Genomic DNA, 62,850 nt, shown 5'->3' on the forward strand with positions numbered 1-62,850 from the left:
GCAATAGCTTGTTCAGTAGAATGACCCGATCTGAATCCAAGCTGATTTTTAATAAATAAATTCCTTTTATCGAAATACGAAACAATTCTTTTTTGAATAATTTTGTCTACAACCTTAGATATTGGGGAAAGAATAGCTATTGGGCGATATTTGCCTATATCTGTCTTATCACCTTTCTTATGAATTGGGATAACTCGTGCAGATTTCCACACTTCTGGAAAGATGTCAAACTTCTGATGATATAGATGCATTTAAAATGTGAAGCAACGGAACATGGATTACACAAGCAAGTTCTTTCAGAATATTTGTGGAGAGCCCATCTAGACCTAGGGAATTGCCACTTTTTAAATTCGTAATTACTTTCTGGAACTCATCAAAAGTAACAGGGGCCAGAAACATACAAGAATTTTCAGATGGCGGGAGAATCTTTATATGAATAAAACGGAGATTCCGGGAAATTCAGTTCAACAGTAGTATTAATATGAGAAAAATAATTACAAAAATAATCTGCAACAATATCCTTCCCCTTCAATTCAACACCATTTTCATTTATGATCACTTCAGGGTGTGGTGTCTTCGTATTATTTCCAATTTTTTCCTTGATTACATTCCATGTAGTCCGAGGTGAATCATATTTTCTAAATGAATTTTTATAATAAAATTGTTCCCTTGTTCTAAGAATTTTAACCAGCAAATTTTTATAATTTTTGAATCGCTATACATTATGAGCCGAGGGGTGGTTCATTTTTATCTTATACGGTCGATTTTTGTCCTTTATTTTTTTTAAAATTTTTAAACATATACAATGTTTTTTTGTGGATGTTTTTTTTCGTTACGTAATTTTAAATTGGCAGTGTATGTGCAGTTTTTAATTAAAAATTCGATAAAGTATATCTAAGGAAGTATTTGGGCCATTCTCATTAGTAACTTCGCTCCAATCTACATTGCTAAGATTAGATTTCAGTTCATTCATATTTACTTGTGAGAAATTTCTCCTCTTCATAGGATTTTCTTTATTGACTATCTTTTGCGCTTTTAAATCAGACATTAAAATACAATGATCAGATGTATCTTCCATAACCACGAATGTAGCCTCACATGGATAAGATGCAAAAATGTTATCAATCACAGAAAAAGAAGAATATGTGATTCGTGTCGGAATAAAACATACTGGGTTCATACCATGAGAAAGGTTACACTCTAAAAATTGAAGGATATGTCGGTCAATTCCTAGCTGGCTTGATGGGAGACATCCCATCAAGACAATATTGAAGTCCCCAAGGATTCGCGAAGTAGTTTGTTTGCTTGCAAAATCGGAAACGTATCTTAAAGCTGTGGAGTTGAATTTTAGTGAATTTTTCACTTAATTCAGTGACCAGGAATTCAGATTGAATATGTAATTTCCGCAATAATTCACCAATGTTTTCCACGCCCTCTTCTTTCGTCAAACACTTTAGGTTCCAGGCTATGACGTTACTTCGTCGGTCAGCATTTTCTAAGATCATTACTTTAATTTTTAAGGGTCCGACGCTGGGGTTATCATAGGACTGGTTCGCTGATAGCCATAGGTCCTTAACGTCATTCTGTAGATTACTGATTGCGTCATCGTGAACTTTTTGGAACTATCCAAGTTTTGGGTCCTTGATGATAGATTACTTATCTCACCTCTGATTTCTAACATTTCACTTCTCAGTCCTTGTATTTCTGCTTGAATGTTTGTCACAGTTGACTATATTTCTTGAATATTTGTTGCGAGGCTTTGAATTGATTTATGTATCATTGCGCTATCAGTGCATTCACGAGTGGATTCTAGATCTATATGTCTTTTCTTGGTTTTCCCCGTTAAAATTGTTAGAACATAAGTTGTTATATCCATTATCAATTAGTTGTTAATCCATTATCAATTATGTACATTTAAGTTGTAAGACCACGCATGAAAACGATGTTATTCGGCTGAGAGAATTGAATGAACTGAGAATTCCACAATTTTGTGCATAGGAGCTTGAAAGCTCTACAGTGAGGTTCTCTGATATACTGAATCTGGTTGTGTGATTTTCATAAAGATCGCTTCATGTATTGGGGATATTCTCTCCTTTTTCAAAAATTGGGTAAATTTTTTAAAGCCCTTAACTTTAGATGGATAACATCAAACATAATGAACTTTATATTTTGAATCATCATAAAATTTTGAATCTGTTGATATGTCTATTGTTATGAAAACTCTATTCTTTAGAGCTTTGGTTACCATTGAGCCGTATTGCTCCTTACTTACAGTTCATTACCTTGAACTGTTTGATTTATCAAAAATGTTGTAAAAATATCAAAATTATTAGACCTTGCAGAATTCAAAGGGAATAAGCCGAACCAAAAGCAAGGACAATTCTTCATCTTGTGACAAAAATATAAAACAACTTATTAAAAAAAAAAACACTATAAAAAGAAAGCTCAAAATTTCCAAAGAAAACATTGAACAATTGTAAAGTTAAAAAAAGGGGGCTGTTCACTTATTTAACATATCAAATATGTGCAGGACAAAAGTTTTTCTGCTAAACTATTTTCAACTTCAAGTCCGATTATGAAATTATTTCAGTAAAAGACCATGGAGAATCAGAATTAGCTTACTGTATTAACAGTCCTACTGTATGAATGAGATTACATCCAAAAAGAAGTGTTTGCAGTATGAACTCTCAATCAAGAATTTGCCAAATTCTGCTCTAAACGTTTGTCCAAAGAAAGAGATGCAAAAATGCCACCATCACAATCGCTCCCAGGTGCCCCAATATCTTCATAAACAAATTTGTAGCTGGCGTCTTCAACCGCCAACAGAACAATTGAAAAACAAGTTTTTAGTTTTAAAATTCACTTCCACTTAAATTTGGACACTCAATATTTATAGGCTTTCCTCAAAATCATTTGCAATTTTTTCCTAGAGCTCTCATTAACAGAATGGTAAAAAGTGGTTTTTTAAAGCATTAACAAGGGTTGAACAAGCATTTTTAATAATTCCAGACACAGTTGGCCGTCCAAATCTGAAACCAAAGCTTAAATCGTTATGGCTGCATCCTTCAGCTAAGTCGTTAAGTATGATGGTCAATTGCACTCTTAGTAAAATTGTTTTTATGAATTTACTGTCTTTTCTTTCTATTTCTGGCTGAATTTTTTCTAATAGAATATCAAAAGAAACTCTATTCATTTTTAAAAATTTCTGATAGCCTACTTAGCATTGTTATTTGGCAAAATTAGTTCCTTCATTAGATCGTTACGTGAATTAAATCACAATCAATTTGCCATCAATCCATGGCTAATTGGAGAAAAGGGCAAGACAGATAGTCTGAGCGGGAGGCACAGCTTGCATATGCCTTTTTATGGAATGTATATAAATTATGTCATTTTCACTTGTTGATAGATAGTCTATCATCCATCCATCCTCAGAATAAATTGGGGGAGTCCACCATCTTCTCTTGCGGCGTTTATTACCTGAAATTATAGGTTAGTTAATTAAAATACTGAAATATATTAAAGAAAGAAAAATATAATACAGGAAACACAAGACATTTTAGGATTTAGCAAGATAATTGCTAAGGTCTAAAATCATATCCCCTCCACCTTCACAAAATCAATTGTCTATTTGTGACATGAATAATTCCCACGAATAGAACAAGGACATGCCTGGAAAAGCAAAGAGTATTTAACTACTTTTCATAATTATTGTTTGAAGGACAGAAAAAACAACCGTATTAGCAAATATTTATCCCTAGACATGGAAAAATTTTCTCACCTAAAGATGAACAGCTCTAATTGACAGATTGGCATTTTAAATATAATTTTTGAGCTCCAATAAATTTCAACGATTTTTCAACAATAAGTTTTCGAAAATTAAACATCACAATTTTAAGTTAAACCCAAATGGAAATCTATCAAAGGAAAGTTCGTACATTTTTGTCATTAAGACCTTTCTTTATCAACTCTGTTAGTACTTTGAGAGTTAATCACCAGATTTTGAAAAAAAAAAACAATTATATTTTATTCATGCAGGGAAGAGCAGTAGAGTTCTAACTCAGAATGTCTTAAGGCTGTTAAATCTATTAAATTGTCACAAAACAACAGAGGAAATACAGAGCAAGACAGAAAAAATTAATTCTGGAATTAACAGAAAAGGTAAAGAAAAATTGTCTAAGATAATCAAAGATAAGTACAAATCTAAAACATCAGATAAAAAATACATAAAATGAAACTTAGATATATTTTATTTCTAAGTAATTGAAATTGCTTTAAGTTTTAATTTGCTTTTGATAGATAGCACACATTTTTTTTTTAATTGTCAGCTTTGGTTGGAAGCTTATATTTTTACCCCTTTTATCAAGTTCCAGTCTAGAAGCCCTATCCCACCAATTTAAATTTCCTCTGACTAGGCCTTAGCTTCAACATTTTGACCACCTCGACTTATACCATAACTATATGATTTTTTTTAAGTTATTCTAAATTTATGACATCTTCTGCATATGTTACATGTTAAACTTCTACCTCATAGCAAAATCCAGTATTTGATTGAAGTTTCTAAAAATTAAACTGTAGAGGAAGAGATACTAGCATATTTCTTTTGGATTTTTGACCAAATCAGCCTTGACAAATCTTGTGTAGTCTCTCCATAATTTGGATCATGGACCACTTGTGTAAACATCTCAAATTAGCTATAATCTGGGATAGCAGGTACGGCATCATATTAGCAGGGATCTGTCACAATAAGGGCTAATTAAACGGATTTCAACCAATCAGATATGTATCCTGCAGAAGTGTTTTGGTATGTAAATTGTGATTTCAGGTTGATCCATATTTCCTCAAATATTAATTTATTGAATATAAATCAATTTGTTATCACTCCCCTAGTTCAAGGTCTTAATTGCAACATTTATCACAGATTTTATTTGTCAGATTTTCATGTATCTTTCCATTGCTATCCATTTTAAAACATTTCTAAAAATTTTGTTGTAAATTATGTACCCAATCACATAGATATATTACAGACTAAAAAGATAATTGGTTTATCCTATTTTCATATTTTTGTAATGGAGAAATCCCTTATTAGGGCCCTGTTAATAGAATCAGTACATACAGTAAGTAGTGCCTTGCTTATATCCTTCTTCTACTGGGTTGTTTTTGTGCAACTTTTTATGCCCACTGGACTTAATAACATACAGTAAGCAATATTTTGTTTCTATTGGGGGTATCTAGTTTGTATATTTACCAATCTGCCTAGTTTAAAGGCCCTGTCAGTAGAAACAGGACGTGCAATTAAAGTGTCTTATTTTACTTTCCTTCTACTGAGTAGTATCAACACAATCATTCAATTCCAAGCATAACAAAAGCTCATGCAAAACTAACACTAAATCACCATGCAATTTTTTAGAATAACCATATGATCTACCTTGGCCTCAGACTTGACTAAAAACTTAATTTTTACCATCATATTAGTACAACAATGAATAATGCTATAGAAAATTTAGAATAGCAAAAAGACAATTATATACAGCTTGGGATTGTCATGAGAAAAACACTAGGCTACTCCAGTTTTGTAAATCTATTTATAACACTAAAGTGGTATTGGGCTCATAGCATATTGTGCTTGGGAAAACCCAACAGCAAAAAGGTTATAATTTTTTATATGGTCTTCTTACTTTTCTAACTTCTCCTACTTTCTAATACACCAGAAGCTCCTCAACTAGAAGTTAATTGATTCATTTGTCCACTATTAAAAAAGCTTGTGCATGCTGACTAATGGTCAGCATTGCTTAGGTATTGATCCCCTGGTTCAATCTCTTCAACTATGAGCGCCATACATGGCAGTGATGCCAGGTGCCTGACTTTAGATATCGCACCAAGGGAAGCGAAAATGCGCCATCGGCGCAATTTCGCTCTATATTTTTTGGCTGGAGTTCAAAATTCGGGGTAAATTAGATCTTGCAGGGGTGAGTGCAAAAAACAACAAAAAGAGAAATTGAGAAACAATGTTACTAGATAGTATGAATTTTGCTTTTCAGAATACTAGAACTAAAAATTGGTAGGATTCGGTCTTCATTGACATATTTCGGCACCATATTCCGAAATCTAAAACAGTGAAGCATTTTTGACTGATTATATGCGCTTTTGTGGTCGAAATTTTCTGTTCTTAGTCTCTGGCTTGACAAGAAATATATTTTCCTTAGTTCTCTGGTATTTCAAAGTATTAAATAAAAAAGGGAATTATATAAGATCTAACAAAAAAAAAAAAAAAAAACACTTGCCAATATCAAAGGTTGTATTTTACATTACTTTCTGGCTAATAGGCTGAATTATTCCCTATCAACGATAGAAATTGTGATTAAAGAACTAAAAAAAAGAAATAGATATTCAGTATACAGGTCTTGCAATACAGATAAATTATAAGAAAACGTGGGAGTTAAGGGCGCACTTGACAAAGATAACTGACAAATAAGTTTTCCCAAAAAAAAACCAATGAAAAGTATGGTTCTTGAAGATCACGTCTCTCCAAAATGTTATTTAAATAAGTTATACCAAAATTTGCTTCGTTATAAAGTATTTGTAAGGCATTCTAATTATAAGCTTCAAAAAAATATACATTCTCAATTTTAGTTATGAGAACAAAATGTTTCGTAGCTTTCAAAATATTAATTAGAACGACAAGAACGATAAGAAATTAGACCGGCCGTTATTGATGTAACTATCTATAAAATTGCAGGCTAAAGACAATGTTCTTAGATTTACCCCGCGTTCAGTTAAGTTTATTGTAGCTATTGTAATAACTTATTGGAATTAGCAATGACATATTGTATTAAAATGAACGCCGTTTATTCATTTGCGTGAGCAATTCAAAAGTGAACAAATGGAAACAAACAACTTCATTATTCAGGCTGCCCTTGATATTTTTCAAAATATAATGAGAGTGAGGAATCTTCTGAAAATGAAAGTGACCCAGTGTCAATAGTACATGAGAGTACTTCGTTTAGGGTTTGTATTTACAACCTGAAGGTTAACCATAGCCTAGGACCTTCAAACTTTCGTTTTTTGCTTCCAAAGTGTCCTCTTTTAAGACCAACTCTTGTTCTCTTAATTCTATTTTTTTTTTCTATCTCTTCATAACTTTTTTGTTGATTCTGGTTTGGTCGTTTTGGTCTTTTCGGTTGATTTGCCATAAACTGGTTTTGCCTTTATTTGCTGGTCTACCGTTATTGTATGGCAACTGCTGGCAAAAAAAACCGGTGCAACTTCGGGATTGTTCCCCATGAAAATATCCATGTCGTCAAAGTATGGCCAGTTCATTTTTCCAGCTCCAGTTCTTCCATTTTTCAGTCGCTGAACCTTGTACTGAGCTTTTAAGTTCTGCATTTTGTTTTGCAGTTTTTGGGTGCAACTCTTAACTGCTGCTTTTTCAAGCTCGTTAGCAGCCACCTGCCAAAATTTTTTTTGGTAAGCTTTGACCTTCATTTTCTCTTTTATTTTTTCTTCACTAAAAGAAATCAATAATTTTGTTGCCCTCATTGTCCATGGGTTGCAATTTTTGCCCAAAATCCCTAAAAAATTAAAAGGAAAAAACTTTTAACACCTAAACCACCAAGAACATGCAACTGAATTGCGAAATTCATGAAAGGGAGACAAATTATTTTATTGTATTGTTTATATATATTTACACTACTGCATTATGTCCCTAATTTTTACAATAGCATGCAGTTTTCCAAAAGTGTCAACATAATTTTAATTACAGTAAATAATGAATTTGCGGCTCACTTCAATAAAAAAAATAGAGTATCAAAAATCAAAGAAATAGATATCATAAACAAGGAAAATACACCAAATAAGTAAGCACACTGTTTGCAGACAGTTTTCGTAGTGAATTTTGAAACGGGGGGTGGATTTAATTTACAAGTTTACTTTTTCTTAAGGGGGTTTTTATACTTAAGGTGTTTCGTACTTTTCATTTAGAAGTAGCAGAACGAAGGGTTTGAATCCCTCCTCCTATGAATTGAATGAAATGGGAAATAATTGAGTTTGTTACCTCTATCTTGAAACTAAGGATTACGGGTTTAGAAATGCTTGCTATTCTATGATTCTGATTCCCAATGAGAGCGTTATCTAGAGTTCGCGAGAGGCTTGTCTGACATCCGACACTATAAACAAGAAAATCATAATAAACAAGGAATTTCTCACTTAAAATGAACAATTGACAAAGTTCAAAATGACAACTGGACAAATATGCATATGAGTCGTCTCTGGATACCTTCCTAAGACTGACTTTATTCACGAAATTTTCAGTATATATCTACTGTAAAACAACTGGTTTGCTGACCTCTCCCATCTGTGGGAAGATACAAAAAAAGGCTAACATGTTTGAATGCTGTTTAGATGACAATCTGCATGTGCAAAAAGTTAGATTTTAATAAGAATGTGCAAAAAAACTACAATTTATATGACCACTCCCAAAACTTAATTTGCTTCAACTAGATAAGGATGATGGCAACAAACTTTGGATATCTACTTGGGAAATTCAAGATAGGCAATGCCCAGCAAGTATGCTATACTTTGCACGTAAGCCATTACCAATAGCTATTGCGAAATTGTAGGGTGATCTAAAATGATAATTTTATAAAAGATGCAATTTTTTGCTTCTATGCAAAGGAAACGCTTTTCTTGGCTATGCAATGCGTTGCATATCTCCCATCCCCCAGTTGATGATGCCCACATCATATAATTAAAATATTTTATGTTATGTATTTATTTTTACAATTAAAACACAGTTCATTATTTTTATATAAAAGGAATACGTTTCATTCACCATGGGGGATAAAAAATTTTCAATTTTACTTAAAATTACGATAATATTCATTAGATTATATATTCCTACACCTTTGATCACAATAATGTCACTTAAATGTAAAATAACATTTTAAATACACTGACAATATTTGTTTTTTTTAATACCAAGCTTCAATTGTTTCTCTTATGTTACATGTTATTGAAGGTTTAGTACTTTTTGTTTTTATTAGGATTATATAATTAAGTATAGCTTTGTTCAGTTGATGCTGGGTATTTCAAATTATAAATCAGGAATTAGTTACCCATCGGCTGTTAATGCGCTGGGTGAGGCCATTCTGATACCATTTTTAAGAAAAAATTTGCGAGCTCCATTTTGTTAAATTATTTTACTTTATGGGATTTTTCGTAAATTTTTTGACTTGTTGGAATTGAACTTATTGTAGATGGAATATAGGACTCTGTAAGAGTGTTGTGATGTCATTTTTAACTTTTAATATTTTCAGGGTCATGAATTTTAATTCAAATATTGGGTTGTTCTTTTCAGGATTATCATGTTTGTATATTAGATACTTTTTTAGTTTGGTTGAGATGTTAAGACTTTTCAAGGAGTTAGTAATGTCCAATTTTCTCATATATTGGCGTATATTTTTTCTGCATAGTTGTTCGAGTCTGGGATTACTTAGGTTAATGCGTGATACTTTGATGGTTATTTGCATGAGATAAAGTAAAGAATTTGAACTTTTATTTATTTCTTCAAAAGCTACTAGTTCTACACCTGGCAATATTTTTGAACCAAAGTTTTCATCATTTTTATAGAGACAAAGGATTTATTTTTCTTAATTCTTGGTAATCTTGTTCTTATAAATAGGTTACTAGACCAGATTATGATTCAACTTGGTTTTGATTAATGTTATTTTTGGAGAGGGCGAGGAGTAAATTGTTTGTTTTTACAAGATTGTATCCCTGATCTGTAAGTATTGATTGGAATCTTAGTGACCATATAATCGTGAAGCCTTGTTCATCATATGTGTGCCACAGGTTTTCACCAATTAGTGTTTCTATTAAGGGGTAAGCATTTCTTGGGGATCTTTCAATTAACACCTCAAAAGTTAGGGAGGCAAACTTTCGTTTGTATTGGAAACTTTCCCGAATTACTCTTTGGGAAAAGGAACAAAACATCAGTTTGATCATGATATCAATTATCAGATCGTTTTTGATAATTAAGGGGATTTTTAGTAATGAGTCAAGCGTTGTATGGTCCAGATTACTCACTGCTTCATTTAGGGCATAGTTAAAGATCAATTCATTTAATTCGTGATTTACTCTTGATACATTTGGTAAACTGGGTTTTATTATATAGCTCTCCTTATTTAGGGGATTTTCCAGTATTTTTATTGTCTGGTGATGGTTGGGATTGTTTAAATTAGGGCAACTCCATGCTTTTCTTATTGACATTATATTTTAAAGAATATTTACTTAATAAGCTGGTTTAGGAGCTTTGAATTTATTTACCTTTTCGTTACTCACCACGTATCTTCCTGATTATCTGGATATGATACATTATATACATATTCCTGATTTTAATGGTCAGATGTTTTATAACGTGCTTGTGGGAATACATGTTGTTGTTGGATCTATTACAGTTTGATTAGTCCCTCAGTCATTAAAATGGTTGGGGTTTGATTCCTAAAACGTATTTGCGAGATCAATTTCCTTGTTTGACAGACTGATTTATTATTCTTAGTTGTACATTGGTCATGGTTTAGATACATCATATAGATTAATGATTTAAAAGGTATGCAATGGCTTAATGTTTTTTTGCTGCCTAGTAAGGGAAACCCAAGGTTTGACAAGGTAAAATTTTATTTTTGGATATGGTTTCTTACTATCCTTTTGCACCATTCTTGCAATGGGCTATCTCTTTTAACTAATGTTTTGGTAATGTCAAAGTTTAATTGTACATCTGCACAGAGACGTTTTCCACAATGCCTTTTTTCGTAAACTATTATATCTGATTCTGAATATGTTTTTTTTTTCCAAAGTGTATATAATTCCTGAAAAAGTTCAGTGTGATATTTTTTATATCCTTGTCTGTGTTGGCATCCACCATAAAAAAAAGTTTTGTATTTACTGTCCTAGTTATTTGATGATTGCTTTGAAACAGTTGGTAGTGTCTTGAGAACTTGCTACAAAAATCTTGGTTATTGTTGAGAAAGATTTCGAAAAGGTTATTCTTTTTTAGTAATTTATGGCATTGATCTACTAAGATCGATAGGAATTTCAGAGGCCAAAATGTTGTTTCCATGTTTTTGTTCATGGAGTAGTCTAATAACTACAATTTCTGCCGTTATTATTGGGCATTTAGTTTTTGGAATATTTTGTACCAGTACTCGGAAGACTAAGATTGCACCTTTTTTTCCTTTTTGGTTAAAGCCTTTATCTATTATAGTCGAAATAATATCCTTCAGTAATTCATCTTTAGGCAGGATTGTAGGTCGTTGTAGGAGTTTTTCAATCTCGACGTAGTCAAGATTTCCTACAGCCGTTTTTGTATTATCCTCGAATAATTCTTGTCTTAATTCATGACTTATTTCAGCTAGGTTTGGTAAGCTACATGATTTTAGTTTAAGGTGGCCCTTGGTATATAAGATTTTTCCTTCTATACCGCCATAGATCACTGTGTTTGTCAAGTCCTTTTTTCGTATATTACACGGTGTAGTTATTTTAAGTAAACTATGGGGTTTATACATTACGTCCCTTTTTTTGAATGGTTTAAAATTGTTTGTCTTTTAGTCTCTTAATGTTAGTGTTAGTAGTTTAAATAACAGTTACCTTGCCTAGCTCCCTGGAAATATGCAGAAATTGCTCTTCCAATAATTTTCTTGTGATTTTTAAAGAATATACCCTGGAATAAATTTTAAGATGGAATAGAGAAAAAAAACTACAACCTTTTCAATTATTTTTCTTGGGTATGTTTTTTTGTTAGCATTTATATTGACCTTAGCATGATTATTAATTTTCCTTGTCCAAATATAGACGTATGATCTAAAAATATTACTTGTAGGTGTAAATGTAGGTTACATTTCATTTACTATCTTGTGCAGAACAAAAAAATATTAGTTTGTACTTCAACCCTGCGTTGGTTGAATTCAATTCACTTTAATTATATTACTAACTTTAATTATATTACTAACTTTAGCCTCCTTCTACACATAATCAGAAATAAGGTATTCTTTTATAGTCTAAATTAAATTTGATTTTTTTTTTAGTATTTATTTTTGATGTACATATATTGTATAAAAAATTTTTGTCTAGGTAGTTTAAATAAGGGTTAATAAGGTAAAAGGGGTTTCCATAAAATCGGAGAATAATTTATCTATAAAACTTGCCAAATTGGATTGACAGAAATTTCTTGATAATTCATTGAATCTTTTTTATTCCTAAAATTTGCATCTAGTATACTCGTAGAACGCTGTAAATAACATAATAACATGTATGTACGCAATAATATTTATGTACTAACACGGTAACATAATACACCTGGGTTACAATTTAAAATTTGGGTTTTGAATAATGTTGAAGTGATGAGACCACGTTTTATTTTTAGAAATGAAATTTTTGGGTACGAATACATTATATAGTTCGTATTACTGGTCTTGGGCTTCGCTCAATTTTGATTAATTTTTTTTTATTCTTTTAAATATTATTTCTTTTCTTTTTACAGTATATTTTATGCTTCTAGGATTCTATAGGTATTGCTTGTAATATATTATCTCTTGGAATGGGTCGTGTCGACCTTGATATTTTGCACAGTCCTGGTATCCCTCAATTTTAAAACATATTTTTTGGTTTCTATATTTGTCTAGTAGGGCCAAATCGGTCTGACAAGGACCTTCAGCAAACCAGTACCGGATTTTATATTGTTTTTGTAATTTTCTTATCTCATGTTGAATGTATTGAAGGTACTTGCCCTTTCTCCCGTTGTATTTTATTCCCAATTTTCCTCTTGCGGGACGATAAGTGGGTTTATTTGCCAAACGTAGTCCAAAACGATACGATTCCTCGCTATACTTTCTTAAGTCATATTTAACATCCCACTTTTTTGCAAAAACTTCTTCACCTGATTTGTTCACTATCAGGATTGCTGCTGAATATATAATATTTTCTTTGGCAAACCTGATAGTTATAAATTCCGTATCAATAATTGCCTTGGCCATTTTTTTGAAATGAAAGGTAGTTTCTATTGTCTTGTTATTTTACTTCAAAATTAGTTACATTTATGGTGACCCTAGGTCGAGATCAAACTACTTGTTCGCCAGTACTTCCTTGTACTCGAGTACTTATTTTCTTGACATAATTCGATACTCTAAAGCTCCAACTTAACTAAGATTGAATATTTATTTTTGAATGGAAAGTAAGGCAACTTCAGGTCGAGGTTGAACTTCTTGTTCACCAGTGCCACCTCGCACTTGGTTATTTTTGCTCGAACATAATTCGATTCTCCAAAGTTCTATACTGGTTTAAAATTATTTAGATTCCCATGAAACTACCTTTTTGTTCTTTCTTAGTTGTGATCTCTTCTTGAGTTGACCCAACAGTCTATGCATGGCAAAGGGTGCGTCATTGCCCAACTCTCAAATTCTATAGGGTTGTTGAGTTTATAGGAGTGATACAAAGTGAAAAGAAATTAACAAAATGACAGAGTTTTCCTATGCAGTTGGTAAGGATATAAATATATATTAGTTCAATCAAATATGTCTAGATGTTGTTTATTATTGTACAGCTGTCTGGAACTTTTAGTTATCGAGGTTGACCAATATTGGAATGTATGGGTGGTTTCTTTATTATTTTTATTTGTCCAAAGTTTGTAACTAGTTCAATTATGACGACCCTGTTATTATGTCTGATTAACTTAATCTTTTATTTGTATTTATTATTATACTTGGGAACTGCATATTTTTATTTTACCAGTGACTTTACTGGTTATTGGAGAAATGTGTGCCAGGAGTGGAGATTTGAATCTTTCATGTATATTTGTGGTCACCCTTTGTGCACGTGGTTGTGTGCGTGAGTGTGTATTTTTACCATTTGTCTAGAATGGGACTAAGATTTTCTTTTAGGTGTTCGAATTTTTTGACTTTTCGGACTATTGCTTTTACCTTCCCTATTACGTAGTCATTGTCTTTGATATTGGTTTTAAAAGTAATTTTGGTTCCTTCTTCTGGATAATTCGGATAGCACATTAGATATTTTAACAAGTCTCTTGGAAGGGGCAATTTCTTTACTTGGGTCACGTCCGATATACTTTTGTTGCATCGAATCATGTGTGTTCGAATTCTTTCCCGGCATAGACCCAATAAGGTAGTTCCTTCATCTCCGTTTGAGAGGGGTCTAAATATTAACTCGAGGGTTACCACATCTTTTTCTTATGTTGGATTTGTGTCCCTCTTTTTTTTTTCTTAAATGTTAGTACGTGGTTACTTTTTATTTCGAAAGGGAAGTTACTTCTTGATTGAAACAGGCTGTAGATCATGGACTCTAGTATATTATAATCATAGAGTCTAATGAAGTGATGGTTTATTGGGTCCCCTGATGGTAGTGCCCAAAAGTGATCGGCCTCTATTCTTTGGAATAAAAATCGAACCGTATTCGTGTCGAGCGGGTCTTCTTGCCACAAGGACACGCCTTGGTTCATTAGTAGATGTATCAAGTCGAAGTGCCACAAGTAAAATGTTCGAGTTTCGTTAGGTCTCTGCTACGTATGGTACTAACTTACGAATTATTTCGTAAACCATGAATTTGAATATTAACTTCTGGTAACGTGAATTTCTTGGTACTGACTTAATGAGAATTCTGAATGTCCTGATGGTCTTTTTTACTTTGATGATTTTGGGTAGGTTTATAATGCCGTCATGTACCTTTAGATTTATGATGATGTACATGAAATCGAATAGATTCTTACGAAACCAATCCAGTGCTTCGTTTTGTAATTAAGATTTTGTTTCCTCGTGGAGTAAGACCATGCTTAAAACCTTGTGGTCTAATCTTGTTATTAGATACCGCGTATTTTCAGTTAAATTTGTTGTTGTTCGGGCTCCTTCGTTTAGTAGGGCGTTTATGGTGTGGGTGGTGTTTACTTGGATGGCCAGATCCAAAGGATAAATTTTGGGAGTGGTTTCTGTGAGGTTTGGAAAGACTTCTCCACTCATAAAAAATGCAGCTTCATTCGCTATGTCGTACGTGTTTGTGTCGCACATATCTCCAATAGCGTATAACACACTTTTATATTGGACCCATTCGGGGGTCCATTTTTTGAATCTATTTTTTCTTCCTGTGGAATCACTTTCGGTCAAAAATGTATGTAATTCCATTTAACCTGGCGAGATATATCCGCCAAACAGAATTGCTAGAGTTTCATCTTCGTATTCCGCCATTAATATTCTTTTGATATGAGAAAAAAATTTATTTTTTCACAGTTAATGTCACACTGTAAGGGATTAGTTAATAATTGCTAGTTTAGTAATTTATCACTTAACTTTTTTTAGTGTGTTATTTATTTAATTAAGAACTTACTCACACTATGCTTTTTCGAATAACTGGCTGAGTTATTTAATGAACCAATCGGGTTATTTTAGTGATTCAATACTTCTTTGTAAGTATATATACCTGAAAGAGTTGTGAAATACAATGGGAGGGCATCACAGGGTGGCATAATATATAGATTAATACATTAGATTTATTTATATATCTAATTTTTCTGGATTTTTGATTACTCTGCCGGATTTGGTGGTAATTTCTTTGGTTGTTTGGGGCTTATCCTTTTTTGGTTTGGCTAACGATATTATGTCAAATTTTTTATATTCTTTCTTTAGGAATTTCTGACCATTTAGTTTTGCCTCTTTTCCGTGCGATGCTGCCGAAGTTGGTTTTAATTTTTCCTGGTCCGATTCGCTTTCAGACTCTGATGAACTTGATGATTTAGGGTCAGGATTTGTAATCATTTACTCTTGGGACTTGGGTGTGGAGCCGGCCTCAGTTTCAAAAATTTCTTCGGCTCGTGAAGTTGTAGGCTTATCAATTAATTTTTATGACGGACTCCTACTTCTGACAGGTTAAATGATTCTTGTGATCTTTCTGATGAATCGAATGTTTTTGTGGGGTTACGCCATTGCTTGAAAGCAAAGTCTTCAGGGGGCCATGATCATGCGATTTTTGAGTATTCTTAGGCGTTTCGGGATTCACCTTGGATGTCCTTAGCCTTGTCTTGATCGGGTAATTTATTATGTCCATTTCTTCGAAAGTCTTCCCTTGTGGTTTGCTGGGGTACTCCAATCTTTGGTCACCGGGGCTATCAATAGCTTTGCTTAGCTCGTCATAGAGTGATATAGGTTGCTCTATGGGCGTTGTTGGTGACATCAAATCATTTGGAAATGGTTTGGGGGGATGGGGAGTTGAGATTCTATCGGGAAAAAATTGAGGTTTTGGGGAAATTGTATAATCTTGTTTTTCTGAACTCTCCGTTGAGGATGAATCATTTTTTCTGTGTTTTGGGGCGTTTGGGATTTTATTCTTTGGGGTAATCATATTTGTCATTGTTAGGAATTCATTGAAATCTTCTTCTTTGCTATCGTTTTCAAAGTACCCTTGTTTGAAATTAAAGGGTTTTAATTCGCCTAACCTCGATCGTCGTGGTTTATTTTCGCCGTCTGAGAACCAGACGTCGTGGGTTGTGGGGCCCATGCTTCCGAAAATTTTGCCTTTTTTATACGACTGAAGTGAGTTTTATAGGTTTTTCCCGTATTTGGGCTAGAGATCTTTAATGTTGTTTTATTATCATATTTCTTTATAATTCTGTAAGGGCCGGAGTACCGATCCGAGAATTTCTTACCCTCTGCTTTCGTTTCTTTTTTCACGTAAACAAAATCTCCTACTTTTAAATTCAAATCTCCCTTAATGTTTGGCATATTTTTACCTTCCTGTATTATTTTGGATTTTTCTATTTCTTTCTTATCAATTTCATAAGTCTTTCTTATCAATTTCATAAGTCCTCGGAATAATTATAATATTGTCTGGATTCGATAATTTCATCATAGGGAATTCGAAAATCACAGCCGAAAAGTATATAGAAAGGGTTTTCTTTAACCACTGGTGAGAATGCCGTGTTGATTACGTTAGTTAAGTAAGGTAAGGTTTCATGCCAATCTCTTTTATTATCTTTTGTATAAAGTCGTAAGATATTTGAAAATAATTTGTGTCTATTTTTGATTTTCCCATTGGCTTGAGGGTGGTATGGGGTTGTTACTAATTTGTTAATGTGGAGGAAGCTCATTAAATCTTTAGTCACTTTTGATACAAAATTACTCCCGTTATCACTTAGCACTGTATTCGGTATTCCGAAATTTATGAATAATTTAGCGAGGGCTTTACTCGTGGCATAGGCACTTTGATTTTTTAACGCTTTAGCCAAAGTGAAACCGGAAAAATGGTCAATGACTGACAAGATGCAAGCGTAAATTTTGTTGGACGAGGCAAGCCGCCACCAGTACCATACAGATCAAATGAAATTATGTCAAGCGGAAATCTTGCTATAGGGGAGGGTGGGGTTGGTTCGGACAAAATTTTTTGGTTGGGTGCAGCTTCTGTCCCAATCAGTATCCATCTTCCGTTTTCATCTTAAAAGAAAGAGATTGTGTCCTAGATTTGTCAGGAATTTTGGTACTTTTATCTTTCGTCTTTAGACAAAAAAAATCCAACAATAAAAAAAAAATAATTGTCCGAAGTTACCCCAAGGTGTGGGGTGGGTTCAGACATGGTTTGGGGTTACTTTGTACAGCAGTAATATGAGTTCGGCAACTTCACATATTATAGAAAAAAAACGCCATTTACTGAAAATTTGAATATGTATAAAAGTAAAAAAAGTAAAATGAAAGTTGAAGAAAAAAAATCAAGTAACTAGAACCAAAGTTCACAGGAGCTCTATGTCACGATGGAGCTGCAGAGATCACATTGAAAAGTGAGTCCTCGCTTTGTCTGTTCAGTCCCTCCAGTGACAGTTGGTCATGGAAGAGAAACAACAATGTTGTTTGAAGAGACAAAGGCTTTGTCCTCAATATCCGGAAAAATTAACCGTGCTCCATTTCTACAGAGGAACAAGACTTCTAGATCGCTTACAGTTTTTCCTTTTATCTGGCCAGCGTAAAAGATATCCGATTAATTCAATTTGCCCACTTTAAATTTTACCAGAACATAGCTATCCGTTTGAGCTTGGTCAATATCAAAAGGCTCAAGGTCCTCTTTTACGTCTCCACAGTGAAGAGACTCGTCGCTTGAGGAGTCGCTCAGGGCAACAGGTTCAGAAAGAGTCTCCGCCTCATCGGTTCCGTCGTCTTCGTTAGGCTTGCGGACCTCGCTGTTCTTACGTTTCTTTGTAGATGGCGTCAGCTTGGCCTTCTTTTCCTTTTTAGCTACGATCTCTTCTTTCTCATGGGTGTCAGTGAGAATACGGGTCCTCCCTCTGTTGCGATTCCCACGTTCCGGAACAGTAACAGCCCCCACTCGGGGAAAAGGTCTTACTTCTTCGGGCGACCTTATGAAAGAAGAAATTGGTGGTCCAGCTTCGGAGTTGGCTTGCGACGAGGGGCTCCGCGAACTGGTTGTTTGGTCTAGCGGCCTATCCATCACAGAGGATGGGGCAAAAGCTCGCTCTGGGAATACATCGCGATTGAATGGAAAGATTCCAGCTGCTCGAAACGCAGAGACTATGTTGGATGCACTGAACTTCTCCAGGAAAGGAACCCTGCTGAGTGAGGCTACTTCATAAATTGAAATGCGCTGTCCGGGATGCAACTGCAGCCATTCATTGAAGCGCTCTTTCAGTGCACCCTTGAAAAGAGAAAGCAATCCTACGTCAAGTGGCTGAAGCTTGTTGGAGCAGTGGGGTGGGAATGTCAACAGTGTCACGTGATTTTGCTTACAGTATTCTATCACACGTACATCCAGATGGCTATCATGGTTGTCCATGAGCAGTAGAATGGGAGTCTCTTCATCTGGCTTGGTTATTTTCGTGAAGTGTCACATAGCCTTCAAGAAAAAGTCGCCATTGACCCAACCACTAGGGTGCGCAAGCCCAAGGCAACCAGGGGGGTCTTCGTTTGTCATTCTAGGTATGAAATTCACTCGTGGAAAAATGAAGACCGGTGGAATAGTCGCTCCAGACGCACTGGCGAAACATACAGCAGTCACGTTTTGACCTCTTTCTGCAGACACAGTCTGACCAACCTGTTTTTGTCCATTTTGTACCGGGACTTTTGGTGGTGGCTGCACGGTGAGTATACTCGTCTCTTCAACGTTCCAGATGCGATCAGCCGTCAGTTTGGCTCCAAACCTTCCATAGACATCAAGTAGCTTGTCAAAAAACTTCTGAACGACAGTTTTGTTGAAACCGGAGGCTCTTGCCTGACTTGTGGCTTCTAGCTTCCTCACCGAGATGTCTGAATTCCGCTTCAGAAACGCAAGAAGCCAGTCCTTTGACGCTGCTTCATTGAAACACCAGTTTTCTGGTACAGAAATGTTATTCGCATGGGCGTAAGAGTAAGCAAATTTTCGTGCTTCAGTTGTTGTCACTCCATGGTTCATTCTAGAACAAGTGCGAAAGTAGTCGGCTAGTTTTCGCTCGTGTTCGCTTTAAAAAACTTGCCTGTTATGTTTTGGTCTCGTCGGGAAGTTTATCTGCAGTGGCCCAGGCTCTTCGTTGACACTTTTATCCGCTTCTCCTGTCTGCGGCCTCGAGCGCCTGACATAGTCCAGTAGCATGGACTTCTTTATGCTGAAGTTTTCTGCAATTTGTCTCAATGTTCCTTCCTTTTTCAGATAAGCCCCAATTGCTTTCTTCATGTTTTCTAGGTTAACGGGAGGGTCTTGTCGCTTCCTTTTGTATGATCGAGGCATTCTGAAAGAAACTGTTTTTAGTAACAAGTAATAAAATGCATATTAACAGGTACACGATGTGAAAAAAAAGAGGAAAAGTTGGAGATACTGACCACAAAAAAGTGTCTGGGGTGGGTTCAGACAATGTCCGAATCCACCCCACTACCGTTGTCCGAAGCAACACCACCCGCAATAAAAAGTCTGAAACCTTACTGACGCTGTAACTACTATAGATGCCGCCAAAAACTAAAATTTAAACAACTTAGCAGTGCCATAGTTAAACGCTGCAACAGTCAGCAAAATTCAATGACTAGTAATAACGGCCAAATAAAATCACAAACAAAGAAAGATACAGAACGCCACACCAACCTTTTTTCGGTTTTTCTCAAATGTTTCAAAAACGATTGCACGTGTGATAACCAAACTACATACTTAAGTAGGGTACTAGATGGCACGGTTATGGTATTTTTTTGGTGAATTTTAGAGGGCGTTGTAGGAAGAGAGGCTCTTGTCCAGTCTCACCCTGTTTCCGAACCAACCCCACTCTCCCCTAATGGTCCTTCTCATGGGTGGATTAGGATATACAATGTGATTTTTTCTCAGATTGCATGTATCATAGCTATTTATGAACTCATTAAGTTTAGTTAGAGCTGATGGGACATAAAAGTACTGTTTCAATTTGTGAAAAGTCTTCTTAATTCCCAAGTGTCCGCCTATCTCTGAATGGAAATAATTTAAATGCGGGAATTTCTAGATTTTGAGGTAAAACTGGACTTATGGTTGTTTGGTTTCTGTTGGTCTCATTGGTTATTATTCTACATAATATTTTTCATCCAAATCATAATAATAATTATCTATCTCTTTTTTGAGTGCTTTTAAGTGATTGGGTAGTTCTTTATCGTATAGGAAATATTTTATCAGGGCAGTACATGTTTCATCTGTATTTTGGCTTTCTTTTATATTAATTAAAGATAGTGGACCGTGCTCATTTTGTGATTTATCGGCAATACTTTCTTTTAATTTTTTACTTTTTGGGGTGTTTTTTGAGTTTATTGCATTAACTTCTTTAATTTCATTTTCTAAGGGGTTATCCTCCGGAAATCTGCTTAGGTAGTCACAGGGAGTGTTTTCCTTTCCCTTAAGGTATTCAAATTCATATTCTAAATCTTGTATTTTGAGTATCCATCGAGCGAGGATTCCTGTTGGTTTTTTTATAAGTCTGTAGATACTGTAAGTTTTTATGATCGCAGCGTAGTTTAAATTTCCTACCCACCAAATAATGTCTAAATTTACCCAGGTGATGAATTATTGACAATAACTCAAGCATGGTGGCTGAATAATTTTTTTCCCCTGGGATGAGGGTACGACCAGCATATGCTATTACTTTTTCTTCCTTTACATTTGTACCATTTTCTCCCCTGTCAAATGTTTGAGAGAGAATGGCCCCAATTCCCTTGGTTGATGCATCCGTTGTAACTACGAATTCTCCCGTTTGGAAGTTTGGTAATGACAAGATGGGCTTTGAAATGAGTGCTCTTTTCGGACATTCTAAGGATTCCTGGGCTTCTTTTGACCAAGTAATCTTTTGTGGGTTTCCTCGAGTAAGGTCAGTTAGGGGCTTAGCTATCTAGGAATAGTATCGTATGAATCTTTGAAAGTAACCACAAAGTCCCAGGATACCTCGCAATTGTTTTATAGTTTGGGGGGGGGCTGACATTCTCTACAATTTTTATTTTTCCTGGATCTGGGGCTATTTGGCCCTGCGTTACTACTAATCCCAAAAATTTTATTTTACTTTGTAACAATTTTAATTTTTCTGGCCTGCATTTTAAATTTCCCTCTAAATTTTTTGAATACCTTGGATAGGGTAATTAACCCTTTGATGCCTGAATATTGAAAAAAGAGAGGAAAAAATTCCGCGCCTGTTTCTGTGCTTTATTTAAGGTCATTCCGGGACGAAAATGTCAAGACAAAAAATTTATTGATGAAAGTGAAGAAACTATGGAATCATTCCCACAGGAAAAATCCGCCATAACAGTACATAGGAACACGTCACTTAGCTAAGGTGGTAAGACAGGAAATGGTAAGACAGGAAACAGTTTCCGTCTGACGGTAAACACAAAACCTCTTTGCCCATAATACACTTCAACTTGGAGTAAGCTTGAACCCAAGACTGGCACATCTGTTTGCAGTCTATCCAAGCTAAGAAGTGTTCCTCGCCGTCGAGTCTCGTCGAGTCTGGTGGGTTGCACCTATACTTTCTTTTCTTTTGGCATATAGCTTTGCTGGGTGGTTTACCTCTCTTAGGAGTTGCTGAGGATGCGCCAAATAGAAAGGCGCGTGCACCGTCTGTTTTCAACTGCAGCAAGTTCATGGGTTTTTGTCCAGTAGGAAGACACCTGCGATATAGGATCCATCCATTTACAATGGAAAGGTCAAACAAGAAAAGAAAATTCGCATGTACCACTTGTTTCTGGACTTGAAGTCAATTCTGTACAGCTCTATCAGTATATCAGCAAGATAAACGACACCCATAAAGTGATTGTATTCCTTCACGCAGTGTGGTCTGTTCACTTCTATATGCTATTTTCGCTTGCCATCCCACCTCTCACAGGTATCTTCAGGATCCACAGCTGCATAGGTTGATATCAAGTGAACCGGCTTATTATCATACCACTTCACCACTACAACATTCGACTGCGTTTCTACCCGCCAGTCATACGAGCCTCTTCCTTGCGCTTTCATTTTACTGTCTAGTTCCAAAGCGCAGCCTTTTAACCTGTTTACTCTAACTGTAGCCAGTGTAAGTATACCCTGGTCATTTAGTGTTTGGGCCAGGTCTAGTGACGAAAACCAGTTGTCGTAAAAGAGCTTGTAGTTCATGTGGTTTGGGATTCCCTTCGCAAGTCGGAGGACAAAATCAGCACCAACCGCCAAATCGCTTGTATCAACTGATCCCTGGCCAGTGCACATTTCTAAATCATACACAAATCCACTTATTCCCGCTCTGGAGATGAACTTTTATCCCCACTTATGCGTTTTTTTTCGGATTGTACTGCTTCAGCGATATTCGCTGCTTCGTCGGAACTATTTGCTCATCAATGACCTGGTGTTCTTCCGGGTGTATCTTCATGAAGTTGGCTCGAACCTTCTCTATCAAGGGACGAATTTTATGAATCTTGTCGTAACCAGGGTCTCCCTGAGGCTTTTGCGATACATTGTCATTGAAATGCAAATACTTCTTTATCAGTTCAAATCTGTCACCTGACATAGCATCGGCTATCACGGAGTAACGAGTTTCGTTTGACCTGTAGCTGCGATAGGAGGGCATTTTCGCTATTCCTGTAAACGCAAGGACTCCCAGGAAACACTTAATGTCAGTCGAAGAAACGCCTAACTGTTTGTCATCTTTCTGAATTGCATATATATTCATCTGATCGCGTATGTTGCTTACTACTTCATTATCGAAAAACAACATGACATATTCTAATGGGGTCTTGCCGCTCATTTCTTGGTCGGCTCAAAGTTGATCTTTCCACAGAGTGTCTGGTGGGATAAAATCTACTTTCCTTCAAGTAATGTCTCGTCGTGTCATTGGTTTGGAAGTAGGAATACTTGAGGCTTGTTGTGGTTGTGTTTCTTCACCTCCATTAGCTTGAGACTCATCCTGACTGTCACAGTCGTTGGCCGCAAATCGGCCGGTTTATATTTAAGCTTGGAGCAGTTATTATAAAACATAGTCAGGAGGAACATACTGCGGATCAGATGGGTCTTCATCTTCACTTGGCAGGTCTTCCAGGTCAGAAGTATTATCTGGACAAAGAACAAAATTCACAGCTTGTACCAATGAAATTGGGCGTGAACGTAGTTTCTTCATAATTGTAGAGTGCTCATCTTCGCTGTTTTTGGTGCAGTGGATGTAGATTCGTCCATTGCAACCCTAGAAAAGACATATTGGTTGAGAAACTTAGTCAATCTTACTAATTGTATCTACAGGAAATTTCGTAATTTAGCTACAGAAAGTTTAGTATTTTACTGTTGACAATGGCAACCCCAAGCTCAAGCTCCTCAGAGCTAGAGATCCTATTTAGCATGGTCGAATCATCAGAAATTATAAGATAGTGGCGTAAAAACTGTGGTTACGGGATATCTTAGCATATCACACTCTATATACGTTCAGTCGCCTTAAAAGTTCCCATTTCTGATGGTTGTTTCCTCTAGTAACCACGATTCTTGGGGCCGCTCCCTTCCCTTAATTTTCACACTATCGATGCAAACGACACTTCATTTGAACTGTCAGACCTTCCTCTCTGTCAGGTCAGGGAAATAAAAACTAGAACAAATCACTCTTTTGTCAATTGCAAAAATACATGCCCACCTTTCTGAAAAATCCAAGGAGGCAAAAAGCACTTACTTAGACCGTGGTTATCTCACCTAAAGGCAGAAGATAATAAACTGAGAAAAGTACCGAGAATAGAACTCGTTTACTATCACACAATGATAGCAACCCTGAGGGGCTAGCTTGTGTAGTTTTGATAATAAAAAATTCTGAAATTTGTGTTTCCTGAGGGAACCTTCAGGCATCAAAGGGTTAAATGGTCTTCAGCATTTTATCCATGCACATTACGTCATCCACGAAATGGATTATGTTATTTAGACCCCTTAGTAGGTGAAGCAAGGGTCTGCATAATGCGCTTGAACTTGTTTTGAGTCCAAAGGGCACTCTTAAGCATACATAAGAACCGCATTCCGTTGTAGAGAATGCTGTTTTGTATACGTCGCCTTCTGCTATTTTTACTTGGTGGTATCCCTGAATTAATTCAAGGGAGGTGAATATTTTGTTTTGGTTTGAAATTAAGTCCAAGATGTCATCTATTCTGGGAACGGGGAATTTATCGCTAATTACTTGTTTATTTAAGGCTCTTTAATCTACCACTAATTTAAGGTCCTTGTTTTTTGGGTACAAGGATCACAGGAGCAGATTAAGGGGTAATGCTGGGTCTGATTATTTCATTTCATTCGAGCTCCTTGATTTTATCTTTAAGCCACTCCTTATGTTCGTATGGAATTCGGTTTGGTTTTTTAGCAACCGGTAATCCTGTAGTTTGTATTGCGTGTTCGTAGAATGGAATTAGACCTATGTCATTCTTGGATGTTGAAAAACGTCTTTAAATTCCCAAAGTAATTCGCATTACTTATACTTTAGCGGGATATTGGTGACATGATTTAAATCAAATTTTTCCAAAAATTGGCTTTTGGATTGGGGGTATTCGTTTTCTTGTGTATTTATATTGTTTACTAAGTTTTCCCCTGATTTTTTCAATTATTTACGTCTACCTCTGACACAACTTGTATGTCTACTAGGCATGTTCCCTTTTTTAAGTTAAATACATCATTTTCATGGGTATTGGTTATCCAAATGTAACCCTCTCCTTTTTTGTAGTTTATAATTTGTTCTTCACATGTTAAATTTTTAGGGATTTTCTCAAATGGTGAAGCAATCCAAATTTCATTTTTGTCATTAATTGGTTCAATCATTTGTGATATTTGAACTCTTTCCATTGATTTCGGTGGAATTTTGGTTTTACGCACTAAGAATCCGTAGTATTTTTCAGAGATTTTTGTATTTATTGAATTTAAAACAATTTTGTTAGGTTTATTATTAGAGGGATCTACTCTTACAATTTCTTTCAACAATTTGGTAATTTCCTGAATTTGTTTGTCTGTATTCTTTCATATCATTTATTTTTACCTTTGCTGAATTACTTTGGATATTGTTCACTCCGACCCGTTTTTCCGACGGATAGATAAATCTTGAATTAGCTACATCCAATAGTAATTTGTTTGTTTTTAAGAAATTTGAGCCTATATATCTTCTATTATCTTTATGTATGGTCAGGTATATAGATCCTTTAACCTCTAAATTATGTCTGTCACGCTTGATAAGTTAGGACATGAGTAGTTTATTCGTTGTTTGATGTGCCTGAGTAATGCGTTAAACACGGATGTGTTTATTACATTTAAAGTGGCTCCAGAGTCTATTAGGGCATTAAAATAAATATTTACAACACTAAAATTGTTAAATATCGGTAATATTTTGTTATTTTCTGCACTTAAAAATGGTATAATTACTTTTGGAGACCTATTAAATATTCTGCCGCCAATATTATGTCTTATGGGTTTCGGTGACTTGTGTAGTTTCCCTGGGGTGCCCAGTTGTTTTGTGTAGAACGTTCATCTGTTCTATTTTTATTATTCTGGTTATTCTGCCAATTAGCATTGGTATTTTGGTCTCGCCTGTTTGCAAAGTTGCCGCCAGTATTCCAATTACTTCTTGGGTAATTGGTTCTCCCGCGATATCCTGACGTATTGCGTTGGAGATTTTGATTGTTATATCTACCTCTTGTTAGGGAGATCTTTCCTCTATTGCCTCTTATACGGATCGTTCCCCCGAACAAACTATTCTTTGTTCCGCGGTAGTTAGAGCGGTAACTGTTTGAGAAACAGTTTCTTGCTATGTGCCCTATGTGGTTACACGCATAGCACTTTATTGGTTGGTCAAAGGTTGTTAGTGTGGATTGGTCATTGTCTGAAAAAGTACCAATCTTTGCCTTGGTGGAGTTTGATTTCTAGTCAGGTTAGGTTTTGGCGATGGTTCTCGTGAGGAAAATCGCGGCGAGGGATCTCTCGAGGTTTTGGGTGTTTTGTTTCTACATTGATAATTTTTGATGTTGTAAGACAATAATGTCAATTTCACAAGCCCTCTCTACCTCCTAAACTGCTAATTCCAAGTCTTCGATGTTTTTGGAAATTAATAGACGGTAAAGCTCAGGGTTAAGTCCCTGTTTGAAAGCATTAAGTATTATTTTTTCATATAGTTCTCCCTCTCCCGGGCCATATCGTGCTTCTGTCGAGATTCTAATTTGATATAGGTATTCCCTTACATTTTGTGTTTGTTCGAACGTGACTACCCCATGTTTTAATTTGTTCAAAGAACTATTGTCAATGAATCGTTTTTGGAATGGCTGTTGTAATAGTTCTATCGAGTTTATTGATGAGTTTGGTTCTGTACCTATTGTATTTTCAGTTTGTTATAAAAATGTAAGCGCTTGGCCTTTTAATCTTAGGAGTAGCATGTTTTTAATTGGGCTAAATGAATATTGAATTGGTCCACATATGTGTTCCCTTCATATTCTGGGAGGGATTTTATAATTTCTACGGAAGTTGCAATTAATTGTTGAGCTTGTAGTAGTTCTTTTTGTTCCAGTGCCATTTTACTTAAAATATGTGCTTTCTATATTGGTATTTTTATTTAGGTATTGGTCTACTTCCAAGGAAAAATCGTAAGGTACGCATCACTAAAATAAACACTTACAATAAAATAAATAAGAATGGTTTTTGTTATACTGTCCGTTCCCAGTCCTTCTCGTTAACTTCTCCAAATGAACCGTGCCAAAATATTATTCTATATTTTGACAGCTGAAGAGAATCATAAAGTTTTATTTTCTCCTGAATCTCATGTTGCTTGATTAAATAGTAGTGAAAACTAAAAAGGTGCCTCCCCTACCAAACCTAAAGCTTTGAAATGTTCAAGGGAAAAAAATTGGATGGAAATGGAGCTTTCAGTCTGAGCTTGCATAACTGTTGCAATGAATTTGTAAGCTGAAATATGACCCACTTTGAAATAAAAGAGTATAAAATTCATAGTAACCTGCTGTGTCACTAGATAAAGATCCAGATGCACATTGCATATCCATCTCTGTAGTTGCAGAACTTCAGGTTGACATATTTCAATAAGGGTCGCTGAAGAAATATCAGCATCAGAAAAGCCCCATTTGCATTTGGCTTCCTCAGCAGAGACACGAGTAATAATGCCTAAAAACAATACTAGAATATCCGATTAAAAATACTACCTTCAATAAAGTCATAAGCAGTTATATAACTAGCCTAGTTGAACAGGTTATTAATTTGACTACAGCTCAATGAAATAACTCACTGAAATGTTTTTCCACATTTCTGTTTTGTCAATATAAGTCACAGACAATAAAGCCAAAAAAAATAATGACTTGCATGATCTTGAGACACGGGTCAACCACCTCCTTCCACCTGGATACGGCATTGTTCATGAGTATTAGTCTGTTGAATTACCTTCTCGAATATTTTCATATCCAGTCATTGTAAATGTTTATTTAAGTTTTTCGCTAATAATAATTTTTTGTAGATCTTTTGATGTGATAGTGGAGTCGAAAAGATTGAGGTAGCCGATGATAACTGAAGGTTAAAAGTGATAAAAAAGCAGGTGTCGTTTTTTGCGATTATTTTTAATTTGGTCGATTTCTATGGCATATATTATTAGTTAAATCTGTATTTTACTCGAGTGAATATTTGTTGAGGATTGACAGTGGTTGTGCCTCTTTTCCGATGGCTGAAAAAGATGGTAAAAGTAGTGAATTTAGAATTTGTTTAATAGACGCGGGACTTTCATTCATGTGAAAAATGCGTTGTATAACGAGTTCATTTTTTTTTCTGAGTCTTGCTTTGTGATCTGCGTTGCTTTTATTAGTTTTTTTTTAGTATTTTCAGTTCTCAATTTGTTACGTATTTTCAATAAATTATAATCCTGTTCTTTTTTAATTTTTAAAACACAAATATGAAGAGTAATTGACCTGTGAAAATTTTGTATAGGCACTAAAATTTTAATAATTCTGTATATACAATTTTTCAGTTATCTTCTCTTTCTTGGCATTTTATTATTTACCATTTATAGTTACTCCATTAAAACGTCGCTTACACTCGATTGTTAATGAAATGAAATGATTTTAGACAAATGTTTTCTTCGTTTGGAAAAAAAGTGATTCGGATGTCCTTCCTCTGTAATGAAGCCTTTGTTGAGTTCAATATGCCTTCTCACATTTCTCAAAGAGTATAAAAATGTCCAGAACATAAACATTAAAAGATCTCCTAAAAGAAAAAAAAAATGATCGTTTTCTTTAATAATCTGAGCTTAAAGAAAAACAATAAAGTGTTGTCGACTTCAAACTTTTCTATAAATTCCAATTATTAATTAAAATCGAAGTTGACCTTCAAGAAGAAGCAGAAAATGAAGAAGGTCTTTTGAAATTTAATGTATAAACAAGGACAACACTCAAAGAAGAGGCTGTTATAAAGAAGGTACAAAGAGTGTAATCTTCCGAAAACGAAATATTCCTGATAATGCTTCTTAAGTTTCAGACGAATAATTGTTTTTGTGCTCTAAAATAATAGCCTTCCTCTCAAACAACGTCAGTTACAATAAAAAAATTTGGAATAGGCTATTCTTACAATTGCTTACAATTTGGAGTTTGCTTTTATGGAAATCAGTACTATTTATTTCCGTCTTCTTTGGCTGTTATATTCTCTCTATGGCTATATATTAGAGAAATAATTGCGTAGTGGTTGTGCTTATTTGTATATCCCAATTTATTTTGTTTTAAAAAATATTTTATGAATTGTACATATACTGTTAAATAAATCGTTGTTATAATTATTTACCTTTTGTTTCATTGATGTCACTTTGTGTAAAAAAAATACCTTCACACCTAATTAACATGTCTTCTCCATAGCTGTTTCTCGAATTTTCCAAGATGTAGTATTACAATCAGGGCCAAATCTAGGATTTTTTTCGGGGGGCGGGGGGTGGTTCAAAAGAATTTGTTTTCGTTAGGTTAAAAAAAAGACTTTAAAAGATGCTTCAAAAATCTGTTTATAGTCAGTTTTGTCACGTTTTTACGAGTTGGACAAACCTTTTTTTTGGGGGGGGGGGGTTGTTAACCCCCCTGGTAATAGCTTTGTTACAATACATATGGTTTCCCTGGAGAAATAAATGGTCATATTCTGTTGGGCTTAACATAGGAAGCAAATAAATAATTTTGAGGGATCAGTATTTTGATGAGGTCAAGTATAGACAAGTTTACTTATTCCAATGGTCCTTGAATATACCCTGAAAGAAAGGAAGAAACCCCATCCGCTAGTCCAGGGTTGCTAGTTTTTTTTTTTTAACTGGAAAAATGAAGGATCTAAAGCTGAACTGGCCAGCCATGACAAAAACAAAGAGAGAGAAAAATCTTAAGATGAGGAAAACAAACGGTCGCTTCAGTGCTCTCATTGAAGCAACTCTATTTAGCTTCTGTGGTGCAGTTAAAAAACCAGCGCCAATATCGTTATTTTCGGCTCGTTTTGCCAGGTGCTACTCAAACAATAAATTTGCTTTCTAGATCCACCTCTTGTGTTGGACAGTACTGCTTCAAAGGTGGAAGTCAAAAGATCAGGATGGGGGGTTCAATGAAAAACCTTAGACTTTTAATTAGACAGACAGATTCAATAAATAGTTGCCAAGACTAGTGGCAGCTATTATTTAAGGACAAGCATCTTTAAAAGTGAGGGCATGAAAGCTGTAATAAAAGGGAACCAAAAATGAAAACTGTGTTTCTTCTTACCTTGATTGCATCAGCTTCAAGTATCTTTCCCCACAAAAGAGACCTGCTTTGCTGAAAATCCTCTCCAAGATCTCCTCTAATCAAAGCTTTCATGAGGGTGGATGTCTTCGGGCAATACAAACCAAGACATCTGAAAAGTTACTGGCAGTAATTCTGGCCTTCCTTAACCTTAACCAAATATGGTTTGATGTCTGGCCAACAGTCTCCAAGCTAACCATTGCAAGTTGACTGGAACTTAGCTTTAGGGCGGAAACCAAACCAGGAATGTCAGAACCGCCACTTAGCACAGCACTGCCAGTAATGTTTTCTACTACTAGGTTATTAATCTCACCTATATCTGGGTTTGGTACATTGACTACCCAGTTAAGGGAGGAGCTTGAGCAATGCTTGCTCAGCAAGGATTTCACTTTGTCAACATAGCTGCCTGTCAAGGGTACTTCCAGGAGTGGATCATTTAAAACAGGCTTTGGAAGGAACAACACTTCTGTTGGTTTGGACTTCAGTTTGTCTTCAATGTTTTTCTTCCTCCGGGAGCAAGGTAGATCTGTACTCGAAATGCTGTTCTGGACATGTAACAGGAGTGCAGCCATATGATGGCACCGGAATTGTCCTCTTGGGCAGTTACATTTTCCAGAATATTCTTCCAATAGCTGAACCTAAAAAATTCACTGACTCAGTAGTTGTTATTGAGTTTGAGCCATACTAGCTTTTTATTTTGAGTGTATTCAAAATTGAAGGTCTATGCACTAAATGACCATAGGGATAATTTACAGTAGTTTTTCATGCTAAAAAAACCACAAATATTGCTTTTAGAGACTTCCCCTTATTATTGGCCATGGTATATTAATTTTCATAATGTGCGCATCATTCTTTGAAGCTAATTGTGCTCTAACCCAATCCTGCAACAGGGGTCCCAAAATACTCAGCTCTAGCAGCACAAGAGTTTGAGGGTGCAAAAAATTCAATGATCGAATGCACTCCCAATAGTGTCAGTCATGTTTCCAGACAATAATATATGTTGAGAGAACTTTGATCAATAGCCAAATTATAGAAAGCTAAAAAACTGTTAAGCAAAGAAAGATAAGGAAAGCTCCTAGAGGCACTCAAATAGAAAGTGGTCCCATTATTACACTACTTTCAACTTCTAAACTGATACTGTAAATTGAAGGGGCGACCATACTTGAAGCGACCTTCCTATCTCTCCCATAGTAAGTGTTTTGAGTTTGTCTGACATTAATAGTTGAGGCAGTTAGGTGGTCTCAGTCTTTTCTAATAGAACAGAATCAGGTGAACATTTTGATTTAGCAAAATGCTAAAGCCGACACCTATTTTTCCTGAAATCCCAAAAAAACTTGAAAACCTATTTTGAGTTTGTCTGCAAGATCGCTGCAGTCAATATTGTCGTAATTGGTACTTAAAAATGCAGCGAAAAATATTCTATTGAAGCGGTAGCAGCATATTTTTATAAAAAACACTTGCTGAGTGCAGTCCCTTCAAATACTTTACATACCAACGTTTCAAATTGCTTATCACCCGACAAAGAGCCTAAAATGCTTGGAATCAAACGGATGTGGGCGCATAAATTATGCTGAGGGGGTTAGCGCTTCCTTTTGTTCAAAAGTGGTCAGTTTTACTTTGATTTAGTGAAGCTTTAGCTCTTGAAATGATTTATTTGGTGTGTATAATTTAAAAGCGTTAGCTTGAGAGTTGGACATTCGACAAATTGTGCGAATAAGTTGGATGTACTGGGAAATTGTGAATTCAACAATCAAGTTTGACAACTATGGGGAAAAAGAGAAATAAGCGTGGGTTGGGTTTGCCAGATGTTAAGGCCCATCGTGAAAAATTGAAATTAACCTACCGTGCAAGAGGTAGGGCGAGTTTACCTAAGTATTTGTTCCAGCATTTGGTGTTAGACCCAATTCCAAAAGAGTCAAGTTTTGGAAAAGGATCAAGTTCTGCAAACCCCCCTACCGAACTAATTGAGCCGATGAAAACTATCACTTCTGGACGAAATCTACAACCGGAACTGCTCAAAGGTTCGCGCTGGATTGTTGACCTGCCGTATCTTCTTGAAAATTACAAGAAGCTCGTGATTGGCCACATGTGAGTTTATTTGTTTATTTTAGGTCCTCTAATGAATGCTAGTAGCCTACAAGGAACTGCCATAGCTTATGTGGTAGTTCCTTGAATAATATTGAGCCAGTTATATTGTAACTAGTCCCCAGTTCTATTATAAGTTCCATATCTATTGTATCAATTATAACTAGTCAATAATATGATAGTTCCAGGCCCGTCATTTCAGCTTTTACGGGGGGGGGGGCCCGCCACTTCGGTAAAAATCATGGAAATATTTTAGGCCCGCAGGCCCGAAACCGTCACCAAAATTTAGTATTTTAGCTGGATTTCTCGAGCTACATGCGACCAGGTGCCTCATTTTAGGTTTTGGGGGAGGGGAGGGGCGAGGGCCTATGTGCATTATACGGTTAATGGGCTTTAGATCAGTGGCATTTATTTCGAATATTTATGATTTGGTTAAGAAAGATATTAAAATTACCTGGATAGGCTACCCCAGCTCTCATCCTGCCAGAATCATGATTCATTATTTGCTATTTTTATATCTTTTCTACCAAGAACCGTTTTTGCCAGTGTAAGAATACAAATTTAGTTGATTTTTCAAATATAGGCATAATAGAGACGGGATATACTGGTTTTAATCAAAAAGAGGAGAATTCCTAAGTCATCTATGCCAGGTACAAATTCAGATAAACTGATAAACTTAAGGCAGACAGGATTAGAAGACATGTGTAGGATCATAGATGTATACATTTAGTAATTCATTTGTCGTTTTCCAAAGCCATTTTATTCCATAATTAATCACCTAATTTAATCGCCTAAACATTCAATCACCTAATTCAATCGCCTACCTATTACACTCCGTGAAAATATCTATCATAAAATGTAACTAATATTGAAAGCGTAAGGAACCCCTGGAAGTCACCCTCTTCGAGTTTGTTTACTCAAGTATGTGTGAAATCTGATATCTTTGTGTTTGAGCCTTTTTGCCGACCAGGAAAAGGGCTCGAATCGGCCAAAACGGCTTTGGACTGGCGTCCCTCCTGAAGAAAGTTAGGTGTTTCTAGTGTCTGTCTTTCAAAGTACTCATTAAGGCTGCATACTGTTTGCTCTTGGCTCAACTGCCCTTTACTGTTTGATGTTCTATCTGAATATAAGAATCATTCCTGTTGCAAATTCTAAGTACTATTTTCATGGACAATCCTGAATAGCCTATAGGAATATGGTTTGTGTAGGCTTTAAATTTGAAATAAAGATCTTGGACTCTTAATGGCGTGTGAACAAGGCCAATTGAACAAACAGTGTACTAATGCCTGGGAGCCAAGCTAAAGGGTATGTGCTCTATTTTCAAATTTCTGAAAAAGAATTTGGAATGGGAATGATTGTTTTTAGAACAAGTATTGAAAACTGAATAATATTTTATCTTTTCTTTTTAGTCATCTTGAGTATAAACCTCTCTAGATCACATTGATGATCAAAAGTTTTACCAACAAAACTCAGTGAATTTGGACTATAGGACCATAATTAGATAGCTAAGAAATAAAGATACCATTGCTGTGTTCCTGACTGTTTATATCCTATATTGCAAGGGTAGCTAATCAACACCTTTATGGCAGCATTGAATTATGAATGGAATGGTGTTTATTTGTTAGCTATCTAATTATGGTCCTTAATTCCAAATTTATCCCAAAATCATGGCAATTGGTTGTTGATCATATTTTGATTGACATAGTTTTCTTGAAATAACAAAAAAAAACACCTTAAACAACACACATTTTAGCAATTTCAGATTTAGAACTTGATAAAATAAGGCAAATCCTATCTTTCAAAGTACTCATTAAGGCTGCATACTGTTTGCTCTTGGCTCAACTGTCCTTTACTGTTTGATGTTCTATCTGAATATAAGAATCATTCCTGTTGCAAATTCTAAGTACTATTTTCATGGACAATCCTGCATAGCCTATAGGAATATGGTTTGTGTAGGCTTTGAATTTGAATTAAGGATCTTGGACTCTTAATGGGGTGTGAACAAGGCCAATTGAACAAACAGAGTACTGATGCGTGGGGGCCAAGCTAAAGGGTATGTCCTCTATTTTCAAATTTCTGAAAAAGAATTTGGAATGGGAATGATTGTTTTTAGAACAAGTATTGAAAACTGAATAATATTTTATCTTTTCTTTTTAGTCATCTTGAGTATAAACCTCTCTAGATCACACTGATGATCAAAAGTTTCACCAACAAAACTCAGTGAATTTGGAATATAGGACCATAATTAGATAGTGAAGAAATAAAGATACTATTACTGTGTTCCTGACTGTTTATATCCTATACTGCAGGGGTAGCTAATCAACACCTTTATGGCAGCATTGAATTAGGCCCTATGAATGGAATGGTGTTTATTTGTTAGCTATCTAATTATGGTCCTTAATTCCAATCCCAAAATCATGGCAATTGGTTGTTGATCACATTTTGATTGACTTAGTGTTATAAAAAAAAAAAAAAAAACACCTTAAACAACACACTTTTTAGCAATTTCAGATGTAGAACTTGATAAAATAAGGCATATTCTAGTAAAGGTGCAGTTTAGTTCCCCCTGCAGTGTAGGGTGTAGAGCCCCTGCACATACGACTGGGGTATGCAGTAAGAAGTGAGTTGTTTATATTCTGCATCTACTGGAGAGTGTCTCTGCAATGTGATAGCCCAATTGACTGAATAATAGGCTAAACAGTTAGAAATAAGCTGTTTTTATCAGGGGAAACTAGGATGCACCTTCACCCAAATCCTTATACAAAACAGGCACACATACTAACAGAACTAACCTGTACATTGTACAGCTTCTCCTTCATGGAAGCATGAACCTGGCTACTGATAGTGGCTGAGCTGGGCTCATAAAAGAATGATTGGAGATGGCTAGATTTGAGGGCTATCTCTCCTCTTTCAAGCAGCTTGAGCTCTCCCTCGAAAAACTTTGAAATTTTATAAAAGCTTAGAGTTTCCATTTAGTTGCGATTATCAAAATGGCTTGTTTGTCTCCACGTGAAGACAGTGATGTTGTAGTGACGTATGACTTGACAGACGTATATTCTTCCAAAAAGAAAATGCTACAATTCTTATAATTCGTAATTAGGCTCAGCATAAAGGTAATGCCATGCTTATGACCATAAAGTAAAGAATCGATAGAATATGATTGCCAGGGCTTCAGGAACAAAAAGGATTGGTTCCATTGTCTCCTTGCATATTGCAGTTGATTTATGTTCCTGTTAGCGATTTTCTGTTAAAAACCAAACTTTCCATTGGGTTGAAGTGATTGAAATTGGTCGCAGTGGATTGTAACGCTATACGAACACGAAAATGCTCCTTCCTACAACTCAACGGGATAAATTTAGGGAAGAGGTATATAATGTCAGCTATTTTTCGTTTTTTACGCATTAGGATTATGCTACTAAAATTGTGTAAATGTTGTAAAATTTCAGTTTTAAACAATAGATTATTCTTGATAAATTACTAGGTTGTCTCTAAAGGTCTTACAATGTTTATTAGTTCACTTCAAAACTGCTTTCAGGGCTTTTTTTTCTTTGCAGTGTAATTGTCACTTAAAAATATTAACTAACGATCTGTTGAAAGGCAGATTAAGAACTGTTAGCTAACAAGTCACAGAAACTTAATGATTGAACAATAAATAAAAAAAGCTTAAAAATTCTTGCAATTTTTTTTACCAAATGGACCTTAAAGTGGATGCACATTGCTCTAAGTAGCCTAAGTTAAGTAGCATAAGTTACGGGATTTTACTTGGGTCTCTTCACATTGAAATTTTCCCGTTCACATTTAAACATTGAAACTCGTTCACATTCTCAAACGAGAATTGTAGTTGAACATGCTTTTCGGGACCCTGTTAACAGGTTCAGATGTTTCTCCAATATTTATGCTCCCGTGTCAAAGGCAGTGAAGATAGTTACAGTGTCTTTTTTTTATTCACAATCTAATTAATCTATAAAAAGGAAACAGTGATTTTATTTGTGATGGAGACTCTACACTTACAATTCACACCAGCATGAATAGGACTCTACACAACCCTTTTAGAATCTCACCAAAAAAATCGCTTTGAAAAGAAAAACCTCATTTGTTCTCATTTGTAGTTAGATGTAACTAATTTGTAACTTATCTCTTTAAAGTTTCAGTTAAATCAACTTGTGCTTTATTGACAGTTTGATGCATTTCTGTTCGATAATGAAAGGATAGACACTGGTTTAAGGGACTGATAATCTTCCTTATTCAATATCCCATATATTTTTATTTTCTATGCACATATACAACTATTATTTTCACACTTTTCATATGTTTGTCACTTTGACCTCAGTATTGAAAAAAACTTTCTGGTAAAATGTGCTCTGTTTTTTCTTTAGAATGGAAATTGAAGTAAACAGTTAATCATTATTTTGTAGCCAACTTATAAGTAAAACTGTGATAATGTTAAGTATGTTTACTTAGTCCTGAGATTTTGACCATATTTGAGAAACAAAAACTTTAGATGGTTCAATTTCGGAAGATTAGGCTTGTAAAGATAAAAATGAGTTTATTAAAATAAAAATACGTAGATTAATAAAGTCAAACCAAATGTATGTTTTCTTGTATTTCATTTCTCTTTATATGCATCTAAGAATTTTCTTTTCATTTCCAAGTTTTCTTGGTGTCTTCTTTCCAAATTTCTTTCTCTTCGTTCATCTCTGCTCTTCTTATATTCTATAAAAGCTCGCATTTGCTCCTTGTTTTCTTCAAGCAGCTGGTATTTTTTTGACTGTTTGTAGCTCTAGATGGCTTAACTTGTTGTGGAGCCAGGTGTGCCGCAGTACCTAAGAACAAAAGAAACATTCTAGAGTTTAAACCATAAAAGACAAATAAAAAAATCTCCACCTCAGCCACATTTGCTTCTTTTTCTTTCCCGTAAGGCTTCTAATTGTTTTAAATTTATCTTTCATAAGAATTCTACATACATTTTTCAATAACTTGATAACCTACCCTTGCATATGTTTATATTTATACTCGCGCTTAGTATATTTTATACCCTTGTATAAACAAAGAAAAAGTCAAAGCTTAGATATAAAAACTTTTACCTTTGAAACTTATAAAATTATCAACAGTTTTTGTGGTACCAAACTGTAAGTAAGGAGCGACCCAGTTCAATAGTAACCAAAACTTTAAAAAAAGGAGTTTTGATACCAATAGATATATCAAGAGAGTCTGATTTTTATGCTGATTTCAAATGTATAAGTTTCATCAACTTTAGTCTTACCCATCAAAAGTTATGAGCCTGGGAAAATGTGCCTTATATTCGAAAAAGAGGGAACACCCCCTAAAGGTCATAGAATCTTCATGAAAATCACACCAGCAGAATCAGCTTATCAGAGAACCCTTCTGTAGAGGTTTCAAGCTCCTATCTGCAAAAATGTTAAATTTTGTATTTTTTGCCAGAGATCACGGATGCGTGTTTATTTGTTTTTTTCCCCAGGGGTGATCGTATCGACCAAGTGGTCCTAAAATATTTCGAGAGAGCTCATTTGAACGGAAATTAAAAGTTCTAGAGCCCTTTTTAAGTGACCAAAAAATTGCAGGGCAACTAGGCCCCCTCCTACTCTCATTTTTTCTCAAAGTCACCAGATCAAAATCTTGAGACGGCCATTTTTCAGCATAGTTGAAAAATCTGGTAACTATGTCTTTGAAGATGACTCAATCCCACAAGTCCCTGGGGGACGGGCTGAAAATTCTGAACTTTGCCCATTTTTTACATATAGTATTGGTTATTGGGAAGTATACAGACGTTTTCAGTTTTTTTTTGTTCGTGTGTGTGTGGGGGGGGGGGTCGGGGGTTACGTGGGAGGATCTTTCAATGGAGGAATTTTTCATTGGGGAAGATAATTTTTCCATGCGCCGGATTTCCCGGCATTACTTAAAAAAGGTCAGAAAGTAAATTAAAAAAAAAAAAAACAATTTTGTTCAACTGAAGGTAAGGAGCAACATTAAAACGAAAAGAAATTATTACGTATATGAGGGGTTTCACCCTCTCTTCAATAGCTCGCTCTTTACACTAAAGTTTTTTTTAGTACTTTCAAATTTATTCTAATTAAATAGCCTTTGTGATTCAGGGGTCATTCTTAAAAAAATTCGAACTTTAGCATAAAGAGGGAGAAATTGACGTGGGGACGAACCCCCATCATATACGTAATAATTTCTGTTTGTTTTAAGTTTTAATGGTGCTTCTTACTTTCAGTTGAAAAAAACTTGTTTTTTTATTGATATTCCCAAAAAATTGAATTCTGAACATTATTGCTAAAAAAAAATCAAGATTTATGCTGCAAAGACAAAACAAATTTCCAACTTAAAAAACTATAACAAATGTTAACTTTGATGTTTATGTAACCTACATCTTCAAAATCATCAAAAATAAAATGACTACAGATATTTCCCTTTATTATGGATTGTGCACAGCTAACATAGTACTGCAATCACAAAGCATTCATTATTCACAGTATTCATTCAGAGCTCATGGTGAAAAGACCTGTTTTGGATTCAAACCTATTGCAAAGGTTTATATCAATGCAGACGAAAAAAATAGCTTTCTCCTGGATTATAAACAAATCTGTGTGACAAGTTTATCTTTAATGAACTTAATTTACTATTATTCAGCGCTCGTCGCCTGACCATCACGTGTACTCCGCGTGTGTTGGTTTAAATTATTTTTTAAGTGAATTTATAACGAGATGAGCGTTTCCGAGCTTTTGTATTCACCGCTGTTGAACTTTTTTTTTGAAAATTTAAGTGGTGTTGATGAAGCCGTTATTTTACGGAAAGGATTGGACTTTTTTAAAGATTTGGAAACTGTTAAGTCAAAGAAAGCAAAGCTATGGAGTTTTGTGAATGAAATTGATCCCCCTGTCAGAAGCGGCACTAATGCAATTCTCATTCACCTGCAAGATATTATAGACTTTATTAAGAAATGTGATGCCGATGGAAAACAGCTCCCTTGTTTTGTCATCAAAAGGCCAACAGAAGTCCCTGTTATCTCTGCTACTGCGTTTACACACGTCACAGCCAAGCTTACGAGCCTTGAGCAAGCGATTTCGCTAGTTTCTGCCAAGATTGATTCGTACAATCTGAACTTTCCTCAAATACCTGTGATTAGCCAACATGCTGCGTGTGATACGCATAATACAATTTTGATCTCCGATCCCCCGCCTGAGCATGGTGACCCGCTAAACCGAAAATCAGTAATAGACTCAATTTCTGGTCATCAGCTGGTGTCCAGAGTGCGAGCGACTAAAAAGCGGTGGACGGTGAATATTGAGAAATCTGCAGCTGAAGATTTTTGCAAATCAGCAAAGGAAGCTCTACCTGGTTCTAGTGTGAAACTTTTATCTAATAAACACACTGGTGTTATTCGAGAAGTCCCGTCTGATTTTGACCTTGAAATGCTACGGAACCAGTTTGGTATAATCGGGTCCAGTCGATTTGGAACAAGCAAATCGGTTAAGCTTGAATTTGCAGGCGCGATTACTAAAGAATCCTTTCTGCGAAACGCTGTGAAGATTGGGTATGAAAACTTCCGTGTTTATGTGTTCAAGCAATTGCCAAAGTGTTGCTTCAAGTGTCGTTCCCCTGGGCACTTGGAAAGTGCATGTACTAGTAGCACTCCCAAGTGCGCTCGTTGGGCTGGACTGCATTTATCTACGAACAGTGATCGTTGTACGGAATCTCCGAAATGTGCCAACTGTGGAGGATCTCATCCTTCTTACAGCCTACGATGCCCTGTGATTAAGAAGATCACTGATAAGGTCTATTCTCAGAAATGAATCCGGACATAAGTATAGTCTCATTTAATATTGATGGAACGAGAGGCAAGGACTTTTTTATTGATGATCTGTATGTTAATTACGACGTTGTTTGTCTCCAAGAACATTTACTGACCGCCTTTAGTGAAAATTTTCTGAGACGAAGCAGTGATCACGTTGTTTTTGTGCGTCCAGCTAAAATTACGCGTGGCAGCCCTTCTGGCGGCTTAGCAAGTGTTTTTAAGAAAAATATTTCTGGTGTGAGTCCTGTGCTTTTCCAATCAGATGACACTTTTCTTGCGGTGCGTCTTGGTAATATTGTATTAATTAATGTGTATCTGCCATATAATGATCGCTCCATTCGTTCACTTCAGAATTTCTCTTGTGCTTGTAATGGTCTTAAAACTTTAATTCAAAAGAGACAAAGGAGTGATCAGCTTGTTTTTGTGCGTCCAGCTAAAATTACGCGTGGCCGCCCTTCTGGCGGCTTAGCATGTGTTTTTAAGAAAAATATTTCTGGTGCGAGTCCTGTGCTTTTCCAATCAGATGACACTTTTCTTTTGGTGTGTCTTGGTAATATTGTATTAATTAATGTGTATCTGCCATATAATGATCGTTCCATTCGTTCACTTCAGAATTTCTCTTGTGCTTGTAATGGTCTTAAAACTTTAATTCAAAAGATATCGAAAGACGGGTTGCATTTTGTTATTGCTGGTGATTTTAATACCGATCTGGTTTCTGATAATGTAAGGAATGGTCAGCTTTTTGATTCTCTCCCGGCTTATAAAATTGTTCAGAAGTCCCATGATTATACGTATATTCACCATTCAGGTAGTAAATCAGACATTGATCGCGTTATTTGTTCTGCAGCTCTTGTCTGCTCGCCAGTTACGGTTCATTTTGACGGGAATGATCTTGATCACCTTCCGCTGTCTTTTTGTTTATAGAAGTCTGTTGTTTGTTCTGGGAGTATGTCTAAGAGTCGTGGTGTCCGTTCTAAATGGTTTTATAAGCCTGATTGGAATGATGCGAATTTTTCCGTTTATCTTATAACATTGGCTTCACTTCTAAGTACGATTTACGTTCCTTATCAGCTTTTGCTGTGTAGTCAGAATTTTATTTATACTAAATATGAAGTAGACCGATATTATTATTCTATCCTCTCTGCTATGAAAGAAGCTGAAAAAATTTCTGTCCCAGTAAAGTGAATCTGAAAGAATACTCAAAAGCCTCTTTGGTCACTTGACCCTAACCTTAAGGCCTGTAAAAATAAAGCTAAATTTTGGCTAAAAATTTGGACAAATTGTGGTCGGCCTATGTCTGGTAATGTTTTTCTAATTAAACAGAAAACTAAATTAGAATTTAAGAAGTATCTAAAAAGTGTCCGATACCGAGGGCTTGATTTTCCATCTTCGCCTAAAGATTGGAGAAAAGTAATTAATTCAAGTAAAACAGACGATTCTGATGTGAATAGTAATGCTATTCCACCAAGTTCTTGGCATGCATATTATTCGAAGATTTTATCCGTTTTGAATTATTCTGTTCATAGAAAGTTTGGTGAAGCGTTTGTTAAAATTGTCCCTAGATTTCTAAGTCAGCGCTTTGTTTTGCCTATATCGCGCTGTGAAGTTTTGAATGCTTTTAATCATCTCAAGTCGAAATCTATTGATGCTTATGGTATCTCTAAAATGCATCTAACTCTCCAATGTGCTGAACTTGTGTCACATCTTGCGCTTTTGTTTCAAATGTGCTTGTCATCTTCTATCGTCCCGGAAAGCTTTTTGTGTGGCAGCATGACTTCAATTTTCAAAAGAGGTAAACCGCCAACAGATTGCTCTTCTTACCGTCGAGTTTCTGTTTCTTGCAGTATTAGCAAGGTCTTCGAGTATATTCTTTTACCTAATTTAACACGAAATATTTCTTTCTTTGATGAAAATCAAATTGGTTTTAGACCTGGTGTGGGGTGCCAACATGCTCATCGTGTCCTCTAATTCTTCTAAGGGTAAAGGCGTAAAAAAAAAAATCCAAACTGGAAAAACAAGATAAGTACTCATTTCCTTTGTATAGCCAATGGAAACTATTTATTTGCATAAGATTACACAGTAACCATACAAAATATTTCTTTTTTAACCCAATTGTTGCAATGGATTTAGGTGCCTTTTATGTAATTGACTTTAAAATTCTCTTTTATTTTAATCTATAAGTAGGTTCATTTACATATTCTTCAATTTTCTTGCTTATTAAAGCGGCGTTCACAAGCGTGTCTAGCTAGAATCCCATGTCTAGACACGTTTCTAGCCAGAATCCAATGTCTAGGCAACGACCGTTCACATTTAAAATTCGGTGCTTAGCTAAAACTACAAATTTAGTTTCAAATTGTCATTTCTAGCCAATCAACAGAGCTTATGCGGGCAAAACTTTCAGATATTATAATCTCTATTTTTACTGTCACAAGCTAATGGATGAGATAAGCAAAACAATTGCATTAGTGTGCTTCATTATTTTGTCTGGTGTTGTATATTTGCCTAAACTGAACAAAACAATTAATAAGAAAACAAAAATTAAATTTCAGTTTACAAATGTAAACAAAAATGATGAAAATAGTGGATCTTGACACATTCTGATTGGCTGTAATCGAAAATCCTAGACATTGAGTTCTAGAGGCTAGAACTCAATGTCTAGCCAAGCACCTTGTCTAGTGTGTCTAGCTAAGCACCGAATTTTACATGTGAACGGTCATTGCCTAGAAATTGGATTCTGGCTAGACACGTGTCTAGACATGGGATTATAGCTAGACACACTTTTGAACGCCGCTTAATTGTTTTCGCCAGCCTTTCCCCAGGGGAAATTGGTCTTTTGAAATTTGAGTGTTTTTTCTTCATAAGGGGATGATCAGCAATTTTGGCCAGCAACTCTTCAAATTTCTCCTTTTTCATTCAGGCCCACTGATTATAAAGTTCATGGTCTGTACCAACCTCAGCAAACCAATTGAAATACTGGCTATGGTTTGACCTTTGGTTGTGCCCAAAGACTAATTTTCTTTTGCGGGTTCGGGGACGCTCTTCAGTTTGCATCCTTTGGTCCTCCTCCTCCTGCAAAAGCAATAACGCAGCTGCAGAAGTAAGAGCTGCAAAAGTCACTTTTCTGCTAGCCCACATTTTTTTTTTTTTTCGCTGTTACACTCCTAATCGTCTTACACTGTAATTAAGACAAGGCGAAATCTACCCTCCGTAATCTGTGAATAAGCTTCCTAAGCCACAAAATCCTTAACACCCTTGTTACATCAATTAAGACGGGGCTTAACAGTGATCATACTAAAAACAATTTTCTTTTGTAGAATTTTACCCAAATGTGTTTTGATGCACTCATGCAACCAAATAATTCTGATTAGTCTCGCATAAAAGAGAAATAGAATAGAGGTCTATATTTGTATCTTTTGCTGATACTTCTGGTAAAGGTGCAGATTAGGTCCTCCTGAAGTGTAGGGTGCAGAGACCAGTCAGGACACAACATTTTATGTATTGTCAAAGATTTCAGAACTTTGTTGAATATGTTGGTAATTCAAAATGAATCATCACTAAAGCCCTGTCTTAATTGGTAACTGACATGTATTAAGCCTTACACACGTTAAGAGCCTTAACACATCAATTCGATTAATATAGTTCAAGCAAGTCTGTAAAACTAAGGACTTTCTTCTAGATTTCCTAAATATATCGTTATTATCCTATATTTGAAATTAACCAAAAAACTCATTTCTCAATCTATGTTATTCAGTAAATTGTACTGTAAGGTTACAGAGATGCTGCCCCGTAGATTCAGGATATGAAAAACTCATTTTTATTGTTTTTTCTGGCTCTATCAGGCATCCTATCCTATAGGAGTAGCTAACCATGCTAATCTACACCATTATAAAAACAACTGTAAATTATTCAGTTTATCAAGCTGGGCAAACATGCAGAACTGCTACCCACGCAGTAAAGGTGAAGAATTACTGTGCAATGGACTAATTAATGCATAAGTTGTCTTGCATCCTGCTTCTATTGAGCTGCATCACTGCATTTTTACTTCATGGGGAGCACCAGTAAGAAGTTAGTTGTTTATATTCTGGTTCTACTGGACAGTATCTGTGCAACTTTGCAGCTGAATTGACTGAATAATAAACAGTAGGAAATAATTTGTTTTTATCAGGGGAAAATAATTTGCAACTTTATCCTGGCTTCAACCATACTCTATTTAGTTTTGTGACAAAAGGTTTTGTCTGGCATCTTTTCAGTACTGATCTTTATATATTTGTCTTTTATTTGACTGTTCCTAAGATACAGTTGTGTATATTTTATTTCTTGACTCGCATTTCATGCATTAAGTATTTTTCTCTAACATTTGTGTTTATCCGCATTTCTTTACCTTCTGAGTTAGTAAAAAAGGGTATGCATTGTCTGGTATTCTCATGTATAATTAATAGTTTTAAATTTCAACCTATTTCTTATGCATAGGGAATCGTGTTTTTTCATTTGCATGACTGGCAGCCTGCAACCAGTGAAACATATTGATATGCCTTATTGTACCTGATTTTTGGCTTATTATGTATTTTTCGGAAGATCAACACTTTAGCTAAATAGAGCCAGAAAGAATCAGAACTCTAGCTAAAGTGTACTACAAAGAATGATCCTTCCAAACAGACATTTTTACCTTACAGCTATCCAAAGAGATGCTCAAATGCGAGGGGGGGGGACTCACAGTTATACCGAGCGGAGCTCTGACTTTTTTTCAGTACCAAGCTAGACTTCAATTTTAAGGTATGGTTGTGATAACCTGCTTTTCATTGTCAAGATGAAACCCTTTAATCTAAAGGGACTGGCAGCTAGGCCTGCTGGCAGCAGTAGCGCCAATTCATAAAAATATTGGGGGGGGGAAGGATTTCCTTTTCAATTTTTTTTAATGAAGATGCAAAAAAAACGATCAACATTGAGCAAATATACCTAAAACAGGGACTTAGTTTTGAATTAACCCTACTCAGAAATCACATTTCCAGTTGAGGGTTGGGTAATAAAATAGTGTAGGTAATAGTGCCATTTAATAGGTGTGAAAAAACAAGCACAGGGGTGGCTAATAAAAACGACCAGTTAGCCAGTCTCGCTGGTTTAATATAGCATACAGCTAAAATAACTATAAAATATAAATAAGAAGGAAATTTTCAAAGTCTAGGGGGGCCATGCCCGCTCCCCCCCCCCAATTGGGACCCCTGGCTGGTAGTGACAAAGACTGGACACAGATTAATATAGCTGACATGCAAGTTATGATTTGGCCTATGTTCAAGCCTGCACCTTAGGTCATACCAGCTCATATGCCCCCAGGGCATAACTTACAACTCTTGCCCAGAGGGCTGTGGGGGGTTGTCATCCTCAAAGACATAATTTCCTTAATACACCATAATAAAAACCTTATATGCCCCCAGGGTATAACTTATAATACTTGCCCTGAGGGCTCTGGGGGGGGTTATCATCCTCAAAGACCTAATTTCAAGAACTTTCAACTACGTTTAACAAAATGGCTATCTCAAAATTTTGATTGGATGTGTTTGGGGAAATGGTGGGCTTGGAAGGGGTGTTAGCTGCCTTCCAATTACTTTCGACTATTAAAAAGGGCACTAGCCATTCTAATCGAATTAGCCCTTTTCGAAGTTTCTACGACAAGTCCTTCGATACGACGTGCCCTGGTATGGAAAAAAATACATTGTTCTTTACTTAGGCAGCGCCATTGCGCTCAGATTATTTTGTTAATTGGGCTGTAAAGTTGCAGAGATACTCCCCAGTAGAAGTAAGATATAAATAATTCACTTCTTGCTCTATTATCCTGATTCCATTGGGCAGTACCTCCGTACCTATAATGTAGGGTAGCTATTCTGCATCTTTAACACTATCTCAATATGGTCCTCTATTCCAAACTTACCGAATATTTTATACTTACTATACAACTTCTTTGCTAACTAAGATGAAGCATCACTCTAGCTCAGGATATTGTGCTTTGATGAAATCTAGCTTTTTGAACAGAGTTATGAGGACAACTGCGATGACCTAATTGCAAATGACAGATTTCCCCATAGTCTCTACTCTTGAGCCTTAAAAATGCCACAATTGGTTCCGAATGAAATTTTATTTTATGTTTTCAAATTCTCCTCGGCCCACTAGGATAAGAGTAGAATTTCACCCATGCTCACTCAATCTTAAATCAACATTCTTCTTCTTTATCTCTCGCAGATAATTGCTGATTAGGAAGATACCTGCAATCGCCCAGTCAAACATCTGTTATGCCAATATGATAGCATGGACGCGACAAACCAGTTGAGGGGTCTTGGACTCAAAAATGACAGTATTACCAGCCATAAGATATTTCTATTTAGACTTGTCCCAGGTCAATGCTTTGTACGTCAAAAAATCAGAAAAAGCATCAACTATTAAACTTGTCCACTTAGAGTTCATTTATTTTAATGCTAGAGTTTTCCTTTAAATATGTGCTTATCCTTTTTCTTTTACAGATGGAGAGCAAAAATTACTCTGGGGACAGGAAGAGTTGGCTGTCAATTTTTATACAAGAGAACAGTTGATGGCGATTTTTGGAGAAGCGACTCCCCAAAAATCTGAGATGGTCAAACCCCACACATCTAAAGGACTATTTGACCATCTCATAAAAGGATACTTCCCTAAAAGTGAAGTTGTGTGGAATGGGAAAAGACAAACCCCGGAAATTGCAAAAAATGATGACAGAGCTGTCAAAGTTCTCCTGAATATTATTCGAAGTGAAAGATACTTTCATTCTTACCAGGCTGGGGCACCACGAGGGTTTTGGGTGAGCGTGGCTAGTGAGATGTCCAAACTGAGGTTCAGTCTTGGTGACAAACCAAAAGATAAAATTGCTAACAAAATGACAACACTGAAGGATGCATATCGCTCATATAAAAAAGCAGGTGCACGAACTGGAAGCGGCACTGTTAAACCGCCATTCCATGACGAGCTTGATGATATTGAGGGGTCTTCACATGCCACCTCCCCCCCCTCTTGTTAATCGACACCTATGACACTATTAACCCAGTGAAAAGGAAGAAGACAGATTGTGCTAAATCAGAAGAATGTGCTACACAGATTCACTTGTCTGATTTTGAAGTACCCAGTAGCTCTGGCTCTACTCCCAGGATACCACCACGAGCACCAAAAAGGGCTAAATACACCATAAAAAAAGATTTGAAAACGGCACCTGATAGCCTCAAAGAACAGGAAGGCAAATATCAACAAGAAAATTCTAGCTTTGGGGAAAAAATAGTGTCTGTGATTGAAAGGAGAATTCAACTAAGTGAAGATGAGAAAGAGTATCGGAAGAAGCGGGACGAAAAAAAGACGAGCAAATTGAAAAACTACTTAAAGTCTTGACAGGCACCGGTAAAAAAAAATAAAAAAGATCGTCGGAGCGTCTCTTCGTCGGAAAGTGACTAATTTTTATACTATATTCTTTTTATTATATTTAGCTCTGCATAATCCCAGCGAAGAAGAGTTGGAAGAATGGTTTGATTATGATTTCAATCATGGTTGCAGCTACTGCCACTGTGAATAAAGAAGAAAATTTATTTAAAGTAAGTAAATAATTAAGCGTGCGAATTCATGGCAAATTTCTGGAAATCCTATCACGTTTCTGCTGAGCAACTACTGTGTTGCTGCTGTGAGTGCTTCCTACAGCAACGGATGATGTGACATCTTTTCTGACAAACTGATCGTTTTCGTCAAACCATTCTTCCAACTCTTCTTCATTGAGCTGGCATAGATTATGCAGAAAACGGCAGGCTGTTATTACAAAAGACACTGATTCCAAACCCATATCTACACATATAAGCCTCCTTCAACGTTCCTTAAATAACCCAAAGGCAGGCTCTATTACAATCCGGGTGGAAGAGAGTCTTTTATTGAAGTTAGCCTGATATGAGATGAGGGGGCTAGCAGCACCATATGGCACCATAAGTTGCTCATAAAGGGAGTATGCAGAATCCCCAACAATATGCTTGCCAGAAGGGACCAGATTTGAATTGGAACCAAGGTCATATCCAAGTGAACTATTGGCAAGCACTCTGGCGTCATGGCAAGACCCTTGGTACCCCACGTAAACGTTAGTAAAGATTTTGCTGGTGTCACAAATCCCCTGAATGAGCATTCTATGATGGCCTGTTCGATTAAAATATGCCTTTGGAAAGGATTTGTCACTACACACAATTTCAACGTGGCACCCATCTATTGCACCGATCACGTCAGGAAAATGTGCTTTTTCAAAAAATTCTGCTTGAATTTTATCGATGTCTGCTGCATCCTTAAGCCAAATGATTAACCTAGGAGAAAGCTCTGATAGAATTTAGCAAATCTGATGAACACACGTGTGGACAGTCGATTTTGAAACCCCAAACGTTCGGCAACATCCCTCATAGAAGACTGGTTTCCTAGGTACCAGAGGGTTATGTGTAATACCTTGTCAAAGGATAGTCTTCTATCATCAAACTCTGCATGCAAAGGGTAATGCTGCAGAGTTATTAACTGTTCTGATATGATATCTCGCACGCTTTGAAAAGTGTTCCTTGTCAGCCTGAAGCTTTCTCTGAACACTTCATCAGACATCTGGGATACAACAGACATGTAATCATCAACTTTCGGGCGTCCCTGAAAAAGGAAATGATTTTATAACTACCTTTGGAGGAGGTGACAAGGACAATGGGTTTGAAGAGATCCCAATTAGAGAGAAAAGTTGCGGATATTTCTGATATCAAGAGCAAACTTTTGATAAATCCCATCTACATCCATATGCATCTCTTTAACATTAGTTCCATTTTTACAGTCTTGAGTGAGATTTAAGGCCAATATGATCAATGTCAATGAACCGATACGTAGAAAAAAAATTTACAGCTCAAGTTAAGGGGTTAGCAGGGGTTTAACTACCTTCCTAGGGTTGAGGGGGGGGGAGCCCAGAAAGTTCCGACAAATTTTCGTGTGTGCTGACACCTCTCTACAAAATATGCCGACAAAAATTTTTCGTATGCCTTAACTGCTCGTGCATAAAAATTGCCGAAATGCTCGAACAGAAAACCTACTATTTAAGTTAAACAGTTGAAGGTCCTTCTTGCGTCTGATGGTTAATGTGGTAAGACAAAAGCAGCAAAAAAACGGAGTTACAATGGCAAAGAATCTTATATACCTTTGTCATTCTGCTCTTTATCATAGAATCTATTAGTAATGAAAACTTTAGGGTATTTATCCCATTGTGGAAAACAGGGCCTTTCTATTAGTGCGTTTTGAAGCAAAGACTATTCCAATCGGGAATAGATCATTATTTTTTGGGGGCACAGAGACACACAAAATCCAAACAATGCAGTTGTCCTATTTGCACCTCCCAAACTAATTAAAAGTTAACTGAAGCAAGGTGAAAACAGGTTACATCATTCTAAAAAGGATAAAAAGTTTAGTATTTTAATGTTCCAAAATCAGTTTCTGTTCATTATCTCTTCAATATTTACATCTAATATCATCAATACTCATATACTGAAACTAACAGGGGACACCAATCATAGCATAATTGGTTTTATGCATTGTTCACATTCAAGTGATAAGCTGTGCAGCCATATAAAATAAATGCTTGTTCATTTTGACTGTTATATCTGCCCATTATGTTCTGGCACAACTAATAAAGCATTCTGATTAGTCACGTGTAAGAGACAATAGAACTGAGGTCTATTTTCATTTTTCGTCTTATTACACCTTACTACACCAATGTGAACAATGTATTACTCTCCTTTAAAAACAAGCAATGGAAACCAGCCAAAATTTGTAGATGTCACCTAATGGCTGGATCTTTCAGCCCATCTAATTTTTTTCATTTGTGATATAAAAAGGTTTCAGTTGCCATATGGAAGATCGAGCTTCATTTCACATGCGGTTTAAGAGGGTCTGATTCTATCAAACTTGTACTTACCGTTGATTCAATCAAAGAAGGCAGATAAAAATTCACCATGAGCTTTTGAGGAAATTGGGTAACACCATTCATCTCTTCACTTAAAATGAACAAAATTTCATCTTCTAAATCTGAAATATAAACAGTAATTAATAATTTATTATTTTTATTTATATTTAACTGTATACCTAGATATCAGCATACTCTGCGCCTCTTTCTTTGGATACTGAAAGTGACTTTTATGGTGAAAAAACTAATTCACATTATTTTAGTTTTGAAATCACTGGAAGGACAGGCAGTGTAATAAGCTTATGAAAAATAAAAGAAAATAGCCCCTATGCAGCATGGAGGATCTAACAAAAATATAGCTGAAACTGTTTTCCTATCCAATGAAATAAAAAGAGAGATCAAGGGAATTAGATGTTGTGATACATAGCAACCTAAATGCTTTTAAAAATAACTGAAGATAAAATATGTTTAACTTCAAACAACTTAACTTCAATAACTGAAGTTAAGTTGTTTGCAAACTTAACACCAATATGTAAGTAAATATGGTGGCTCGAGACTTTCTAGGTCAAAACTGGCAGTAGTGAGCTCCATTTTGTGATCTTTTGGCCAGGAAGCTAGGGACCAGCTATCCTATGCTTTTGCATGCCCTTCCTGCTTACCTTCCCGAGATTTTTCCAGGTGCCTGTTTAAAGCTGGGCCAACTCTTTCTGAGCTTAAGTTCACATCACTGACCCATATCCCAAACCAAATAAACTGGCAATGCCAGGAATTAAACTTGTGCTCCTTGGACAACGGATTCCCAACCCAAAGTGCCAACCACTTAGCCAGGAAAAACCAGTGTGACCAGAGAACAACAATTATTTGAAAAAATAAAAAATAAAAAGACAACTCAAGTCATAGTTGCTGTCATTTTCACTACTGCCTCATAAGCAATACATTTTATTTAGACAAATTAATTTTAAGACAGGTATCAACAAAACTCCACCAGGGATTGTATTTACTTACAATACGATCAAGCACTGTGAATACCCAGTTTTGTGATATTTTAGTCTTGAAATAATAAAAAAAGAAAATTTATATTTTGTATTTGGTTTCCACCACCTTATTTTGGTATATTATGACAGCAATATGCCCAAGGTTGGCTTATAATCTCTCTAAAATGCTTTAACACAAAAAGAATTTAAAAACAATTATACTGATCAGCAAGAAGAATATTACCATAGCTCTCTAAACTTGGCATTGTTTACACAATTTTTCAGCAAAGTAAATGCACAGTTTTAATGCTATTCTATGTCATCTCTAAATTGTACCAGATATATTTTGATATTAGATACTCCAAAGAATTTTTATACTCCAAAGAATTATGTGTGAAATAAAGGGCCAGGTATTCCTTCACAATTTATACAACATGCAAAAGAACAGCAATTAATATTTTTCTTTTATGAAAGATGAAGTTTGATTTTAAAAAATATGTATGTTTTTCAACAGAAGGCAAATGTAATAAAAAATAAAATATTCATAGAGAATCAGTGATATCAGCCATAAATTTAACTTATAGGGAGGTGACATAAAATATTACATTAATAAGTATTTTATATGGGTTGGTATTAGCCAACAGTTAGGCCCACTTAAAAAGAAACACTTAAAATTCCAAAAAGAACATTACAAATACCAAAATATTTACCCATAACATGCCTAAAAATACTTTTATTTCACCCTCTTTTTATCAAATATTTCACCATCCTAAATTATACAGGCATATATTTCCTGAGTTCAAAAGCATTTTTGTGGCAAAAATGCATGACGAATATATGAGTTGGGCTATATATTCTCATCTATTAATAAGAAGGGAAAGGATCAAAGGTACATTTTCACATTAAATTACTAATGATATAGGCCTATCTAAAAAATAGACATACCTATGTAATCATAATATAACATTGAAGCCAAATACAAAATTCATTTGCATTGGAAACAGTCTTTAGTCCTATCTCCCCTAATGTACTAACATTTAGCCAACCCTAAGTTATTGAACTTGTAGGCAATAAATACCTGGTAAAATTCTAGTTTAGCTACTTTTTGCCATCTTGGAAAGGATTTAAGCTAGGAAAACGAAGCTTTCAGGAATGGATCTATAGTCTAAAGTATGAGATGGGAAGGAATTTTGAAGCAGCTACCTCAACTCCTTCTCCCTTTAAAGGGCACAGACCTTTGGAAATCTTTGTGTTAAAAAAGTGAAACCTTGCAAAATATACGATTTGATTTAATAAAGAACAAAACACTGTTTTCAGCTTGACAAAATTGCTTAATCTCAACTTATGAAGTTTCAAAGATCTGCAAATAGAATTCCTGAATTTAGGAAAACCCAGTGGTATGACTTAAAACTCTTCTCAATTAACAGAAAAACATTTTCAATACTAAAACCATAGAAAAATAAACTGGAAACATAAAATTGATGTATAATATTATTTTGTCAGCATTCCAATAGGTATAAATCTGTCAAGTTGGCAAATTTCTAAGACTTGGAAATCAGAAGAGGATTAACATGGAAGCTTGGGTAATACCTTCCTAAGGTAGGCTATGTTTTTGGTCCTTTATTCATTACTTAAAGCATTTTCCTAACCTAACCTCTTTAAAGATAGAAAGAAGTAGCTAAACTTGAATTTTATCAATTTCACCAGCAATTATTCAAAGACTACCTCGCAATTGATTTAACAGTTTATCAAAACAGTGGAAATGCATTGCATATCTGTAATTTAGGAATTAGCCTATATTTACAAATAGGAGGGGACAAAGTTTATTTCTGACAAATGAATGATAAATCTATATTAGGATTGATGAAATAAATTCTGATTCTAAATGAAGGTCTATGTCTACTTAGTAGCTGTCCCAGAGATACCATTCAAGTCTGGGGCTTAGGGACATGGACGCCCATAAGCTGAATTCCCGGGGGGAGGGGGGCAAACCTTGTCTAATTGGCACTTTTAATGCTATATAGAAATCTCAGAACAAAAATATAAAAATAAGGCAACATCATTTGGCCAGGGGGCACCGCCCCCCCTTTGGATGCCCATGCTTAGGAATGGCCATATCCTATCACAATTATTTTCTACTTTCCCTTAAATGTTAAATTTAACCAGTAATCACAACAAATCTAGACTGTATAATAAAGGCATAGGCCTAATCAGTTTTTTGTTTACTAGAAATTATAGGGTGGTTATCCATGATTTGCCTCTCACTCACTTTGACTATCTGTATTGGCTTTTTCTACTACTAGTCATGTCTCAATTCCTCCAGCTACCTGATTTTAATTCAAGGTGCCTTAGCACCTTTCTAACTATCAGATAACTTTTCTTCTGATTCCTTATCAAGCTTAACCTAGTAGCCTTTGCAAGATGGACCTAGTCCACCAAAAACCCTTTAAATTCTGAAGAATATGAATAAGATTACTTACAGGTCTCTGAAGAAATAATTATTCTCTCTATTTACAGTTTCCTAGTCTTCTCTGAAGGCCAGATGATTTCACATGTTTTTCCATTTTAAAAAATATACAAGACTGATGTTAATTATCCTTAAGTAATCCTGCTTTTTGTAGGACAAGCAAAAAGGGAAAAAAGAGACTGAAGTACCTGTATACACTCCTAGTTTTCTATTTGCAATTCTATCCAACACAACCAGGTAAATTTTTACCAAATCATATTATTGACTTACAAATAAAGTGAATACACCATTCGATGCCTTTTTTTATGCTTATTACGAATATAATAATCATTTCTGTCGGAAATGAATTTCAGCACCCCCCCCCTATATTTGTCAATTCAGGATATATATTTGCACATTTGGGGGTGGGGGTTAGGTAAGGTTAGGTTAGGGGGAGGCTAAAATTCATTTCTGATAGAAATGATTATTATATTTGTAATCAGCATAAAAAAGGCATCAAATGGTATATTCACTTTAGTTGTTACTCAATAATATGATTTGGTAAAAATTTACCCACAACCAGCATGCCTGGGTAATGGTGTAGATTAGCTACTCCTGACAAAAACAACTCATTCCTTGCTATATATTAATCAGTCATTTGGGCTGTAAAGTTTCAGAGATACTGCCCAGTGAAGACAGTATATAAGCAACTCACTTCTTACTATATATCCTGGTTCTATTGGGCAATTATCTCTGCACCATGTACTTCAGGGGTAGATAATCTGCACCTTTACCAAAAAGGTTATTCCTGCACCTCAGTCATATAGAAACAAAGAAATGATGACGTGAATCAAAAGTTTCTTACCAAGAGATTCAGTAGATTCCTCCTCATTATTTGTAAGTGCTTCAAAAAGTATGAATGCTTTTACTGAGTCCATGTTCTATTCCTTTTGAATTTCCCACCAAATTTATTGAAAAAAGCCGTTTTTTTATCTCCTGGATGTCTTTCGCAATCGCTGGTTTGCCAGGCGATGAAAAACGGTCAAACGGAGCTCCAGTATCCATATCACAGGAACTTTCCATGAGATGAAAAACGCAGCTAATAATAAATATTTGAATAATCCTGATTTGACTAGACAACCTTTGTTAAACGTTTTTAGGAAGAAATTAAGGACAGACGAGAACAAGCACTAAAATTGTTGGTACCATAAAATTATGCAAGTTGGACGTCTGTATTACATACCTCTTGTCTGTGGTCTGCACTCAATTCTTTTCTTCAAGAATCATCAACAGTTGGAAAACTCCCATTTTCTGATGTCATGCCACTATATAATGATGTAACCAAAATAATATTTATAAAAGTCGTATGGAAATGAAAATTATCTTTCAAGTCAGTCCAGCTCATTATTTGGTTACTATGGTTTTTCCTTTGAAGAGTCAAAAATTGACAGGATTGCACAGCCTAAATTAGGAGTTAGTAAGGATAAGGGGGTTCACATCTGTTTAGCTCAACATAGTGAAGTCTATCCAATAGAATTTTTTCATACGTAAATTTGCTTTTTTAGCCTAAATACAACACAATCCAAAGTTTTACCCAAATCCTTTAAAGATGAAGGATTCAAAATACCCAAAAACTTATAATATTGTTTACTGTATCTAAGATCCAAAACTAATAAAAAAAAGGAAAGATCCATATTGTACAACTTCAGCCAAAACTAGGTTGTTACAAAACAAGGTAACTAATTTAATCTTATTTGTAGAAGATTGCAATGTAACTATTGAAAAAAATTATTTTTATAGTCATTTTTTGCTTTGGATTTATGTGCCTTTTAACTACTAGGCCTTAAAATTCTCTTCTTTAATCTATAAATAAGTTCAATTATTTACTCTTCAATTTGTTACCTGAATTAATTTTCAATATTATTCAGATATAGACATAGCTAAATATACATATTTACAGAAAAATGTTTTCTGTAAAGAATTTGATTGTACTTCAACTTTGCTTCTTGGACTTCATTATTTCATTTCATATCAATAAAATTTACCATTGCAATTACTATGGTTCTGTATAGAGATTAATTAGTTTCACACTTGAAAGAATGGTAAATTTCTAGTCTATCTACTGTTTGTTATCTTGGAAAGGGGTTAGGTTAGGAAAATGAAACTTTCAGTTATGAATTCCGGGCCAAAAACATACTATGGGAAGCTATTGCCAAGCTTCCACATTAACCGTCTTCTGATTTCCAAGTCTTAGAAATTTGATAAGGCACAAACCATAGTATGTTAGAAAAGGCACAAAGCATTTATTAATTGGCAAACTATATTGAGTTCAAGCGCAAACTAAAACACCAGTACATAAGCTTTCATAAAGTAACTGTTTAAAGCTTTTACATAAATTATCCCATGTATGAAGAAAGTGTAACGACCTAATTAAAAATGGTAACTTGATTGCATACACGAAACTGTCAGATTTTTGATCATATCAAATTGCTATGACTTTTAAGTTGTCCACATTTCTTTTTACAACTTAATTTACATCTTTTTGACACAGTAAAAGTGAGGAATCAATTTAATTAAAGAAAAACTTATCTTCACTGAAGGTGTAAATCAAAGGAAATTCCAATTTAGGAGAAAAATATCCATTGTCAATAAAATGGGGGGGGGGCAAACTATAATGTTGGGAGGGTTTGTTCTCATATAGAGAGAAAATCAGACCAGTTCATCAAATGGCCAAAAATGTATTTTCACTGAAGGTGCAAATCAAACGAATTTTCAATTTAGGAGAGAAGTATCCATTACCAATGAAATGGGGGGGGGGGCAACTAACATTAAAAAATAATTAGGCAGGTGGCATTTTCTTTGTTATTTCTATTTTTTCAGTGGAAGAATGATTTTTTTTTCAATTAGATTACCAGAAAAGATGTCTCAAAATCTAGAGGAGGGAGGGAAGAAAATCTTAGATGAGTCATTGTCCTGTGCCCTAATTGATTCCATTGCCAGTAAGTCTTAAAAATGTCTAGAAGGAGGAGGTGAAATTATAGATAGGTGTCCCCCTCCCTCTATTGACACCACTGCCTGCAAGTCTTAATAATTAAATTGATAAGCAAAGAGATTAAATAGAGATAGCCAAACAGTGCGTGGTAACGAACTGTAAGTAAGGAACGACCCGGCTCAATAGTAACCGAAACTCTAAAAAACGGAATTTTGATACCAATAAATACATCAAAAGAATTGAATTTTCATTTTGATATCAAATATATAAAGTTTATCAAGTTTAGTTTTATCCATCAAAATTTGCGAGCCTGAGAAAATTTGTGGTATTTTCGTAGAAAGCAGGAAACACCCCCTAAAAGTCATAATTTTAATGAAAACCACATGATCAGATTCAGCGTATCAGAGCGTATGTTTATTTGTTTTTTCTAGGGGTGAGCGTATCGACCCAATAGTCCGAGAATATTGTGAGAGGGCTCATTCGAAAGGAAATTAAAATATCTAGTACTCTTTTTAAGTGACCAAAAATTGAGCGAAACTAGGCCCCCTCCCACGCTGATTTTTTCCCCAAAGTCACCCAATCAAAATTTTGAGATAGATAGCCATTTTGCTCAGCATAGTCGAACAATCTAATAACTATGTTTTTGAGGATGATTTAATCCCCCACAGTCCCTGGGGGTAGGGTTACAAGTTGTAAGCTTTGCCCATTGTTTGCACATAGTATCTGTTATTGCGAAGTATACAGACATTTTCAGGAGGAATTTATCTGGTGGGGGGTCGGGGGAGGATGCTACGTTGGAGGATTTTTCCATGGAGGAATTTTCCATAAAGGGGGCGCCGGATTTTCCAGTATTGTTAAAAAACGATCAGAAATTAAGTAAAAAAAATTAACTTAAATTAAGAAGCGACATTTAGTTTTTTCAAAAGAGCCATTTATTCTAAATAAACGGCCTTTGTGATTCAGGGGTCATTCTTAAAGAATTGGAAAAAATTCTAACTTCAGCGTAAAGAGCGAGGTATTGACAACGGGGGCGAACCCCCTCGTTTACATAATAATTTCTGTTCGTTTAAATTTTAATGTTTCTCCTTACTTTCAGTAGAAAAAACTTTTTTTATTTGTTTAATTTTACATAGCACATTCACAAAAACTATCACAAGTAGGAAGGAAATCAACCAATTTCATATAATTCAGAATCTGATTGCATAACTGAAACCTTTGGATCCTTGACTATATTAAACAGCTATGACTTTTAAATTGTCCATATCTGTTTTAACGACATTATTTGCATTTTTTTGACACATAAAGCTAGAACGCTTATATCCTTCACCATAAATTAAACTCAACTAAAAGTACAAAGATTGGCATCAAAGGAATAAAAACGTATTTATTTCCTTATTTAGTAAAATTTTGTTTAGTGTTGTTTTGGCTTTCTCAGCATGAACTTATTTTTAACGGAGCGTTTTAACTAACAGTCGAAGCCTTCAACTTTTTGTGTGAGTTTCTATATCTTTTTGTCAATAATAGGTAAGATACTAACAGAAATTATTACCCATACGAAGGAGGTTGTCCCCACCTCAATATCCTGCCCTTTACGCAAGTTTAACGTTTTGTTCCAATCATTTAGGAATGACTCCTGAAACACAAGATTAGTTTAATTAGAATACGAAGATTTTTTTAAGTTGTAAAAACAACTTTAGCGTAAAGTACGAGGTATTGAAGGGCAATCTATTAAGCTTAATAATTTTTGTTCCTGCAAGTTTTAATGTTGCTCCTTACTTTCAGTAGAAAAACTTGATTTTATTTATTTAATTTCTGATCGATTTTTTAATAATACCTGGAATACCAGTTCCCCTTCCATGGAAAATACCTTCCCCGACAGAAAATATCTCCGTAAAGATCTCCTCGCACAACCCCCCTCACCCTCCGCCGAAAGGTATCCGTATACTTCCCAATAACCAATACTATAAGTGCACAATGGGCAGTTTAAAGTGTGTACCCCTTCCCTGGAGGGCTGTGGGAGATCAAGTCATCCTCAAAGACCTATTTATTAGATTTTTCGTCTATGTTCAACAAAATTGCTATTTCAAAATTTTGATCAGAAAAATTTGGGAAGTAATTGGTATGGGAGAGTGGCTAGCCACCCAACGATATTGTTGGTCACTTAAAAAGGGTACTAGAACTTTTGTTTTCCGATCAAATGAGCCCTCTCTGAATCTTCTAGGATAATTGGGTCAATACGATCACCCTTGGGGGAGGGAGGGTATTAATAATAAACATGCGAACTCTAAACCGAAACTCTAAAACAAAATTTTGATATTAACAGATATACCAAAACATTTGGCTTGTTATGCGATGCCATATATATAATATACATTAAGTTTAGTTTTGCCTGATTGTCGAAAAGAGAGAAAACACCCCTTAGAAGTCAACTAATCTAAAGAGAATTACACCATTACAAAAGCAAAACATTATGCTTTTGGGGAATTTCCATGGGATATGTTTTCCAGAGGGAACTCTCTGCGGGAGCAACTTTCTACTAGGGGGTGGAGGGGGGTATAGAAACCTTTTCTACTGAGAGGGGATTACCGGTATGATTTTAAAACAATCACAAATTAGTCTTTTTCAAATGAAAGTGTGCTAAGAACTATTTTTCACCCAAGATCGTCCACAAGAAATTTTCTGAGTGCAATTTTTCTCTAGAATGGAATTGTTTGGGATAAATTTTCTTGGAAGGGGGGGGCGTTATTTTACGCGAAAAGAACTTTTTCCGGTGAAAACACAGCGCTATTTAAGTAATTTCTCTTACTTAAAGTTAAAACTTACTGAAAAGTTATTAAAACTTACAAAACGCTCCTTACAGGCAAAGTGGCAGGTACAGCTGACTCAGAGATGAGATGTATTCTAGAAGAGCTTCTTTCTTCCTCTGAAAGTGATGACTCAGATGTAGTCATGGAAGAGTACTCAAGGGTGACAGTGGCTACTTTTACTAGCTTAAACCGTGAAATTCATGTGAGCAAGAAAATTACATCAAAGACGTGATCAGAAAGTATTCAGATACAGACTTTAAAAAGCACTTTAGAATGAACCCAGATACATTCGAAAAGCTACTAGACTTTATTGATCTGCCTCAATCAGACTTTTGTGGTGGTAATGTGCCTATTCAGAAACATGAAATGCTACATATTACTCTGTGGTATATGGCTAACCAAGCTTGTACCCTCAGACAGATTGGAGATAAATTCAATCGCTCAATAAAATGTGTCTGGGCTGTTGTTGTGAGGGTTTGTCCTCATATAGGGAGAAAATCAGACTAGTTCATTAAATGGCCAAGTACATTAAGTCTAAATACAGTAACTAGAAAATTTGCTGATTGCAGTGGTTTCCCGGGAGTCCTTGGTGCCATTGACGGCTGCCATATAAGAATAGTAGCACCATCCGAGCAACAAGCTACATATCTAAATAGAAAAATGTTTCATTCTATTGTGCTTCTTGCCGTATGTCTTCCGAATAGAGAATTTTCATTCATTCATTTGGGGTTTCCTGGTAGTTACATGATAGTAGAGTACTGAGAAATTCGGGTCTCTACCACCAAGCATCCCAGGCAAATTCAACTTTATTTACTAGTGCTGATTATCACATTATTGGTGATAGTGCCTTCTCTGCACTTACATGGTTAATACCGGCATTAAAAGAAACTAAACTTATTGATGAAAAAAATACAAAGATTTAATAAGAAGCTCTCAAAAACTAGGGTAGTAATTGAAAACGCATTTGGTAATCTACTCAATAGATGGCGAAACTTGAGATTTATACACAGTAAGGTACCTCGAGCAATTAGTATAGTCGTAACTGCATGTTGCTTGCACAACTTTTGTGTATGGCAAAGTGACAATGTAATTGAAAATGAAGAAGAGCAAAATTTACAGGATATAGAGGAAGAACATTCTCCTACAAACTCATGTGATGTTTTACATATAAATGATGGTCAAGTGAAACGACTAAGTTATATTGATATGATAGGATAGTTTTATGCATTTATAATGTTATTATACTGTGGTAAACAATTATTTGATCAATGAAAGTTGTAAAACCTCAAAATTAACAAAAATCTCAACAATCTTAATTGAAATTGGAAGGCAAAGGCTGGTATTGCTGACTATATGATGGACTCTTTAGTTCACCTGGTAAATTGCAAGTGCACAAGATTTTACTTTAACCAAATATGAAAAATATTGTATAAATCATGATATTTGAGGAAAAATTGGTCAAAAGTGCTGCATGCCCAAGCCTGCTTTTCCAAAAATTCAAACCTAAAAGAAGTGCACTCTTATTGTTTTAGGAATACTTGAAATTGAACAAAATTATGGTGCATTGTCACAAAATAAATATACTAAGAAATGCTATAATTCAAGTTTCAGACATAAACACAAGCAAATATCAAAACTACAAAAATATAAACAACCAAAAGAAAAATAAACAATTAAACGATTTAGAAGGCAAAATAGAAACTTTATTCATCTTCACTACTCTCTCTCTTTTTTTCCTCTTTTTGTTTTAATGAGTTCATCTATTTTTTTCATTTTTTCCTCATGTCTCCTCTGTCTATCCTGCTATTTTTTAATCTGTGCATTTTCAAAAGACTGCCTGAACAGTCTCATCTCTTTTAAAAATTCATCAATTTGGTGGTTTTGTTTTCTTTTTTTCGAAGTGCTAGATGCTTCATTTCCTGTAACATTGCTTTCACTTATGATACTGGTGTTCAAATTTTGCGATGTTCCAGGTTGAGTTTATTTCCTGTAACATCATTTTCACTCATACTGGTGTTCAAATTTTGCAATGTTGTAGGTTTATTATCACTCTCAGTACTAGAAGTTCCAGGTTGAACATTAGGACTCACAATAGAATCGTATATTTTGGGGGGATTAATATTGTGTTTGTCCCCCCATAATTTATCCATCTCTTCAAAAAACCTTGGAGGCTTTTTATATTCTGATCCTGTGTTTTTGCAGGAATCAATATACTGTTTATAGGTGTGCTCCAGGGACCGAGCTTGTCCCCATACTTTATTTGTCTCCTCCTCCCCTTCCATAACTTCAAATCCCCTCAGTCTCAGATTGTTTGCCACTTCTGCCCACACCATTTTTTTACTAATTTACTTTTTAATTTTGCCTTAATGGCATCAGTTGCCAATATTTCGAATAAGGCAATTTTTGCTTGATTTTCTCTTGCTTGCTGATCAGGGTCCTTTGAGTTGCACCACAGTCTAAGGGTACTGGAACCTCCTGGACTTTCTTCAGAACCATGATCAAAAATACTGTGAAACTGCTCTTCAATGATACTATAGGCTGAGTAGTTTGACTGGCTCACAATAAATTTGTCTCCAGCCATGTCAGCATCTGAAAGAGAATAAATCCTCATTAAACTAAATGAGGAAACTTAGTATGGTGCCTATGCTGAACCAGTGGCTACAATAATCATGATGACAATCATCATAGCCAAGATTTCACAGAGTACTAGGGAAAAGATTTTCAGAGGGATAGTCATGGCAAGAACTTAAAATTACAATGTATGAAACATAAGCTATTTTACGACAGGCATGCAGTAAAAAAAGCAAAAAAAAAACACTTGAGCAAAAAAGTGTAGCTCTGACCTTGGATCAAGACAATAGTAACATATACTATTTTTTTTTTTTTAATTAATTTGACAGGTTAAACTGAACTTGATACAAAAGTAAAGGAAAAATAAACCATACAAAAACCAAATCCAATCTATAATTTTAAAATTTATTCAACTGTAAACTTGTCTGTGAATATACAATCCTTTTTAAGCAACAAGGATTTAGCCTGTATGACAGCATGAGTGAGTAGGTAGACTATTATAAAGTGATTTTTTGATAGAACGAAATATTAATTTACAAAAACCCTCAAATTCAACAACATTTTTTTGGCAGATGCATCTGATTTATGGTGTTTGTTTAAGTACCAATTGGTACTATTTGTTAGGTGGAATTAACAAATAGTTTGATTGTTCTACACACAAGTCAATTTAGCTCTCAAGTATAGAGGCCAAATAGATATGCCCCCTTTGACTGCCACAAAAAACACACAAATTATGTAACTTGAAATTAAAAATTGAAAATAAGATCAAGTTTACAACTACATGCAAATGTAAAAAACAATATATTACAATCAAAAAGATAACAATACAATTCTTTTCCAGTTGATTTCTATAACACACCATTCAACTCCTTCTGATGACTAGTTAAAAAATCTTAAGTTATCTACTATTAATGTATACTTGTATTCTACATCAAAAACGAGATTAAAATAGCCTTTTTTATTTC

The 62,850-nt window shown here is 35.3% G+C and overlaps 1 protein-coding gene and 1 long non-coding RNA gene across 2 annotated transcripts; one reads left to right on the plus strand and one right to left on the minus strand.

The window, feature by feature from the left end:
- The first annotated feature begins 6,769 nt into the window (after positions 1 to 6,769).
- Positions 6,770 to 29,261, plus strand: LOC148940607 (uncharacterized). Its single transcript, XR_016143389.1, has 2 exons — positions 6,770 to 7,464; positions 27,956 to 29,261. It is a non-coding gene; the product is annotated as an uncharacterized LOC148940607 (long non-coding RNA).
- A 17,952-nt stretch (positions 29,262 to 47,213) lies between these two features.
- LOC148940608 (uncharacterized) lies at positions 47,214 to 50,200 on the minus strand. The gene is made up of 2 exons (XM_089105260.1): positions 50,108 to 50,200; positions 47,214 to 48,801 (listed from the first exon to the last, which is right to left on the minus strand). Exons 1-2 carry the CDS (start codon positions 50,177 to 50,179, stop codon positions 48,472 to 48,474), a joined length of 402 nt encoding a protein of 133 aa, XP_088961386.1. The 5' UTR covers positions 50,180 to 50,200; the 3' UTR covers positions 47,214 to 48,471.
- Positions 50,201 to 62,850: the final 12,650 nt, after the last annotated feature.

Source organism: Artemia sp. Qi Xiang Cuo, chromosome 19, assembly GCF_049724085.1.
Source record: "Artemia sp. Qi Xiang Cuo chromosome 19, ASM4972408v1, whole genome shotgun sequence".
NCBI classification, from domain to species: domain Eukaryota; kingdom Metazoa; phylum Arthropoda; class Branchiopoda; order Anostraca; family Artemiidae; genus Artemia; species Artemia sp. Qi Xiang Cuo.

Bases quoted from the DNA above. Each gene is read 5' to 3' on its own strand.
- LOC148940608 (XM_089105260.1), bottom strand. From the start codon at position 50,179: ATGAATGGTGTTACCCAATTTCCTCAAAAGCTCATGGTGAATTTTTAT. The intron at 48,802-50,107 runs GTAAGTACAAGT...TTCCTTTTTCAG, and splicing joins CTTCTTTGATTGAATCAACG to GGACGCCCGAAAGTTGATGA.